A 67,390-nucleotide genomic window follows, 5' to 3' on the forward strand; every position below is an offset into this window, starting at 1 on the left:
CCAGCCTCAGCCCCAAGGTTCAGTATGCCTTTAGCTACTTAATGCTTATTATATTTATTATGAATTATTGCTTACAATTATATAAAATAATTGTTTTGTGTTTATTATTAGGGAATGGCAGATAATAATGTTATATTCTTCCTATGTCAGGTGAATATTGACTCAATCTCCCAAATCAACTTGAATGATCACATGTCCCAAGTTGTTTTCCATCTGAAGACTAATTACAGAATGAGATTTCAGATTCCACCATTTGAAACTTTAGTATAGAAGAGGGTTACTTACTAGTAAACCGCAAATTTTATTGTACAATTTCTCTTCTATATCCAGGGTTCCCTTTGGAGTGGGCTTCCTGTGGAAAGTAGCTGTGGGACACAGAAGTGTGTTAGTTTACTGGCTGCCGCTCTTATCCACACGGTGACTGCTGTGCCATGGCAGGTCTAGAGCACTGCAGGAGCAGCCGGCTGGCTCCGGGTATGCCTCACAGCCTCAGTGGTGTGCTGCTTGTTCCCACCGCTCCGTGCTCAGTTCCCTTCTCCTGACTTTCTTAGCTTCACACTTTGATTCAATCTTTTCATGGTGTCGATCTGATTTGGTAATCTGACCTCGCTGTGTTTATATTAATATGTACCCAAAAAACCCCGAGGATGCTGAGCCGTGTAACTGCCCTTCACTGTCATACTCTGCAATCATGAACACAGGATAGCCATGAGCTGGCAGTGGACCTGAGTACATCACTGGATGAACCTTTGACGAATGCCTCTTCCATTGCAGAAGGCCCAGTTTTCAAATTTAAGTTCTCTGTGAAAGCATTCAGCCTGGTAATAGCTAGTATCCCATGTGCTAGATTACTGTCAAATCAGTCTTGTTTGTAAGGAACAGACTACGCTAATACAGGAGCAATGATCGGGAGTTTTATTGCTTCAATTTCTTAGTACAACCTGAAAGAACCTGCTTTGTAACTCCAAGGAACAGGAGTATGAGGCCTACCATGGGCTGACTTGAGTATTGTCATTTCCTATTCAGTTGGGTTTAGCTCTTCAGACATTCTACCTTTTACCCTACATGCACCGGGTAGTTACTTGGTATTTGTTGCTAAATGAATGAGTTAGAAATTTCTCACACTTGTCCCTAGAGGATCTAGTGACCCTGTCTTCTCCCAAAACCCGTATCATTAATAGCAATATAAAGAAACTTGAAGTAAAATTATTTCCAATATCCCAGTCTTTTGTACTGACCATAGAGAGTAAAGACTTAAAGGATTTCCACAAAAAAAAAAAAAGAAAGAAAAAAAGTCTGTTATTGAACAAACATACAAGAAAAAGTATTCTCTCAGCAGTTTCAGAATGAAAAGATAATTGTAATAATACCAATTTCAGAATGAAAAGATAATTGTAAATACTTTATAAGAATCCCAGGGACTGAGACAGGAATTAAAACTTCAGACAGGAAAACTGAGGTTAGTAACTCTCTTCTCACAAATTAACGATTATTTTCACTGATCCATAACCTATCTCTGAAAATGGTAAGTTCTAGGGGACACCGTGATGACTCTGGAACTTTTTCGTGACACAAAGCTCAAATAGCACCAAATATGCTACTTGAAACCATTGTTCTCTTTTATTTTTTCACAAAAAGCTGGCTTTATTGTTTCTGACAACTGCACAGTAACTTTAGTTTGTTCATGTTCCTGGCATCACAAATCTGAAATACAATTTTGCTCCTTAATTAAAAACATATACTCTGAAAAGTGAGTAGGTGGTTCTTTTTAAATCAATAATCATATATAGAGATATCTTAAAAATCTTTGCCAAGCAAGATATTAGCTTTATATTTTCAAATCTCTGCATAAAAATGTAAAAGCAAATCAAGGCATACAAATTTCATTATGTTCTACATTTTTAAATACCATCTTGTTTAAGATTTTCATCCACTGCAAAATATTTTGAAGCTCAACTGCCCACTAAGACAGAATGAAGGAATTTTAGAGTATCTGAACTAAGCACTGTCTTGACTGAACTGAAACGAGAACTCTACCAGGGTCCTTGTGGGCCTCCCAGTCACTCCCTTCCACAGATATGAAATCTCATTGTTGTTGGTCACCACACCTGCTGTCTAAACGCACCCACTTCCGATGAGTCACAGATTCTTTCCGGACCGCTGCTGCTGGGCATGCCCCTGCAGATCTATATTTCCCAATGTTATTAACATCAGCAAGCTGGCAGACTACAATCTCTCTTGCCTAATGTTCAACACCACTGTTCTCTTTAAAAGTAGGAATCTGAATTTCTTGACTAAGATCAAATGAAAGATTCTTAGCCTCAGGTCTAGGCACCGTATGTGAGTCCATCTCAAAGACAGATGAAATTCATAAATAAGTATTTAGAACCTCTAAGAAGATTATTGTATATTGGAAAGTTGTATTTCTGATGACAAATGTGGAATTGATCCCTATAGCTCAGTGTATCTGGGCATAATTAAATGAGAATCAGAGAGGCCTCCCCCCCCAATTCTTTTTTCCTTTTCTTCCATTCTTTATTTTTTTTTCTTTTCATATACTTTGTTTTTCTACTTATTTTTATTTCACCCCCACCTGAGGATATGTTTTACTGCTTTTAGAGAGGGGAAGGGAAAGAGGGAGAGAAACATCCATGTATGGGGTATGCGCCCTGCCCAGGCATCAAACCAGCAACCTTTTGGTGCACGGCTAGATGCTCAACCAACCGAGCCACACTGGCCAAGGCTCTGCATCCTTTCTTTTTCATACCAACATAATTATCAGTAGTTGCTTGCTGAAATTCATCACCCACAGTACACGGTGGTAACTGGGAGAGAAATGCCATCCAGTAAGATGGTGTCTGGCCCAATTTCTGGCAAATACTCAATATGCGTGACTTTTGCTTTCCTTCCTTTCTCAGCCCCAGTCTACAATGCAGTCGTAACTACTCATCAAATATTTCCGTTTAATCTGCCTCTGAACTAAAGAACTACTGTGCTGCATGAAGAATTACATGTATAGTATGTAATTTTATGTTCATTTTTTAGCAACTGTTTAAAAAAATTATTATTATTTTTTTTTTAGAGAGAGGAAGGGGGAGAGAGAGAGACATCGATTTGTTGGGAATCATTTATGCATTCACTGGTTAATTCTTTTATGAGCCCTGCCCAGGGACCAACCCTGCAACCCTGGCATATCTAGACGATGTTCTAACCAACTGAGCTACCTGGCCACAGCTGTAATTTTATGTTCTGTTCGAAGAGGTGACGGAATATAGATATCATGCATATACATTTTTAAAATATACACCAATTTATTATGTTTTACATGATATAAAATATCTATAGTGGGGGTAAAAGTTTATTTTCTCAAACTGTCAATGAAACACCAGATACATTCCTAAAGAGAATGGGAGGTTTAGGAGTGATAAAACTGCTTTCTTCAAAGACACAATGTTAACTAGGTCCCTCTGTTGTTATTCTTTCATTAAAATCTATTTCAGTTTTCAACATTCCTTTTGTTCTTCTATAATCAGTCACATTCTGGCAACTTACTCTGGTAACTGAAGTTGGAATCATTCATTCTTTCTGTCACGAGGTTCTGCTTTTTCTAATCTAGAGCTTATGTGACCGCCACAGCCAAATCTAAGGAACGTACCCACCCCCAGCTTCCACACCCATCTCAACACAACCTCGTAGCTCATCCTCAAGGAATCCAATTAGTCACCAGCAAGATTCATGTGCTGCTGTCTGAAAATGTGTCCACTTGTTTTCTAATTCAGTAAAACCACTGGTTCAAACGTGAAGCCAGTGAAAGAAAGATGAAGCCAAAGCTGGTACCCCTGAGGAATTGTTTTGGAATAAAGCTGTAAGGCCTCCTGCTCGATTAAAATTAATAGGCCACTGTCTCTTCTCCTGCCTTCATTAAGAAGGAACAAAAACAAATAAAATATTATCTATTATGATCAACAGTATAGACCCCCATGAACATTTGTTTAGGTTTACTTCCTTGCCTTCCAAGAAAAATAGATATTTAAACACTAATTCATGACGATACAATTAAAATTTACTTTTACAAACATAAAAATGAAGAAATGTCATTTGTAGCAAAAATTCAAATTAAATTTTTTTATGTTTTTCATTATTTAGTTTCTGGGCAGCAACAGAGGTAAGAATTTTTTTAATGTGATTTATATCACAAGAGAATCTTGTTTTCTTGAAAAAGGACCTTTTTAAAATTCCAAAAAGGTCAAAGTACCATAAGGTCTGCCTCTCATAAGTAAAATCCTTCAACTAGTATTGAAACATAAGTATAATTACAGGAAAAAGATGTTATCAGCAGAGAAAAGATGACTTAAGGACTCTCATTGCTATTCAAAACTGATGGACATGAGTGAGCTCTGATATCACTGTGTTTATAAATGGCTTCATCTAGATCCAACTGTACACCATTCACGTTCACTTCCATACAGCCATTGAAAAAGGTATTCACTGGTGTCGCATTGAAAGCAGTAACTGAAAAAGAGAATATTAAAATATTAGTCCAAGAATTTTACCATCTTATTTGCTTACACTTAGAGGAATTATTCAGACTTCCCATTTCCAACCAAATTCTAACTCTAAAGGAAAAGTTAATACTGTAATTCTATTTAATAAATTTATATTAAGAGATTCCTATGTCTATGAGGTATAGTGCATGGCACTGAGCTCAGCATACATGAGTTCCTCTGACTTCCTAAACACAATCAGTTCCATCCAAACCCAAGATAAACACATTTAAAGAAGAGAGAGACAAGCACATTCTTACTTATAATGCTGAACTTCATTATTGTCTCTTTAAATCTGAGCAACAGCTTAAGCATTGTTAAACCACTTTCTCAACTCTAAGTTATAGCTACTTAGAAGTCTTTTTTAAATGTCATAATAAATATATCTCTTTTATTATTACTGGAATAAAAGCAAATTTCTGTATTTTCCAAAGAAATAGTTTCTTGCTGAGCACACACTGGCAGATCATGATAGCGAATTCACTTTTATGTAATGTTAGGTTCTAAAAAATAACAATTTTAATGATGTTTCAGTGAATAGTTTATGGCCTTTGGGGCTTTTCTACTTTATCAAACTTAATACTTAAGTAACACCCTTGGATTCCTAAGAACTATGGTTCATCTTAAAAACATCCATCTCTCTATTGCCTTCTCTTTTTTTTGGCATCTCCTCTCTGTAAATCTTAATTCCCAATAGATACTCTCAGTCCTTATTCTTCTACCTCAGTACCTTATGCAAAATAGAAATACTTTAAATTTTGAACCTCTAACCTGACAATACACTTTTCTGTGGGCTTGTAACATTTGTTAAGAAACCCTTTTAAGTCTGGCTGAGCACAATAGATTATGCCACTATTATATAAAACCTCAGAGTAGTCCATTTTCCCTGATTTTTAATTCATAACATGCAATTTAACATGCCTATTTTGCACATCAACTATAATTTACCAAGCCCACAGTTGACACTCTTAATCTCTCAGTTGTCAGCTCCCCTTCTTTTTTTCTAAACTCATCTTGCCTGACGTCTGTCTACAGCGTTACCACCAAAGTCTTGGAACCACTGAAATTTTCATGACTTTACTTCTTCCAAACTCTTTCATTGTTTGATTTCCTAGAATTGTATTCAAATAATTTGTAAATAAGGTAGTAGATGGGTTTCAAGGTAGAATTTATTCATTTGAACTCTAATTATAATTTCTAATACTTAACCATGTTAACTTAACATCCTAATAATCAACCAACTTACTTAACTATCTTTATCTATCTATCTATCATCTATCTATCTATCTATCTATCTATCTATCTATCTATCTATCTATCTATCTATCATCTATCTATCATCTATCTATCTATCTATCATCTATCTATCATCTATCTATCTATCTATCTATCTATCTATCTATCTATCTATCTATCTATCTATCTATCATCTATCTATCTATCTATCTATCATCTATCTATCATCTATCTATCTATCTATCATCTATCTATCTATCTATCTATCTATCTATCTATCTATCTATCTATCTATCTATCACCTATCATCATCTATCATCTAACTGCTAGAGCCTATTTTCTTATATTCCCCAAGAACCCATATAAAAATTTCATATATATGGGAAATGAAGACCCTGATCAGTTAAAGTAATATAATGAAGATTACTACAAGTCCAGACATCAGACTCAGAAATCTCCCCATGAGAATAACCTACAAAGGTATTTGAAAGTTCTAAAGAACTTTCTGCCTCAATTTTTTTGCCATTTAAAGTAAAATATTTATGCCAATTTCATATTTTCCAATACAAGAGGTATTAAGTTAAAGATCTCTGGAGGCATTCAAGTTAAAGAAACCTGCTTTTCCTCCAGTTTTCCCCATCTTGGTGTGAGATCTTCACCCATGCTACTGCTCATGCCAGATACCTAGGAGATTCTATACCCGCCTTTCAACCGTTAAATCCTATTAATTTTCTCTTACACATCTCCAATCTACTCACTGTATACCACCTCAACTGCCATCACCCTAGCTCAACAGCTTCCTCGTCTGTAAAAAGGGTTAATAATAGTACCTACCTCACAGAACTATTTTGAAAATTCAAGGAGTGGATACATTTGAAGCACTCTGAACACTTCCCAGGCTGTTTATGATGCACCAGCTGATGGTAGTATAGTTGTCGCTGCTGCTATTAACACCGCTTCTTCAGGAAGCCCCGACTCATCTCTTCCTTTTTTGCCTGCCATCTGTCCATCTCCACCCACTACACAGGGTGCTATATTGATGATATACAACTTCCTTGTCTAAAACTTTTTAATGATTTTTCATACCTCTTAAAATTAGACTCAGGACCCTGACCCAGGCCTACAAACCCTTAATCCACCCCCACCCCCACCCCCAGTTCAGAGCCTCGCCCTGCACGGCCACCCCCCGCTCAACATGCTTTCACCAGACTGACCTATATATTCCTCGAGCACGCCAACCCCTTCCCATTTTTCCAGCCCATGGACCATTTTACCTGCATATTAATGCCAATCCCCACCCCTACCACCTGGTTAAGCTTTTTTAATCTTTCAAATATCAGATTTATATTTTGGGTGGGAAGAAGGAGGAGAGGGTAAAGGGAGATAAATGGTGATGGCAGGAGACATGACTTGGGGTGGTGAGCACACAATACAATATACAGATGATGTGTTATAGAGTTGTACACCTGAACCCGATATAATTTTACTAACCAATGTCAACTTAATAAATTCAATAAAAAATAAATTTAAAAAATATATTTATATCTTAATCTCTTCCTCAGGGAGCTTGTTTCTGGCCCCCAAAACCAGAACAATTCCCTATTTTCAGGCTGTAAAAGCAACTCATACTTTTCCTTCATAAAAGTTATCACAATTTTAATTTTTAAAAAATTTTTCTTAATTACTTGTTTAATGTCCACCTCTGCCACTAGACTGTAAAAGCCTTAGTAGCAGGGATCATGTCTATGTGTTTATTACTATATTTTTAGTGCTAAGGACATAGATTCTTAAGAAATATTGGGTGAGGGATGGATGAATTGAAGAATAAATACTGAATTCATAAGAGTATTGTGAAGGCAAGATGAAATAATAAATTCTTTCTGGCCAGGATAGTTAAATGCACCAAAATTTGGTTAGTTTCAGGTTCACCTTTAAAAAAAAAAGTACAATAAAATGTAAATACCAACCCGCAGGAAAAGAATAATGGATACAGGAACTTTGTCTTCCCTTCTGGTGCCCTTTTACTAAAATTACTTATTTAAAATACTATCGATGTGATTAAAAATACACTTTCTGAAACTGAAGAAAAAGTGAGCAGATACCTAGAACGCCACCCAGGTAAGTGGCTACTGTTCCTTTTATTGCTCTGTCCAAGCTGCCAAATTCTCTTTGAAAATCTTCCGAGTAGATGATGTCATTTTTAAGTGGCGTCAACAGCTCCACATTTGTTCTGTTGATTCTTAATTCCAGATGGGATTGTTGATTGGAACACAGACTTAAGGCCTCTATCCGGGATATTACCTTGTTTTCAACAGATACCAGGATATCCTGAAGAACAGGCAGACCCAGAATAAGCAAGTACTGATGGTAATGCCACTTAAGAGTGGCTTGGAGTTTTTTAAATCATAAACTGAATTTCAGTGAGAAAAAAAAAAGTATGATAGAGCCTCTGAGATTAAATGAATAATTACTAATTATTATAGTAATCATAATTTTAGAATGTACATTAATTTTATAAATTTCAGGGTTAGCTAAAATGTAAATGTATAGTGGCTTCTGAAAATTCAATAAACCAATAGAGTTGTGATACCCACAACGGGAACCTAAAAAGCAGTGTCTTAAGCAATATTTTTCTGTTTATTAGCCTTCCTAACTTCAAAACTTACATATAAAAAAGAAAGGAGTTGAATCACTATTTGTTGGAAAAAAGACTTGGAAAATTTATAGAGCTTTAGTAAGCACATGCCAGCAAGACTGAAGGGATTTTTGTGCCACCCAAACAACCCTGTAGACGTGGGGCAAAGTGTATGAGGAAACTCAGAGAGAAAAACCAGGGATCGCCAGCAGTAAGTTACAGAGTATTTATCAGAAGATTCTCAAAACAGAAAATGTATTTATTTTGCTGAACTTTTCAAACTACTGATACACAAAATTACTTGACTTGTTGAGCATGATCTATGCATTTGCTTATATACATACAGAGGAAATGTAAAATGCGAGAGAAAATAAAATCAAAACTAGGGAGATGCAGTGCTGTCAAATGGCAGAAAGACAGTCTGAAGTGTTTACTCAGGAACCCAAGATGCCTATATTAAGTGAAGTCTATGCATCTCAGATATAAGTTATTCGAGAAAATCTGTTACTGTGTTATACATTCTGTGTTCTTGACCTCATTAAGACTTAAAGACAGTCAGCTGAGATGTTCCAGAATGATCACTAATGTGTGGAATAGTGTTAAAGAACAATGTATTCAGATTCTGAGAAAGCAATCTGACATGCCAAAACAGAGGGCCATGGAGACGAACACAAAGAGATAAAATAAATACCAAAGACATGGCCAGCAGGAGTTAACCACCACTGTAAGAATGTAGCGTTAAAGATAGGAATTCCATTTTGTTTTAAAAATCCAAACAAGCAAGTAAAAAGCTGAAACCCCAGCGTAGTAAGCTCCTGTGATGGTAGTCTGGAGATAAAAACTCAGCAGGATCTTTTTAGGTTGCTTATGGTTAAGCACGAGAAAGCCCTCCAAGTTATTTTTTAAGTTGCAAACAGCACCCATTCATTACTACAGACATTATTCAATTATATGTCTCTTTCTAGAAGCTCCAGAGAGCACCCAAGCCAACCCTGGCACAAATGCAAGCTTCTTGCTGTAACTTGTTGGAATCCACAGCGGATGACACGTGGACGAAGCTATTAGCCTCTAATAGAAAACTGCATAAACAGATCTTCTGATAACTCTCATGTTTCCTTTGAAGCAAGAGTTTTTCCTGTTCTTCCTCCTCATTTCAAACCAGAGTTGCCAGAAAGAAGCCACGTGAACTGGTTTTCGTTTTCTCTAGTCTTTCCTAATTTACTTGTGGGGAAAAAGATGAAGTGTGCCAGAAAGCACAAACATTATAATTAGGCAATGAGCATCTGAGAGCAGGCTGTAGTCAGGCTCACTTCTGTTGTGTGAGTACCAACTAATGCCCAGGACTCCTCAAGGATTCTGAATAAGGGTGGATCCCCACATACTCTGGGGAGGCTCCAAGCAGCCTGTTGAGTCTGCCTAATCTTAGCTACAGATGCAGTAAAGCTTGTCAGTCTCTTACCCTTACTTCTTGGTTCAGACCTTGGAAATAAGACAGCAAAAAAGTAACGATAATGGACATTTATTGAGTCCTTAATGATGTGCTAGAGATTGTATCAAATACTTTGACATCAGTTTGCTCATTTAATCTTCAAAACAGCCCTTTGAAGCAAATACTGCTATTATATCTATTTTACAGATTATTAAAAAGAAACCACCAAGGATCATAAAGGGTTAGAATAAAGTTACCTGAAGCTTCTCAGAAGAGGAGTCCACCAAGGACAAGGCAAAGGACACCGTGTCATCTGAAACCAAGGCAAAAATAATGCCAGTGCCCTTGGATGGGCGAATATTCAAAAACACAGTAACATGCCAAGCATCGGGGTTCACTATATTATCTGTTAAAACAAAACAAAAAACAAAATTAGGATCAATGTACAGCTAAACTATACCAGAAGGAATTATTACAATATTATTAATTCTTAAAGCCACTTTTTGTAATACTAGAGATTTTGGTCCTCCCTGCTCAATGATCTATATAACCTGGCAAAACAAAACACAAGAAGAAAATCAATGCAGGCAAGAAACATGTAAATAGAGCCCCATCTTTCTGTTCTTCCTAGAGTGGACTTCTGAACTGTGGCCTTTAGGATTATTATGCATTTCCTGTTTGCTCTTTAACAGCTCTTCTTTCTGCTTTGCATATTCATCAATGCTCAAATCTCAGTGGTCATATTTTAAAGTACACATTTAGAAGGAAGTCCAACAAATTGTAATATTTCTGAGGGAAAATTTAGGTATAGTTACCATCACAACTCCACCACTTCTCATCCATAAAGGGGTAAGGTTAGAGCAGTAAAAAGGAAAACTATGATTTCTATGCCTAGGGGAGTTGGGGAGTTTGATAGTAGAGAAATACTCTTAAATCAACAGCTAACTTTGACATTTGAATAGAAACTCTTCTCTCTGATTCTCTTTCCATAATACCTAATATTCTTTTTCTTAATTACTAGGTTAATTGTCTACCACACTAGAATGCAAGCTCTCTACATGCCTCTACCATCACTGTGTTTTCCAAAGGAGTCATTCAACATATATTTGTTGAATTAATATGTTTCCAAAATAGTTTGATTCCTAGCAATATTAGTTCACAATCTGAATGAAATCTTCCGCATTTAATATAAAGTAATATATAACAATAACTCAAATACCACTTAGAGGCTTTGAAAGGGTGAATGGAAAAAATGATTTTCCTTTGACAAGATGTTCTTCCATTTAGCCACATCCAATGCTATTACATGTTTTCATTATAATCCTCTAATTCCCACCCAAGAGAAAATATATATTATATATAATCATTTTGAAGTACATTTATTAAAAGGTATTAGCAAAGTCAAACTAAAATAAATGTACAAATGTACAGAAATTATAACATAACATTAAATATTAATTTAAAAGTAGATCTCTTTTAAGTTATCCATAACAAACTAATTATTTATTAAAGTATTTTTTCAGATACAATATAACTCTTATTTTCATTTTTTTCTGAGATTTATTTTTCTTTCAACAAATTGTTGTGGGTCAATTATTTTCCTATATTCAGTCGTCATGTCAATTCAAACATTTTTTTTTTTTAATTCTTCATTTACAGAAGTAAAAGTTAAAAACCCTGTATTAATTTATGTTAGAAAAATGGGGAAAGTACTGGTATAAAGCTCTTCCTTAAAACTGCAGATTTAACTTTTTGACTCTCTGTTAAAAAAGAAATCTCAAGCATAAATCTACTTATTCTGTTGGTAGGAGTTGAAATTGACAAAACACCTTTGGAAAAGAGTCTGATCAAACAGTAATAATTATACATTTGCATAACCTCTAAGAGAAATAATCTAAGAATCTGTCCTACAGAATTAATTACATATGGGTACAAGGATGTATATCCAAGGACATTCATGGAAGTATTATTTGTAAAGATAAAAACCTGGGATCAGTCTGGCAAGTCTACTTAGACTGTAGAAAGCTGGAAAGAGCACGGTTCCCACTCTTACAACATCAAGAGCCTATCTATCTACATAATCACAACTTTTCTTGGACTATCAAAGAGCTGAGATTGCAGAGCAACTAATTAGAAACCTAAAGAAAGACAGGTGCTTCCGAGGAGGGACAGGATGAGAGTCCTCACTTACTCAAGGCAAACACTAGATATTATACAATTTGGTAAGAAGAATTTAGGTAAAATTTTAACAGCTTGCTAAAGTCCTAGTGGGAGCTGGTATGATAAAGCAGCTCTGGGCACTGCAGACACACGAGAAATTCATATCCATTCACAGGCTTTCTACACAGACCTTACTGGGTGCTTAAGAGCAAAAATGGGGCAGAGAAAGAGATTAAAGAGAGCCTTCCTCCTAGTGCAGGCCTGGGAAAGAGCAGCAGCCACCAGCAGAAAAGGGACAAGGTCCCACCCAGATCCTTCTCTATTTCTTCTACACAACAAAAGCCTTAAAGCATGCTGGAAAGATTGAAAATCTGTCACCACTAGGACACACGTGAAGATCTATTATACCTACAGATTAGGGAAAGGAAACAAGTAAAACATGTGCGTGCGTGCGCGCACACACACACACACACACAGATGATCTACGATGAAGAACCAGAAAAACACCTTGAATCCTAGACATCAATTCTATTGGTGTGAGGGCGAGAGTCAATGAAAAGGCCAACCCTGAGTCCCAGGAATACAACACTCACCTAAGACTGAATCTGTACTGGTACAATAGAGAATGCTCTCCTTCCCAGCCCCGACTCCCAAACCCCTCTAATATGCTAGCAAATGAAAAGAAACAAGAAAGAAAACTCTGCTGGGTGAGGCAAGACCGTGGAGAGACACTTTCTTGATGCTGATCATAAAGAGAATACCTAAACCTTAGGATAGATCAGATATTAAGAAAAAACCTCTGGCAAACCAGCTGCTACCCTAAGCACAAGATACTATTAAAGGAATTTGAAGAGTAATCACAGAAACAGCAAAACCTAAGCTGCTCACTCTTGAGTAGACTGATTCAACATGCCTCAGTAACGGCCTAGCAAAAGCAGAGGTGTGCTGATTTCCAGATCTAAATATTATTTATCTCAGTCTCTACTGTTCTACATAAGATGCCCGCCTTTAAAAAAAAAAATTATGTGATATGGAAGAAAGAAAGGAAAAAACAAACACATGGTCAAGAGACAAAACAATCAACATGATCAGGCTTAAATATGACACAGATATTGGAACTATCAGACAGGGAATTTTTAAAAATTATGATTAATATGTTGAAGGCTCATGTGGAAAAGGTGGACAGCATGTATGAACAGATAGGAAATTTCAAGAAAGAGGTGGAAATTTTAAGGATCAAATGGAAATGCTAAAAATGAAGATGAATCCTTTTGATACATTAATCAGTAGACTCAATACAACTAAGAAATTGTTGAATCTTCAGCTGAATTTACCCCAAATTAAACAGGCTATGTGCCAATATCTTTAAATAATAACATAGGCATATTCAACTACTTTGTATCCCCAATATGCTGGGAAATTTTTATAAAAAGTATGTAACAGTATGAATAAGCCTAACACTATGCCTGGCACAAAGCAGGTACTCATAAGGTTTACTAAAGGAAATACTGTTTATCAATGAATAAATTTAGTCATTAATGAGAAAAGAGAGATAAAACGGGAAATCACTTACTATAATCTATGCTAAATTGAGCAACTCCAGAACCAGGATAGTAGGAGCCCTTCTCCACAGTGATAAAACAATGCTTATTTTGTCTTTCTTGAATAATTTCATCTACTTTTGAAGCTCCTTGATTCATCAAATTCCAGCCCCGTACACATCCATCTAGACGAGGGTTAATCTAACAAAATAGAATACACATCAAGGAGTGCACTTTTAACTTGTAAGTCAGAGTGATAATAGCTTAACCAGTTATAGACACAGGTTTTCGTTTAGAGGGAAAACTTTTTCTTTGATAGAATTTCTTAAATATTTTAAATATTTTGAATTTTACCTAAAATTTTCTTTTCCAAGTGTCCTTTCGGTGGACAGTCTTCTCCAGTGAAAGTGAGTTTATGCCATCACAAGCCTCCACTAAGATCCTAATAATTTTTAATACCTCAAGCCCTACCTGCCTCTTGTATGTCATTCAGGAGTAACTTTTCTATTTTCCTTTAATTGCATTTACCACACAGGCTTTTCTTGCCATCAGACTCAAGGCCTCTTCAGGAACTAAAGTGTTTCCATTCGTTAGCCTCACCATGGCATCAAGTCAGACAGTAGACATGCAGTGGCCATGTCATAAATAGTTGATTCTTTTTGAGTAATTTATTTTACTGTTAAAGTGTCTCGATTTATCAATTTCAAAGAACAGATATAGTCACTCTGACGTGGGTTAACTAATTCAGGCTTTCTATTATATCGCAGAAATCTTTTAAGTTAAGGTAACTGTGAATTGCCATGAATGAAAGTTAAGATATAAAACAGAAAATATTTAAGTTAAATCAGCAGGTACAATTGGTAGATCCATGATTTCAGATGAAATATTTAAAACTCTTCAAGGACAGGGATTAGTCTCCTTCATGAAACCCATTCCGCAGTTATTAGACAAAGATCATGTTCAGAAAATCATCTACTGTGTGTAACTTCAATGTATGACAGGCTGCAGTCATATTCCCGGGAAAGATTTCTTAAATAAAAATTTCCATCTTATGTGACACTCTTATCTCCCAAATTTAAGTGCTAAAGTAGTCCTACAAAAGTTCTTCGACTGACTTTACAAACTAATGTATTTTTGGATTCAAATATATGTATTTATATGTTTAATGGCTAAGTATGAACTGTTAAGATGTTGGCAGTGAATTGAAGTTTAAGAATTTTAAATTTTCTATTTCTCTGAAAGCAAGTGTAGGAAAAAGTGGTTCTCTTCCCAAAGTGGAAGACAAGCTTATCAATTACGTGAGGCATGGCTTCCAATGACTGACCAGGAGGCTGTTCAAGATCTCTGGGAGTAGAGGAAGTCTCTTTAAGAAAATAGTTCAGGCCCGGCCGGGCGTGGCTCAGCAGTTGAGCGTCGACCTAGCATCCAGGAGATCAGGGTTCGATTCCCGGTCAGGGCACATGCCCGGGTTGGGGGCTCGATCAGTGACTCTCTCATCATTGATGTTTCTATCTCTCTCTCTCCCCCTCCTTTCCTCTCCTCTCCCTGAAATCAATAAAGATATATAAATAAATAAAAAATAGTTCAGTTTGTTAAAAATGTTCATCTTATTTCATTTCTGTGATAGTTGATATCTGGCTGTCTTTTTTATAATGCATAGCGAGAAAACTTTCCCTACCATGTCTAATAAATGTTGGCTAACCTTCCAGTAGCACCTCCAAAAATAAACAAATGAGTAAATAATAAACTTTTCTGCCCTAGCTGGTTTTGCTCAGTGGTCAGAGCGTCAGTCCGCAGACTGAGAGGTCCCAGGATTTGATTCCAGCCAAGGGCACGTATCTCAGTTGTAGGCTTGGCCCAGTTGAGAAACATGCAACCAATCGATGTGTCTCTCTCACATCGATATTTTTCTCTCTCTCTCTCCCTTCCGCTCTCTCCGAAAAGCAATGGAAAAATATCCTCAGGTGAGGATTTAAAAAAAAAAAGGTTTTTCTATTTCTCCATGAGTAATGCTAGAGGGTTAAATGGGCTCAAAACATTACACTCATTTCCTTATTTCCTTAATATAATTTCAAGGGCCACTAATGTTATTTTTCCATGTTCAACTCAAGTTGTCACAGTTGGCATGTTCAATAAAATAACTTCTTTTGGCTTTTGTAGTATCTTCAAATCTATTACAGACAAAAGGAATTCTTCTGTAATGAATGATACACGCTTGGATCATTACCTGTTTAATGAGTGTATTCTCCATTTTCTGAGGTAATCCTGCAAAGTATACTTTGGTTTCCATAAATCCACCTGTAGACTTAAAAAGGCTTTCAGGTTTATTTATATTCATAATGGCTTCTTTAGCTATTTTCACACTAATACTCTGTTCTAATTCCTCCACAGAGACCTACAATTAAAAAGACAGGGATTATCAAACAACCAAACATCATCGCATGTCATTTTAAGTACTAAGTTTGAACAATCCTGTTATTATTCCAGTAAATAACTTTGCAAAGTAATCATATGTTAGGCACCCTTTTAAAATAAATAACCATTTAAAATAAATACGAACCCAGCCAGGCGTGGCTCAGCGGTTGAGCATCAACCTAGGATCCAGGAGATTGGGGTTCAATTCCCGGTCAGGGCACATGGCCAGGTTGCAGGCTCGACCCCCAGTGGGGGGCGTGCAGGAGGCAGCTGATCATGACGATTCTCGTCACTGATGTTTCTATCTCTCTCTTTCCCTCTCCCTTCCTCTCTCTCAAATCAATAAAGATATATATTTTTTTAATTTTTTAAATAAAATAAATGTGATCTGCAACTCATGATGTTAATCTCACAGGTAAACATTTACCTTCTTCACTATACATCACATATCCTCCTTAGGCATTTATCAAAATTCTCCTTCAAACAGCTACTTTCTATTTGTATAAACTCACTGGGGAAAAAAGGTTTCTCCTCTTTTGCTGAAAAAGTGATTTTAGTGATTTTAGACATGTTATTTTGGGACATTAGGCAGTAAAATATATCCTTTAGCTATATGCATCAACTACTCTAGATACAGACATAGTAGCAAAGCATCTAATGAGAGCATCAAAAGTCAAAGAATTTTAGTGATTTCTCTGACAGCTGCATCTGAACCTGTGCAGATACTATTCTTTTAGAGTTAAGAGCCCCAAATCTATGGCTGCCAAAGGACAGAGAGCCCCCTCTTTGGTGAACCACCTCTGTGCTCAACTGTGCTTTATCACTCCCTCTACTGTAACATATTTCACATTACATTGCATTAGTCCACAAACCCCCAGAGATACAGACAAGAAGTCATAACGCAGCATCAGCTACTAAACTGTGAGGAACTAAGCTCAAGAGTAAGGAAGACCTGTTCTATAGTTCCAGTGCCTTGTACTCAGGAACTTAGCACTTTGAAGGTGCTCACTGAAAGCTTACTGAATATATGCATGCATGAGTGAGTAAGTAAAGGAATAAATTTTGTGATGACTTCACATGGCTTCACCACATGGACTTCTCATCAGCTCCCACAGGCACAGAAAGTTCTTCTTTTGGGTACCACGTTCTAAGGTGAAGCTGATCTAAGCTATGCTCTGCTGGAAGTAGCAACAGCTCTATTGCAGAAAAGAATTCTCCCCACTGTGACTAGCAGTAATTCCTTCTCAAAGGAAATCTCCATTATAATCCAGTTGATTAAAGTGTTGTTATTGATTATTAAAATAAAGGCTCGTGATCAGGGATTATCTAAAATTGCTTGTTCCTAGGCACTCTGATTGCTACTGGCTAATGTAAACTGTTTGTACAAGTTGATTATCTATATGCTGATATTTAAAATCAAATTAACTTTGATTTTGTTCCTATGTGTAATTCTCTTTCATTTAAAAAAATTGGTAGCTATATAGTGGTGTCTTTGCATAAACTATTATGCCAGCTAATAACCCCTGGCCTATAGGAAAGACACCACTGTTCACCCAGGGACAGACACTAAAAAGGGTAAGAATTAAAGACAGAATAGGTCAAGCAAATAACTGGAAACAGCTTCAGTTATGACTCCTAAATATGCCAGGTTATCCTTCCTCAGGCCATTTCATAGATTTGCAGTACATACAATATACTCCATACAACATCAGATTAAACCCAACTCCATTTAGGTTTGGTATCACTATAAAAATAAATTATTAATCATTTTATATAAACTGTGTCAAAGTGGAAAGATTCTTTATGAAATCTGCACAACATACCATATTCCACAAACCATTATTAATAGCTTGACCTCCGGTTGTGATTTGGGTTGTATGTTCGTTCTTAAACTGAATTTCAAGCTTCCCATCACGAAGTGCAATCAGGAGCCAAGCTGAGTGATCAAGAGCTTCTGCAAACAGGATAACACCTTCTGAATCATATGTCCGGAAATCAAATGCTGCTGAAAATCTAAACAGTGGACAAAGAGAGAGCCTTAATAGTGAAAATATGGAAGGCTCAATTTAGCATTCTTTTTTTTCTTGCACTGGCAAAAAGCAGTATGTTGAAAGAGTCAACTATTTCTGTCCCTGGAATTAATAAAGAGAAGGGCAGAATTAGACTGTTGGTGTATTATGTCTGGCTCCATGTGTGTTTAAAATCAAGTTATTAAAATTTCTTGCCTATTCTTGGAGTCTTTTTTCCCAGTGAACAGATACTTTGGTAATTTTTCATCTTTTTTTGGCATTTGCTTTGGAGGCACTCTTTCAAATGTTGGAATAAATGCACATGTACAAATATTAGGCATATTGGATCTCTCCTGGAACCTTTTATACACTATATAATCTGATTAAGATTCTTTTATTGCTGTATCTGTAAGTGGTTAGTAAAAGATATTGCAATTTCATGATTGGTTTATCCATCAAAAAGCATACTTTCCCTATGATTTCATGTATGTCAGGAAGGAATCACTCAACATCTGGATGATTGCAAACATAGTTAAGCCTTCCTGTGTGGTAAAAAAGGTAAAGTCAAAAACTTTAAAATGAATCTGTTAGCTTGATTTCAAAAGGTCTCCCAAACTCTAATTGCATAAATCACTATACTAGAATACATGGAAAAAGAGCTTAAAAGATAAAGTCTAATATTAGCAAACCAAATACAACACTACATCAAAAGGATCATATACCATGATCAAGTGGAATTTATTCCAGGGATGCAAGGATGATCCAACAGCACAAATCAATCAACGTGATACACCACATTAACAGAATAAAGAATAAAAATCATATATCATTCCAATAGATTCAGAAAAAATATTTCACGAAATTGAACATCCATTTACGGTAAAAACTCTCAACAAAGTGGGTATCGAGGGAACGTAGCTCAACATAATAAAGGCCATATGACACACCAACTGCTAACAACATACTCAATGGGGAAAAAGTGAAAGCTAAGAGCAGAAACAAGACAAGGATGCACACTCTTGCCAGTTTTATTAGGCTAGAGAAATAAAAGGTATCTAAGTCAGAAAGGAAGAAGCAAAACTCATTTGCAAATGACATATTACATATAGAAAACCCTAAAGACTCCACCAAAACACCTGTTAGAACTAATAAATGCTCAACAAAATTGCAGGACACAAAATCAATGTAAAGAAATCTGCGGTGTTTCTACACTAACAACAAAGTATCAGAAAGAGAAATTAAGACAACCCCATTTACAATGACATCCGAAAGGATCAAATACCAAGGAGGTGAAAAACATATACGCTGAAAAGTATAAGACGCTGATAAAAGAAACTAAAGAAGACACAAATAAATGGAAAAACATTTTGTGCTCATGGATTGGAAGAATCAATATTGTTAAAATATCCACAAAGCAATCTAGTTTCAGTGCGATCCCTAGCAAAATTCCAATGGCCTTGCCCTTCAGCCACAGGGCCCTCTCCTCCCTGACAGAAGGGTCTGGCCACCCCCACCCACGGCAGCCCTCCCTCCTTCCTTCCTTCCTCCCCGCCCCTGGTGGTTTTCTTTCCTTTTGTTCTCCACTCTCCTCTGTCTCTCAATGTCTCCCTTTGTCTGTCTCTCTCTAACCCCTCTCCCTTGTGTGCTGTCTCTCTCTTTTTCTCAGTCTCTGCTTCTTCCCCTTTCTCCCCTCTCATTCTCTCTCTCCCTCTGTTTTCCTGTCTTTGTCCCTCTGTCCCTCCGCTTCCCCCTCCTGGAGTATTTGTCTCTCCCCATCCCTCAGACCTTCCTCTTCCCCATCTCTGTCTGCCCCTCTTCTCTCCCTCTCTCCCTTCCTGGTCCACAGCCCTCCCTCTCGCCATCCCAGAGTCTTTCCTCTTTTATCCCCTTTTGTAGGATACTGTCCGGAATTTAGGCCCCCAGGCCTGGGTATCCCCAGGGCCAGCTGGGCAGGGGGCACCACACCCTCAGTCCCCATGAGCTGTCCCCTCAAACCTCAACCCCATTAAAAAAAAGTTCCAATGGCATTTTTTGCTGAATTAGAACAAATAATTCTAAAATTTGTATGGAACCACAGAAGATCCCAAATAGCTAAAGCAAGCTTGAGAAAGAAGAACAGAGCTGGAGTTATCACACTTCCTGATTTCAAACCATACTACAAAGCTACAGTAATCAGAATGGTATCATATTGGCATAAAAATAGATCAATGGAACAGAACTGAGAGCCCAGAAATAAAACCACACATACATGGACAATTAATTCCTGACAAGGGGATCAAGAACATACAATGGAGAAAGGACAGACTCTTCAATAAGTGGTGTTGGGAAAGCTGGTCAGCCCCATGCAAAACAATGAAACTCAAAGACCTCAACATATACAAAAATTAAATCAAAATGAAGACCTGAAACCACAAAATACACAGAAGAAACACAGGTGGTATAATTTGCAAATATCTTCTCCAATTCAATAGGTTGCCTTTACATTTTGATGATGGTTTCCTTTGCTTTGTAGAAGCTCTTTAGTTTGATCTAGTCCCATTTGTTTGTTTGTGCTTTTGTTTCCCTTTCTTTTAGAGTCAGATCCACGAAAACAACTCGAATTAACTTTAGGGTTCCCCAAGTCATCTGATTGATAATATACCTAAATTATCTGATTTATAATGCAATTTCATACATTTCAAACATTTTCAGTCACTTCCTTCTTCTGTCCTAAACTGCTTACCACTGGAAATTATCACTCACAGTGGTACCTCACCTGATGAAATCCGGTAAGCGAAATTTTAGATATAAAACAACCCCGATGAAATGCTCTGCCAAGTAAAGGAGTTCATAATTTTTCTCAAGGTTCAAGGGAAGGCACACTGGAACAGCCTGGAGAAAAGAAAACAAACAAAACACATAGTTTACTGCTTGATGTTTTTGTCAGATTATACATCCTTCCTCTGGTTCCTAGTGTTCTTGTTAAATGTACCCTCTGAGATACACTAAAATAAATTAAAAACATCTTGATAATAATAAAGCAATATCTTTTACCTCTTTTTATAGTCCAGCAACGTAACCTCCAAGAATACGTGTGTTTTAAAATAGTGTTCAATGTGTGTGGCTTCATATTTTTGTCTTTAATATTTCCTTTCTAAGTTGAAATCCAAAATGCAAACTTTTTCCTCTAGTAACAACATGTAGCCCTTTATTTAACTGATACAAGTATCATACTTTCCATGAATTATATCTGAAAATTATTTTTATTTGGAGTAAGAAGTAGGTGGGAAAATTAATGTACCAATAAATGGGACCTCATTTATTCACTCATTCATTATTAAGCAAAAATTTTCTGAGTAACAATTGTGCTCTCTAGGTAGCAAATTAAATACTGGAAAACCTGGATGGAATAAATAGAAATGAGATATCATCATAGTCTCCAAGGAAACTACAAAACAGTGATTTAGAATCATTAAATTGGAAATCTAGTATTTTTCCCCCCTAAAAATAAAAATAAACATTAAAATGGGAAGTCTTATAACTGGCTATTTTGGAAGAAATTATGTACATAGCACTGTATTAAATCTAGGTCCAGAAATAACATTTCATTTCCTCTTAGAACTTTAATAAATCTATTCTGAGGCAGTGTTGTTTAACTACAACAAATACTGAAATAATAAGAAACTAAATTACAAAATAGATATTCACACAGCAATGGCATTTCAATTAAGTATTACCAAAGTTAGTACATATACCAACTATCTTACCTTACCTTCTTTTACCAAGTAGGTAGCATAATATTGAATGTTACATTTTGGGGGGACATAATACAGCTTTGTCTTGAGAGGTATGTGTATACACATGATTAAATCATTATTAAGGGTTTTGTATTTTTACTGTTTGCCTCACAATCATATAAATTTCACCTTCGCTTGTAAAAAGTAAAAGATACAAGAATTAGCTCAGCCGGGCGTGGCTCAGCAGTTGAGCACTGACCTATGATCCAGGAGATGGAAGTTGGATTCCTGGTCAGGGCGCATGCCCAAGGTGTGGGCTTGATCCCTGGAGGGGGCCCTGCAGGAGGCAGCTGATCCATGACTCTCTCGTCACTGATGTTTCTATCTCTCTCTCTCACTCTCCCTTCCTCTCTCTGAAATCAATAAAGATATATTTAAAAAAAAAAAAAAAAAAAAAAAGAGAGATACAAGAATTGGACTAAAGATCACTACTAACACATGATCCTTATTTAGAAAAAAAAATAGCTTCAGAGGTTGACCTATTCATTTCAATAAAGGAAAAACTAGAACTTACCCCCAACATTCAATTTCTGGGTCAATTATGTGTTAAATCTAAGTAACTAAAAGGAAGTTTAAGAGATAAAGATTAATAAACTCAACCTCTATGAATTTTGATACAGTTAAGCCCCACTAAATCTACTAGTCTGACAAGGTTGTTTCCACCTGAGATTTTATGAGCACTCTTGCAGGTACTAACATGCCTAAGGCGTGATCAAACTTGTCAGAAGGGTGAATAAAGAAAAGTAGACACTGGGAAATGTTTTCGCTACAGTTTCTATGGAAGATTTTTTTCTCACAAAAAGAAGCATAAACCTCAGTTTTCCTTAAGTTTCTTGAATAAGCATATATTTTGTATTTTGCAAATGTACATGCAATACAGCATGCAATACAGATGAGCACTCTCTGAACTGTGACCCTGCAGCTTTTATTTTTACCCAGCCACTAATTATTCCCAATTATTTAAGACTTTGCATAACTATCATTAGTAAACAGACTGTGACTCATAGCCTAGATGGAACAATGGCAATTATTGTTGAACATCTGTATTTTCCCCACTTACCTCAGCTCTATGGAAATAAGTACCTGGATCTCTTACTTTAGAGAAGAGATGGGAAGTTTAGCATTGCAAAATGTTACCTCACAACTCCTCTGATCTTGGGCAAGTCTGAATCCTTTCTTCCCATCACAGTAACAAGAATAACCTCCAGGGTAATTGACACAAAGTTGAGAACACATGTTCTCAGAGCATTCATCCACATCTGGAGTAAAAGAAAATAAATCTTAATATCTCCTAAATGCTCAAGCCAGTAGAAGAAGGAGTATTCTGATTTTAGTTTGAGATATCAGTGATAATAGTGAAAGAAATCTCTATGACATCAAACTACATTTAAACACTGGGCATGAAAATTTAAATGAGGCACTAGTGTAATTTCTATATATTTATACACCTGAAACAAGTTTAATATACAAATGTCATTAATTAGTAATTGACAGAAGTATAACAAGTTTACTAATTTTTTTATTTTGAATTTGAAGGAAAAAAGACCAAGAGCCTCAAGTTAGTTGGCATTTCTGATTCCTTTGAGACTACTTCCCAATTCCTGGCTTTGAAGAAAAGGGAACGGAAAGAGGTGGGGAGGAGAGGAAGACAGAAAGATGAGGGGAAAGATCCCTTGTAAGTGAAGGTCACTGCAATTGAGGATAAAATGACAACACCAAAAACATCTGACTTTGCATCAGGCAGTGATTAATGGTGGCAATAAATTTACGGATATACCTGTATTTCTTATCTTTAAAAAACAAACAAGCAAAACCCACGTTGCTATATTACCTCCCATACTGTGAAATATTCTATATGATCCCTGTCCCCACTCCATATTGTGAGAAAATCATTCTTGAAAAATTGTAACAATACGCTTCAGCTAAAGTCCACTTCAGGGCTACTAAGAGGCTTGATCTTTTCGATGGATGCACTCAATGACATCTTTGAAAATTCCCAAATTCATAAGTGCTGTTAAAGCACAAAATGCTTTAAAATAGTACCCCAATATTAGTGATCCTTCAGTAGCACTGAAACTGAATTACCTTATATGATTAAGGTAAAAATATTATATGTCATATAAATCTTTTTTTAATGTCATTCATTGAGTAAAATTACAATATAGATGAAGTTAGCTAATGATAAATCTACAAATGCTTAGGGGTTACACAGTAATTTCTATCTGGAGTTGTGGGAGAGTAGAAATGGTGTTTGTAGTGGGGGGTGGGGGGTACTTTTGGAGTGTTCATAAAGAGGTAAGGCCTCAAAATCTCAAGAGGCGTATATATAATTGAAAAAACCCTATTCTAAGATTATTGATTTAGGCAAATTCATAGACAGAAAGTAGATTAGGGGTTACCAGGATTTGGGAGGAGAAAGAGCAATTTATTGTTAATGGTTACAGAGTTCTGTTTGGGGTGATAAAATAGTTTTGGGACAGATTATGGTAATGGCCGCATAACTATGTAAAATGTATTTAATGCCACTGAATTGTACCCTTAAATATGGTTAAACAGCCACATTATATCTCATATGTAGTTTGCCACTATAGAAAAATTACTATTTATTTCATTAGTTTTAGTCATGATATTAAATTCATCTTGAACTTTTAAAAAATGTAAAGAAGGATGTGAGATATGTATATATCCATTATAAAAAAAACAAAAACCCTAATACATCCAAGCTACCTGGGGCACACAGGGCGGCACCGCTGCAGCCAAATGAAGTGGTAGCAGGTCCAAGGTCTCCTCCTAAGCCACAGGCGCTGCATTACTAATCAGCACTCTCTCATTTCAGGAGCTCAGTTATCATTTGGTCATGATTAGGTTTTTCTTTTACATGCATTTAATTATAATCAAACTTCGTCATTTCTTATTTTACAATAAATGACATACTGATAAACACAAAAAATCACTGATAAGCTTGGCATAAAATTAAAGGTTTCTAACCACCCTTGTTGTAAGTAACACCTACATGATTTTGAAACTTTTTTTCCTTTTTGAAATTTCCAGCTTGAAATTCTTTGTATCGTTGAATATTATTTAAATGATATTGGAATGTATTTATTTTGCTTTTATCATACATGGGAGGTCTCCAATCCATATTCAGCTTAGAGGGCCGACTGGAGCACATAACACTAAACCTAAAGACCATGTGTCTTATGTACATTTTTACTCTGAAAGGAAGCCAGTGATTACTCAACTGACCAAACTATGAGATGGATTTTACCATCTTAGAAAATCTTATTGTTGATGTCAAACAGAACCAATGCTTCTAATATCTAATCAGGGCTCAAACCCACCCTCTCCACGATCAACAATGACACCACCACAACTCTACCTTCACAAGACTTTGATGTGGGATTGTATCTGTAACCTTCAGCGCATTCACATTCAAAGGCCCCTGGCATGTTCTTGCACACAGCTGTGCCACAAATGCCTGGCTTCGAAGAGCATTCATCCACATCTATAAACAAAACCAATATATTAAAAGGCATTTTTCCCATACCAGAAGATGCTAGCAAAGAACCTTGATCTGCATTTCCTGGATCGGCTTTAACATATGAAATAAGACAACCGAGTGGCCTGAGAATAACAAAGTATTAAATCTATCATCATACTTTAGTTCACTAAATATGATATCTTTAAGCAAACACAGAGAATTTGATTGATGTTTGCAATGTTCCTGTGTAGTTATATAAAAGAAAGACAGGGCTTTAGTTATCATCTTACCTACCAGGTTCCAGTATGAAAATAAATGGGATAAGGGATTCACCATACTCTTTTTTTTTTTTTTAAGATTTTTTTAAAAAATTGGATTTGAGAAAGAGAGGAGATGGAGAGGGAGAGAAACATCGATTGGCTGCCTCCTGCACACCCCCTACCGGGGGTCTAGCCTGCAACACGGGCATGTGCCCTGACTGGGAAGCAAACCTACAACCTCTTGGCGCATGGGATGATGCCCGAGCCACACAGGCAGGGCCACCATATTCTTCATAGGTATTCCTAAATACATGCTTCTAAAATATGGTCTTAAAAGTATATACAATCTGTATTATCACAAATATAAAAAACAAATGAGATGGCTCATCAGTCTTATGCTTTTTCCCCTGGGAATGAATGATAGCTAAGTCTGCATGCCATTACTGTTGCCTAAAATATTCAAGTTATTCAAACTTAAAATGAGACTGAGCAAAGTCTCAAAGTATTTATAAAGCTGCAGTTAACCCAATACAAGTTTTAGTGCTAAATTAACATTCCTGAAATTCCAGATGCATTTATTACATCACATAGAAGAGTAGGAGACGAAGTATTGACTGCAATTAGTTACTAGATAAGCCCCTGTAAAAAAACAAACACAAGCAACAGAAATAGTTCAATGGAGATCTAAATACAAGTGAATTTTTCTCATTTGTACACTCTGAAGAAGGGCAAGTTCAGAATAAAAAATATATATTTTCTACTCTAAAAAGTTGGGAGTTTAACTTTTCTACAGACTAATAGACAAAATTTCACACATTACTCTATTTAAAATGACATTCACAAAAATAACAGAATCAATCCCTGTGGGAAGGAACTTTTCCCTGTATCTTGACTGTATCAGTGTCAGTATTCTGGGTGTGATAAGGTAGTAGGGTTTTGTAAAATGTTACTACTGAGGAAAACTGGGGGCAAGGATGCATGGGATCCTTTTCTATTCTTTTATTTCTTACAACAGCATGTGAATCTACAATTCCTTCAAAATAAATCTATTTAATATTTTTTAAAGAAAGTAAAACCATATGCCTAAATTATTTGGTCTGAGAAATATTGCAAGGAATTATTTAAATCATATGAGTTTAGGTTATAGCGCACTGATTTTATGACTCTACACTGACATCTAATGACTGATGAAAAGTTTTACTCTTGAATTTTTAGACATTTATTGGCAACTTGATCCAAGCATATCCACATGTTGACAAAGGCCTTATCATAATAGTTGTATACACATTCTTCTAAGAGTTCTGTACTCTATTACTTGGATACCATGGATAAAAAGCTATGCAAATGAAGTACACAAGACCATATGTTCTGGCCAACAGGGACATTCTTAGTTATGAGTACTTTTCTGTAATAATTTACATACGAGTGTATAAATTCAGTGTATAAGAATTAAATACCTTATAATTAAAAATATAAGTCACAAATTCTTTAGAAGAACAGACCATTTAAGTTTTTAAATGTAGAGGTATGAGTGGGTATTACTTGTCTATGGCATGCATGTGGTGCCCCACATTATGATGTTGTTTTCTATACCGGTGTTCTAATGATATTGGTTCTCTAAATTTCTAACCTCAAACGGATGTCCACATAGGCAAATGAGAAAGATATATGTTTAGAAGAAATTGTTAGTTAATACAGTTCACTTTAGTCATTTAACTGCACTTCAAATAATAATATAGTAAACTACACTGCACCAGACACTACAGTGCAGAGAGGGACACACCTTTTTCCTTGACTATGAATTCAGTTTGGTAGATGTACCAGAGCAGTTATGAATGGAGTTGACCAAGAAAACTCTACACTTTAATTTACTTTTTTTTTTTTTTTTTTTTTTTACCTTGTAGCAAGGGGAAGAAGAGGGAAGGAGGGAGGAAGGCAGGGAGGAAAGGAGGACGGAAGGAAGGAAAACTCGCTTCCAGTTTCTAAAGGCAAAATTTAACCTCAGGCTGGAACACTGTGTTTTTAGTCATCCAGACACCTAGCAATTATACTTGAAGATTAAGTTATGACAGTTAAAGCAGTCTAATGGAAAAGACATACGCAGAGAGAAAAAACTCAAAACTAGGGGAAAAAAGAAGCATAAAGAAAAAAAAGAAATAGACTAGTACAATGACTGTTATAGAGCTGAATTGACAGGAATCATTTAAGTCTCAAATTTTAGCTCTTCTTATTTCCCAAAATCACAACAGGAAATGAGGGGCAAGATGAAGGGTTTTCACTGGAAACTAGAGAGGTATTTCCGACAAGAAAATATAAAATAAAGTTAAAAAAGTTACTTAGGATTATGCTGGATTTCTTTGTACAGTTGTTTATCTCATTGAAATAAAGGAAATATTATAGTGTCTGAAAAAGAAAGTATAAACAACAATTTTGTAAACACTGTAGTATGCAAGGACTTACACTGAAACTTTATCACCATATAATGAAGTTGTTTTTTTTAAAAATCCTCACCTGAGGACACATATGTTGATTTTTAGAGACAGAGGGAGGGGGAGAGAGAAACATCGATGTGAGAGAGAAACATAGATGGGTTGCCTCCCGCATGCAGCCTGACCAGGGATAGAACCATCACCTAGGTATCCAACCCACACCTTTTGGTGTAGGGACAATGGCCCAACCAGCTGAGCCATGGCCAAGGCATAATGAAATTCTTAATTAAAATGTTATCATGTGTATGTACACTCATACACATGCAGTAAGAAAACAAGAAAATGCTCTATAAATAAGAACATACAATAAGAAAACAATAAAATATAAATAACAAAATACCTTATAAAAAATAAACTAAAAGGCAGTCTCATTAAATCACAAAACTTCAATTATGTATATTGATTATATCAGCTTATAAACAGAATTTGCCATGAATTTCCTGGGGAGATTTCTCTAACTGAATTTTTTTTTTTTTTAAACATATCTTTATTGATTTCAGAGAGAGGAAAGGAGGGGGAGAGAGAGAGAAACATCAGTGATGAGAGAGTCATTGATCGAGCCCGCAACCTGGGCATGTGCCCTGACCGGGAATCGAACCCCGATCGCCCGGATCCTAGGTAAATGCTCAACCGCTGAGCCACGCCCGGCCGGGCTCTCTAACTGAATTTTGCCCTCACATGGCAAATACCTTCTACTTCTACCCTCTTGCTCTTACCTTTGCAGTCCTTTTCATTTGAAAGTAGAACAAAACCACTTTTACAGGAACATTCATAACTTCCAGGCATATTATCACAAATCTGACTGCAACCTCCATTTATATTTAAGGGATTTTTGCATTCATTTATATCTAAAAAGGGGAAAATAAATTATTTTTAATGTGATACAGCCTTCAGAAAACTTTTCAGGTCAATCCAGATAAGCCAGGTGGGTTCAGTATACATACCATGTTCACACTTCTCTCCTTCCCAACCCGATTTACAAATGCAAGTGAATGTAGCCTGGCCATCTTTGCAGCTCAGATATCCATCTTCATTGCATGGCAGAGGGTTACACTGGTCTGGAATAGCTAAAGGAAATAGACATCTAGTTAATTTTTACCACATGCCATGGTAAAATAAAATGATATGCCCTTTAATAGAAATCCTGTGCGTGAAGCCTGTAATAAAAAACAATTGTAACTGCTTCCTTCAAATAATACTTTTTCATAAAACAGTGAGTCCATCAGACAAACCTTTAAATTATTTTGCAAAAGAAAACTACTTTTATTTTTGCAAATATATATAGTATTTTACAACTATAATTTAGATTTTTTTCATATATATTACCTTATTTGACCCTTAAAACAATTTCATGAGATATTCAGAACAAATAAAACTACTCACAATATCAATAGAAAAAAAAATCAGGGGCTTCCAATTTGGGCTAAAATGGAGTAACAGGGACCAGGCTTATCCTCTTGCCTTAAATAAATAGAACTCTGTTCAAAATACGTGAAACAATGGTTTTCAGACACTAAACAACAGGTAGCAGAGTACTGTGACTCTTAGGGGAGGGAATTTTCTTCATAAAATGTCAGAGCACTTTATCACCATCTTAAATGACATGCCCATTTTTCTTTACTCGTTAGTGGTTTCTCTCTCCTCACCAGACGCTGCAGGGGTCCCTTGGTGCCTACACATTTCCACACCTGCTTCTCAAGCCTTCCTAGTGAACTCTGAGAGTTCCTTCTGTCTTTCCAATACATTCCCTGCTGCTCAGGTTAGCTAAAGAAAATTTCTGTTACTTGCAAAGAAAAATTTTTTAAACCTAGCTGAAACTTAATTACCAAATTTTTCAAAAAATGCCCTCATAAGTTCATCAAGTTTCTTTTTAAGTAGTAATAAATGAGGTATTAGTTAAAATAGAAAGACTAATCAGGAAATTGTTATCAAATTATTTCCCTGCCCTTTGGTAAATTAGGAAAAGATAAAGTGTGAATTAAATAAATGTGTTCAAGCGGTTTTACTTATATAATTACAACCAACTTTATATTGATAAAATGCAGATAAATATCTAGATATTGCCAATGCTGCATGTAAAATATTCACTGGACAAACATCCCAGTCGTGTATTTTCACCATCCTGCAAGTTCACCTTTCTCTCTCTTACTCTCAGTTACGAAACTGGTAAATCAGAGACAGATAATGTACCAGAATTATCACTAGACTCTATGTGAATTTCAGAGGGAGAAGGCTAATTTGGAATCATAACATTTTCCACATTTATGTTATTGATGCCAATATTTAGAAGAAAAAAAGTTGGCTCAATTTTGATCTATTAATCAACTGTAACACTTGGTCAATACTACATGATTATGCAACGACAGCCAAAATAAAGCTGTCAGGAATAAAATCCTGAAGTCAGTGACCAAAGTTGAGTAAACTAGGCACACTGTTCAATTTAAACGTTAAGTGGAAAATTCATTTTGAATAAAACAGCAGCATTTACATACGAAAAGCATTCTTTCAAATGCATTTTGAGCATACCTTGTTTGGGGCATAACCTTCAAGGGTTCATTTGTTAACTTTTAAACATTATATTTACATGGGTGTACTTTACTTGCAGGTTTTTGTTTGGTTTTGTTTTTAGATTGATTGTAGAGTTGTTTACCATTGACACAGGTCCTTAGGTCAGGGTAAGCGTTAGTTGACTGACGTACAGCAGTGAACAATCCAGCTCGGAAAGAGCCAAGACAACCTGGAAATACAAGCAAATGTCATTTTTTTAGAGTAGGCATGTTTACTTGGTCTGAAATCATGGCAGAAATTATGCCAAAAGGTACAGTATTCATGCTCCTGTGGATTTACGGGATTCAGCATTCAAAGCAAAACTGCAAAAATGCAGAATCATGAAAAATAGGTCTATGGAAACTTTTCTTTGGAGCAGAGCCTTAAAAGCCAGAAGTGAAAAAGATCTTGGATTTGCAAAGAAATGTATTATCACGTAAACCTATGTGCTTAATTCTGTAGCAGAGACCTACAGTTATCCTCCAAGCTGGAGACCAGAGCCTGAATTAGAAAGTATCTGTAATTAAGGTAATAGAATGAGTTAGTGTTTGTGGTTGCTGTAGACAACGTCCAATTCTTCCAGTGTTGCACAGAGACTAACATAATGATATTTGCATAATGCCTCAATATTACAAAGCCAAGAAGGTTTATTGCATTCATTTTATTCCTCACTACAACACTGTGAAATTAGATATGGCAATCTGGCAGAAATAATAGCTGGAAAAATAGAGATAAAATACTTATAGTCTTTAAAGTAAGTAGGGGTCACTTAGTGCCAACAACATAACATTTCTTAATAGCCACTGGAAAGAACAGTATGTGTATCACTTCACTGTGCAGATAGTCACCAACTTACTAAAAAGGTGGATGTGATTATCTTTTGCTGAGAAACAAACCACCAAATTAGTAGCTTAAAATAATTATTCTATTTTGCTCATGATTTGTAGGTCAAATATTTGGAAAGTGTTAGGTTGGGCTGTTTGCTTCTTCCACCTCCAGGATAGCTTTTCATTCACGCGTCTGACAGCTCAGGCTCCCTGGCATCTCTCTCCATATGGCATGTCAGCTGCAGGGATGCTCCACGTGGCTGAGTTTCTCTGAGCATGCTCGTACTAACGTGGCACTTCATGGCAGTTAGCTTTCAAGAGGAAGAAAGCAGAAATTGCCAGGCCAATTAGGAGGCATTTTTGTCACTTCCACCATTCTACTGATCAAAGCAGTCCCAAATTCCACAGATTCAAGGGGCCGAGGTGGCAAGCATGGACTCCTTTAGTGAATGAGAAGCAGCAGATGACGCTGCTGAAGGGTATGGGAGATGGGAGAGATTTCTGCAGCCATCTCTGGAAGATACAATTTATTACAGGTGGATTCAAAGGCTCATCTGAAGTCAATGTGTACATTAGTTTCCTATTGCTGCTGTGACAAATTACTGTAATCTTAGTGGCTTAAAACCACGTAAATTTATTCTCTTACAGCTATAGGAACCAGAAGTCTAAAATTAAGGTCTCAGCAGGGCTGCATCCCTTCTGGAGACTTCAAAGGGGAAGCTATGTCCTTGCCTTTTTCAGATTCTAGAGGCCACCTGCATTCTTTGGCTCTTCCTTACATCACCCCCAACTTTTGCTTCATTGTCATATAACCTAGTATCTACTCTGATCTGCCTCCCTTGTACAAGGACCCTGATGATTACATCGGGCCCACCTAGATAATCCAGAATAATGTCCCCACCTCCAGATCCTTCATTTAATTTTCAAAGTCCCTTTTGCCATATAAGGTAACACTCACAGGTCCTAAGGGTTAGGACAGGAACGCATTTGGGGGTGTCATCGTTCAGCCTACCGTGATGAGTTAGAATATTTTCCCACAGAAACACCACCTTACAACATACTGGTCCTTCCAGAGGCCAAATGAGACCTAAGCACAGTTTTAGGGTTTGAATATTCTTTCTCTAGATTCATTTGTCCCTCCTCCTGAATCACCCAATCCCAGAATTAATTAATGCAGATATTGCATTAGGATTCCTCCTTTGTGAGAAAGCCGAATTTTGCACCATTGGACAGTGAATGATAGCTAACATTTGAAAGACCTTAGGTTGGAGGTCCAAGTGAAATGTTTCATATGGTGATTAGGACCCTAGGCTGGACTGCAAAGTAGATTTAAGCCACCACGCACCTCAGGTGCAAGTCTATACCCGCATATGTGATCGTGTCTTTATGGGAACCTGCAATTAGAATTCAGTGTGGAGAGGGATCGGCATGGCTACCGCAAAGCCTGGCGCTATAGGGCCCTCCCCCTCCCCTCCCTCTCCCCCTTCTCCTCACTGCACAGCAGGAATAGGGGAAGTCAAAGAGGAGACTCTCCCAGATTTTGTAGCCTAAAGCAGAAGCTCTTGTAAGAAATGGGATTAGAAACAGAAATTTGTGCCATCAGGGAGGAAAGCCTAAGAAAAAAAATCACGTTGATTCAGAAATCTTGGTCTAGACTAAGCCAATTCCTACACACACCCTCTATTTACTTCTTCCCACATTGGTCTTATTAGGGACCAAACTATTTGATTGCCTTTTACCACCTGATGCACGCACCACTGCACTGTCTGAACCTGTCAATTCTAAAAAACAGTTCAAACTGCTACTGCAACCTAAACAAAGGTTTTATCAGGATGATGGAGCCAGAGTCTGGCAAATTTTTATTTTCTCTGAGAAACTAGTTTACAGCCCTCTGTCCTTATGTCACAGAATATGCCATCACATAAAAGTCTAAATGTTTGCTCCTAAGTGGAAAACTGAGTTATTTATACTTTCCTCTTGATGATACATTATTGTTTGTCTTTGAAAAGCCCATTGCTTGCTGCTTTTTAAATATATATATATATTCCTTTTTATTTCCATTTCCACTCCCATTCACCCTTTATGCAATGATTCTAAGCTAATGTATATTTTTTCATTTGTATGTGTCCTTATAAAATACATATTTATAATTTTATGTCCATCAATTTTCATTTCCGTAAATGATTGTGTATTATGTATCGTGTTTTTCTGACACTTCTTACTTAGCATTGTATTTTTATGATTTATCCTCATTGCTACATATAATTTATTGCTTCTAACTCCTAAACATTACTCATAGCATGCTATCACCATTTTAAAAATCCTCCCTACCTGCGATACCCAGAGTGCTTCCAATTTCCCACCTCTACAAGTAGCACTGCAATAGATATCTTCCTCTTTGTGTATGTCTCATTGGTATATGCATAAGAAATTTCTTTGGAATAGATTCCAAGGTGCTTCTGGAATTGTAGGGTAATTAGCAGACATAAATTTAGGGGCTCTCCAGAGGTGCATTCCCACCAGCAGACCATAAGAATTTCCACATCCTGGCTTTCTAATTGTTCCCAGAATTGGTAATTAAGTGATATCTCATTGTTTTTCTGATTGCCAGTGAGATGGAGCATATCTCATTTTTTAAAAATTTGAATAGTTTTTTATTTTGTAACCACTTTTCTTTTGGCACTTATTTATTGTTTATGTGGGTTTGCAGAAATTTAAACATTTATAAATATCATTCCATTCTCTTATCTGTCTCTTAACCTTATCTTTATGTCTGTCTTTTAAGAAAAGTTCTTAATTTTGTTGTAATCAAATTTACTAATTATTTTGCCTTATGGTTTGTACATTTGAGGTTTTCTGTTCCATGCCATTGATCATAAAGATATTCTCATATAGCTTTTGTTTAATTTCATAATTTAACATTAGTATCTTTATTTCACCTACAATCCATCTTTATATTTGGTGATAATTAGGAACCCAGATTTATTTTTCTGATTATAGTTAGCCAGTCTTCCGACTACAATCTTTTAAACAATTCAAAGTGACTATGGCATCACCTTTATCAAATATTAGGTTGCCATACATAGATGGGTCTGTCTCTGAACTCTTTGTTAAGTTCATTAGTCTACATGTTCCTCTGACAATAGCAAGTGGTTTTCTTTCTATAGCTTTGTATTATTAATATTTGATCAGGTGTTTCCTCCTCTGCATTTAAAAAAAATATTTTTATTAATTTTTAGAGAGAGAGGAAGGAAGGAAGGAGAGAGAAAAAGAAACATCAGTAGGAGAGGGGAACATTAATTGGCTGCCTCCTGCACACCCACCATTGGAGCATGTGCCCTGACAAGAAATCAAACCAGCAACCTTTCCGTGCACAGGATAACACCCAACCTACTGAGCCACACCAGCCAGGCCTCCTCCTTTGCATTTTTAAAGTTAATTCAGACAGGTATGGACTTTTATTCCCTGATTTAAATACTACAGAATTTCTTTTAAAAATTCAGCTGGAATTTTAAACAGGATCACTTCAAATATGTAGATTAATTGATCTCTTTATAGCATAACTCAATTCAAGAGCATGAAATATTTTTCTATGATTTCAGGTCATCTTCTCTATCCTTAATTTGTATTTTTAAATTTTCCCTATGGAGGTTGTATATATTCTTAAGGTATTTCTAGATATTCTATGGGATTTGCTGCTATTGCGGATGGAATCAACTTTTTATTTTCTACTAGAACTATTGTTTGTATTAAGAACTACTACTGATTTTTATGAGGTAAACTTAGAACTATCTAATATCTTTTATGTGTTTTAATATTTTTTTTCTAGGTATATCAATTCCAACAGCCATATATCTATACAGTTCTTACTTTTTGTTCCTTATTGAATTATCTGTAACCTGAAGGGCTTCTATTCTTGCTCTCAATCATAAAGAGACTGTACCTAAAGTTTATGAAGTATAATGTATACTGAAGGTTTTATCCTTCCTTCCTCCCTCCCTCCCTCCTTCCTTTCTTTCCCTCATGTTGTGTGTATATCATCAGCATGACCATACATGCCAATTTATCCAGACAGTTCTATTTATTCTTTTTTACTTGGCATTTATCTAGTGTAGTATTAGTCCTGAACAAAATAGCAAAATTTGTAAGATAAATTATATGGTTATTCTATATATAAGCTTTAACAAGCTCAGGAAGTTCTATAATCATGTTTGCCAAAGTTTGTTTTAATCATAATTAAGTGTTGAACTTCATCAACTACTTTTTCTGTATGAACTGAGGTAGTAATAAACTTTATGTGTATTAATTACATTAATGGATTTTCTGATGCTAAACTTCCTTGAATTTCTGGAATAGAACCTACTTTACCATGATATATTATTTTTAATATACTTTTAATTAGATTGGATATCACTTTATTTAGAATGAATTCATAAATGAAAAGAAATTCTATTTTTATTTTCTTGTGTTGCCCTTATCTGGTTTTGGAATCATGATTACAGCAGTCTTTTAGAATAAGCATAGATCTTTTTCTATTGTCTAGGACAATTTTATAAGAGAGAATTTAACAGTTTCTTTAAATGTGGAAGAACTCACCTGTAAAACATCTGGGTCTGGTTTTGGGGGAATGCAAAGGAGAAGGCTCTGCGGAGTTTAGCTTATTTAGTACTCATTTGTATAACCAAATTCTCTATTTCCCCCTGTAAAATTATAGATGCATTATATTTTTCTAGGAATATATCCATTTTACCCAGTTTCTAAATATATTTTGGTATAGCTATTTGTAATATTTTATGGTTATCTTTATTTTATGACTATAAATCTCATCTATGTTGGGGGTTTCCAGTATTTCCTGTGTTTATCCCACACTTTGGGCATTTCCTTTCCTTTTTTTATTTTTCCTTGATTACTCTTGCCAGAGGTCCATCTAATTTAGGATACTTTTCAAAGAATGAGATTTTGTTACTCTCTCTTTTGTTTTCCATTTAACTTGTTTATATCCCTATTTTTATTATCTCATTTCTTGTTACGCAGGGTTTACTTCCAGAAGGTTTTTTGATTGGAATGCTTAGGTTGCTTTTAGAATATTCCAATCTGGCCTCTGCAGCCTCGGCAGTCAGCACCCCAATTCCCACGCACACGTGCTAGTCGAGCCAGCCTTCAGTGTACCCAAGGATTTCTCGGATTTCTTGTTGTGTGTTTTTTTATTATTATTATTTTGTTATTATTAGTGCCTGGAATGCTATTGTTTTTTTGAGATGATTTTAAGAGAAGTCAGCAGTCTGAGTTAATTCACCAACTTGGTAAGAGCTAGAAGTTAAAAATTATCTCTAATGTTTATATTTGGGCTCAGAATTTAGCATTCTTCCGACGAAGTTTCTCTCCCATTAATAGAATCCTCCACTCTGTCAGGTAATATTTTAAAGTTCAATATAGATAGTAGAGTTATTTATTCTATTTTCTAAGGAAATGAACACAACTTAAAAACGCAGAATATTACTGTCCAAATTCTATATTTTCAGTGCATAATGGGATATGTGGATAGACAGAAGTGCTTTCCAAATCCCTGAACTCTAAATCTAAACACTGTCCCCAAAGTATGGGTTATTAATGGTCTAAGGGTATTCTTCCCTCACTATAAGGAGCTCCATGCATGGGCTGTGGTAATTAGTAATATTACTATTAGGTTTACCAGGGACAGGATTATAAAGGCTTTTTATTAAGTAGGAAAATCTGGCCTACAGAATATGTACATCCAATGACAGAAAAGTTTAACTTAGAACATTTCTTTTCTCTTTTCAACAGTTGAATTCATGACGTATGCCTATTTATAATTAAGGTCCAAAATATAAAGTTTGAATTTAAAAAAGCCATAATAAAAAATATTTTTGTTTCATATATGGGTTGGTTAAATGATAATACTTTACATATGAAGAAAGTTTGATGTAATAAAAAGGCTACTTCCATAAATATACTTATTTGGTATTCCCAATAGCTCTGAAGTTAGAAAATATAGGGTACATTTAAACAGAACCTGAAAAGTTAAATAACTTGCATAATCTGACAGTGTAGAAATTTTTAGGTCTAGGACTAGAGCCTACATCTTATTTATTTGATATTTAGCTTTTCTACCATGCTGCAAATAAGACAGGCAAAGAGAAGACAAAGTTGGGTCGAGCCAGCAAAGAGGAAGCTGAGATGGATAAAAGGGGAAAATAGAAAAATTATTTTATCAAAGGAACTCCTCCAGAACACGTTTTACTAACATGTTATTTACCTTTATCCAAATATACTCTGTGATAAAAGGTATGTTTTTTCTAGAGTGCTGACACCTACAGAAATAGTCTCAAAACATAGACCTAAGAAATAGGGATTAAGCCCGGCCAGCGAGGCTCAGCGGATGAGCATCGACCTAGGATCCATGAGATTTTGGGTTGATTCTGGGTCAGTGTATAGGACCAGGTTGCGGGCTCGATCCCCAGAAGGGAGCCTGTGGGAGGCAGCCGGCCAATGACTCCTCATTGATGTTTCTGTCTCTCTCTCCCTCTTCCTTCCTCTGTCTGAAATCAATTAAAAATATATAATAAATAAATAAATAATAAAAAGGAATAGAGATTAATACTATGTTTTTTAATGCAAGCTTACAATTTTTTAATAGTTGAATATGGTCTGTTTTACTTATATTTAAATTTCTACCTAAAATTGAGAAGCTGAAATAGTCCTATTATTCTGTCTTTTCTCCACTTTAACAGGGCACACCTGTCGTTTTTGCTTTAGAAAGTGAGTCATATATAACTTTACAAAAGGTGTTTTTCATGGATGTGTATCTATATCCCATTTTTCTTTTAAGATGCAGCAGCTAAAGGTTGTAGGAAATCCTGCTGCATTTTCATACCCAGAGACAAAAATAACACCCCTACATAATTTTCATAGTGCCCCTTTCCAAATTTGAATGAAGCGGTTTAAGCACGTTACTACTAGTGGCTGGAAAAGGGAAGTGAGGGGAAGAATAAGGGGGAAACAGAGAAGTCATAGAAGAAAAAAGCAGATTATCATAATTTTAAGATCTTGCAGGAAAGCTGTTGGATTGGAAATTATAAAAAGAACTGTAGTATGTCAACTGGAAGACCCTAGCAGCCCACTGAACAGAAACAGGCCACACCATGGAGTTCTAAAGCGTCCTGCAGCGGACGAGAGGGTGGAATGAAATGCAGGAGCCACCGCGGGGCCTACTGGGCTCAGGCTGTGCCACACAGACAAGATTCAGGCATCAGGGACTCTCAGAGATGAAAGAATGACCACTTCAGGACTATGAAAAACAGCACTTGGCTCTAAACGCATCTTCTACACAGTGGTCTCAGGCTCCTGCTGTTCATTTTCCTGCAGGGTAGATATAAGTACACACCATCACTTCAACGTAAGGCTCGCTAGGAAGGGGGAAAGGGAGAGATACACCCAATCTATAGATGGTCTCTGCAATCTCGGCACGCGTGTTCAGAAACAAAACAAAAACAAACAAAAAGTAAGATCCTGAACTATAATGAAACCCTCAAATTTCAAGAGAAATAAGAGTTTAAGAGAAAGTTATTTGCAAAATTATATATTAATACATTTGAAATTGCATACTCATTCATGTCTTGCTACTTTTTTCAAGGAAGGTTCACTTTTCATTTCCGCAGGGCTTATAGCTCAAGTTGTCTGGGAAGAGAGTGGGAAGATGCACAGATGGGGAGCATTCTGAGCCCAAAGGACGGAGAGCACACCTTTGTGGGCTGGGCCTATAGAGGATCCCACCAGAAAGAGGAACGAGCAAACAACTGAGAATCAGAGGGATCAGACACAGTTGAGCAAATTATACTCAACTGTTCTTGCTGAGAAATGCTGACAACTATCCCAAGTAATATTAATCCAAAATGTTTTTATATTTCCTTAAAGCAAACTGAAACCTAGTTATCTCTAACTGATATTTAGTTGAAATCATCTCATCTGTCTGGGTATGGAAATGAAACTTCACTTCTTGGGAGTCCAGAATTGTGTACAAAGCAAAACATGAGGAGGGATACTGAAGGGAATGATGAAATGATGCTGCCAAGAGAGAAGTTGTTAATCATTCTGATAATTATTTATGCCACAACCTCTGGAGAGTACAGAGATATTTCCTTTCATTAAAAGATAAACTATGAGCCCAGTCAGTGTGGCTCAGTTGACTGAGCGTTGTCCCATGCACCAACAGGTCACCAGTTCAATTCCCAGTCAGCGCAGATGTCTGGGTTGCAAGCTCAATCCCCAGTAGGAGGTGTGCAAGAGACAGCCAATAGATGTTTCTCATTAATGTTTCTATCTCTCTCTCCTTTCCTCTTTCTCTCTAAAATCAATTTAAAAAAACATATAGAAAAAGATAACCCATGACCTAAATATAACAGCATTAGCTCAATGATTCTATGAGAAAGACAGGAAATTGAAAAAAGCTAAAGGTCAAAATGCCACATGGTAATTCAAGAACCATTCTTCATTTTTCTACATAACTAATAAAAGGACAGCAATACGACATATAGAATGGCATCCTACTCCCAAGGCTAATGAAATTGTACTAGACGAAATAAACAGGTGGAGAATTGGACTTTATCATATTTAAGTTCCCCTCCATTTCTAGAATTACATGAATAAAATCCTTTGAACTTACCTAAATATTTTGGATAAAAATATTCCTAGAAAGAAAGAAAAATAAATAAATTACCTTAGCAAACCTAAATTTCACTATAGAGTTAAAACAATTTTAAAATGTGTTTTTATTTTAAAGATGCAAATAAATTACATATAACTGTCATTTCCACATTATAAGATTTTTTTTCTACAGCAAAATATACCAGGAGTAAATAACTAATAAAATGTCTAGGCTTAAGTCAATATTAATCAATTAAACTATGCTTCAAAAACATCTAATCTGAAAACAGGTTCTATTGAAGCTATCAAATATAATCATACATGCCCCCTTTTTGTAAATCCTTTATTTTTCCATAATGATTAGATACCCATCTGACACATTCATGCCATGCCGATTACACACACCAGATCCAATGCTGGATAACACTGACATCATCTGAAGTGGACATTTCTCTTTTAGCATATAGGTACAAGTAATACCTTACTTATTAATGGGGTATGTACCAAAAGTCTGTCTGTAAATCAGTAATTTGGACTAAGGAAAGCACTTTACTACAGAGAGAAAAATGTTAAAAATGATTTCTAATGGTGAGGTTCTCAGGCTGGTTCACAAAAGCCTTCTTAAGCCATAATACCTCTAATGTGTAACATTAATAGCACAAGAACACTTCCTGAGAAACCAGTGTTTCTACACAAAAACATACTCAAGTACAAAACATAACTTCATCCAGTAGAGTCAAAAGTCCTAACTGTTTCCTGCCCTTTCCCCATACTATCAAATTGTGGTTGGGAAATAGTATTTACAAACAGCAAGGTCAATATTTGCTGATAATGAGGTATAACTGAACTATAGTTTGGTTAGAGCACATTACTTTGGGAATAGTGTCTTCCTAACTGTCCACCTTCCTTCCAAGGTACTTCCTTCTGCAATGCTTCAGGGGTTACATGTGAAACGTGATATACACACAATCGTTAACCTAGAAAAGGTACACAGCGGAACACAGCCTCAAGCTGGAACTGCTCTGTCTGTAACTGTGTGTCTAGGTGTGCTAACTGATTTTCATGAGTTCTTACCGTTTCATGAGTTCTTACCGTTTCAGGGTAGTTTTCAAAGATCTCCCTGGCTTCTTCTTTATTGCACAGCTCTTCAATGCACTCTCTTTCAAGATTACCCTTTTTGGTTTCTTCAAAAAGAGAATTTGCACGGCGTTTCCTAACCAGAACTTGTGAAGCATGTTGCTTTGACAAAACTGGAGAAGAAAAAAAGTTTATGTAAATAAATCTTTCATTTCCCCAAATAAAATATATTATTTTATTAAACAATGAGAATTAAAATAATTTTCTGCCTGTAAATTGCATGACATTTAAAATCAGTATGGTAGAACTGGAAAAAAAAAAAAAAGCAGATACATAGCACCTTGGTAACAACTCAAAGAGCAGGTTTGGTGTCCAGCTACAGCACCTGTATAATGATCTACACAACTTTTCACGTTCCTGCTGGAGGTCCTACATACCAGACAATATTTACTCTTTGCCTTATGACTACATTGGAAATAGCATCATGTCAAAAGTCATAGCATCACGTCCTGAAAGCTACTTTCTCAGTTTTAATGGAAAACTTACACAATCACTGAAGCAGGAGTATAAATCAGCCATTTAAAATATATTTGATAAGCTAACACACTTAATTAGTCATACAAATAGGAAGATAAAAATTCATGGTAAAAGCAAGTCCATGCAGAAAGCTGTAGAATTCACTGGGACTAACCCTAGTATGCCCTCTATGACCTTCATCATCCTCCAATGAAGGGCATTGCAATCCCATCAGAAATGCCCTCATTCCTTTGCTCCCCTTGACACAGATGTCTATATTTATAGTCCCCCCATCCTCTCTTCCCAGTCTTTCACACACTCACACTAATCAGGCTTTTGTCCATGACTCCACCATGCTGCTTTTATCAAGGTCAGGATACTAATTCTAATGGTGAATTATCAGTCGTCATCTCACATGACCTACCAGCAATAATTGAAACAGCCTTGATTATTGTTTCCTGGATACAATATTTAAACCTGACTTACAGGTCACCGGGCATTCTCCATTACTCTTATATCTCACTGGCCAGTGCCTACTCACCCCTCATTTTACTGACCTCTCAATATTGGTTATTTGAGGGTTCATGGCTAAATCCTAATGATACATTGTATCTCCAGCTCAAGCCTTTCTCCTCACTTCAGATCATATGTCCAATTGGCTATTGGACATCCCCACCTGGGTGAACAATAAAAATCTCAAACATGTCATCATAAGAGTGAACTTTTAATTTTCGACTCTATCTGATTGGCTCCACTCGAAGACTCTCAGTTGATGATAACTACTAGCTCAGGCAAAAAATCTTGAAATAATCCTTCATTCCTCTTTCCAACACCACCCTCCTCCACATCCCAATTCTACATCATCACAAAGTCCTGGCAGCTTTCTCTTCAAGATTTATAAAAATTATAACCACTTCTCACCACTTTAACTGTTATTATTGGTATATCTGATTTCATTTTTAAAACTTCCATAATTAAATTAATAAAACATGCAGGGACCAGGACCTTTATCAGCAGGAAGCAATTACTGAAGACATTTTGTCCTCCCTCATCAACCCCAAAAGATTTTAGGGATGGAAATCTCTAAGGAGGGAATGAGGTAGGATAGAAAGAAGCTAGGGAAATTCCTTAACAAGTGGTATAAGGGAAACTGAAACAAAATAATTAAACAAGGCCAAATGATTTGAGCAACTTAGAGCCAGCTAATGAATCACAAAGTTTTATCTTCCCTAACCAAGGACACTTAGGAGCAAATAGTTTACACATTCCAGACCATTCCGGGACAGAATGGCCTTGGTCCAGTGCCTCTTCAATGACATTCTATGAAAATAAAACTAACCAGAAAATAACCCCTGACCCCTATATACCCACATTTTGATGAATCAACATATTGAAGAACACACCTAGAAAGCTAATGAATATTCTGAGACCACCCCTAGGATTCCTGCCAGCCAAGAAAGATAAAAAGCCTGAAGATAAAAGACCCACAGCATGCTCTAGCCCACACCTTGTATCCCTGCTCTTTCTCCTAAACTCTAAGAGACCGCAGGAGACTTGCAACCAGGGGAGCAGTGGGCAGCAGCAGTTCGCCCCCGGCATACCCCCTTTTTCCTCTGACTTCCCAGTGAGCTCACCTCTGTCCCTTTTATTCTCAGTAAGCCACAACAGCTATGCATAGTCTCTCTCCTGTTGCTTCTTCTATCCTAGGCCCTTCCTTCGTTTCACTGTCCCCAGCTGTAATAAACACACTCTCAGAATCACTTGGACTCGTACTGTGAAACCCTTCCCGCACGAAGTAAAGAACCCACACACTACTGGCCTGCCAGACGCAGACCTGCCCCAGGCCCAGGCCCGGTCCAGTAAGGCTTTGACCTAAAGGACAAAGAAGCAAACAACAAAAAACTAACTTTGTCTAAATAAATTTTGTCTAAATTTGAGCGTTTGTTTTATTTCGCCCAACAATAGTTCAAATTGGCACGATGCTTAATAATTTTCAAATGTCTGTTAATTCATTTGATCCTCACATAAGTAATGAAATAAACTACAGGTTAGAATTATCATTCCCATTTTCCTGTTGAAGAAATTGGGACAGAGAAAGATTACATGATTTGACCAAGGTCACAGAGCTAGGAAGTGGTGCCAATGGGACAGGAATTTAAATATACCCCCATCCTCCTAGTCCAGTGCTCTTTCTTCTGTGTATGCTGTCACTCCAATGCCCACAATGTATTTAATTAAAAAAGAAATTATGTGGTTGTGGAATGGACAAGTTTCGTAGCTTAAATAAGACAGTGTCCTTTATAAAATAAACCCACCCAACAGAGTGTGTTTGCAAAGGAGTCTACTATTCCTTGTCTCAAGGTATAAACATGACATCACAGATCCAAACTAAGAACTACGGAATTCTAGGATAAGAACATTATGTGGTTAGAGGGGTGGCTCAGAGTCTATGTACCCCAAAACATCCACCCTGCTTTCCTGCAGGAATGTCTAGAAAGTTCCATTATATATCATAATAATAGCCATCACACATAAGCAGATAAATGCTGTTTCTGCATGATCTCCTTTAATCCTAATCACAACTGCTCTAAGTGGATAATAATTTTCCCATTTTATACATGAACTAAAACTCAGGGTAAATTGAGTTTAATTTTACAAAGTTCACAGAGCCGAGAACAAAGCCAAGCCTGCCTCCAAAACCTGTTCTTTTTGCATTACCACCTCGTCTCTAATTTTTTGGTGCACTTCTTTAGATGAAGGAGTTTTTCAAGAACGTCCCTGTTAAAATCCAACTCTGTTGCTTGAAAAGTGTTACATTCAGAATCAAAATTTTAGGTTATAATGTTTAGTTATGAGTCTTTCAAGATTAGAAGAATGGCTGAATCAGCTTCTTTTTTTAACTTAATCTGAGTCATCCCTTCTCCACAACAGTGACGACAGCCTGTTGAACAACTGTGTCCATATCATAACCATTGTTCAAACACTAACTGGAATCCTTTTTTGAAAATGTCTTCACAGCCTTCACATGCTCCCTTGAGTATTTCCTGTAGGGGCAAATCTTTGGGTTGTTTTTTGTTGTTTTTTTTCCAGCGTAAGTTTGATTGTTTTATCTCCAAAAAAGTAGTTTATTATTATTATTATTATTGCTTCACTTAAGCATCTGTAACAAGGATAGTGGAGTTAGGTATTGCCTCTACTCAGGAAAATCCCTCCACTGTTCAATTCGGTTGGACCTCTGTCAAGGGGAGGTCTTTTCTTCAGGCCCCTTTCCTACTTGGTTGTCCAAGCTTGCTACCCTCTGTTCAGAAGGGTCAGGACCATAGATCTGTAGGTTGCCCAAAACTGGTCAGTCAGATGAGGAGGAGATCGCAGATGGAAGGGGTCCATGCATGAGGACAGATCATCCTCTAAATCACTTCCATTCTGCTCTCTTGTCCTTGCAAAGATTATCTAAACATTCCTCCCTCCTAAAGCTCATCTCTTTTTTAGTTCTGCTTTCTGTTCTTCCTTTCCTCAGGCCCTTATTATCTGGCATCCCAAGAATGAAAAACTGCCCTTAAAAAAAATGTGTCTGAGGTCCGGCCAGGCGTGGCTCAGCGGTTGACCATAGACCTAGGATCCAGGCGATCGGGGTTCGATTCCCGGTCTGGGCACATGCCCGGGTTGCGGGCTGCAGTTGATCAATGACTCTCTCATCATTGACGTTTCTATCCCTCTCTCTCCCTCTCCTTTCCTCTCTCTGAAATCAATAAAGATATATAAAAAAAGAAAAAGTTAAAAAAAAAAAAAAAATGTGTCTGAGAAGAGAATCTTTGCCTAGCATTTGGGTTGGCAGAATCTTTGAATCTTTGTTTCTGGTTCAATGTGGGACGGGGTCAGGGAAAATGGCTTTCAAAGTACAAATAGAACTAGATAATAATTTGAGATATAATTGTGCCTCTTATGTCTCAACTATTAAAATGGCATGTTTTCCTTAGTCAAAGCCTGAAAATAATAGAATTGCATGTTAATACATAAAAATCTTTAGTTAACAATGACAGGAAAATGTATGGCCACATATTACAAATTTTATTTTAAATGATCACATATTAAGTAACGATAAAATCTTTCATTTTTTTAAATAAAGAATTCTACGACAGAAGATTTTCAATTGAGGAAGGATATTTTAAAACTTGAATGTTGCAAAGATTAAGAAAAACCCAAAGACAGATTTTTACTTTGGCATTCATCAGCCTGTGTAATTACTATGCATTTTCAGAGAAGCTTGCTAGCTTCCAGAATGAAATCCTACGTCTGTATGTACAACATACCTCAATTTTCTTTTTAAAAAAGCTGTGTGTGCATGTGTTTTAAAAAGAGCATTACTGCCCTTGCTTTTCTCTGAATTTAACATTTTTTTTTTTCATATTGAATACTGTGCTGCTGAACAACTGATTCTTCTCACATTATTATGTTAATGAAGGGTTAGAAAAAAGTTAGAAAAATTATTCTCTAAAGGTAAACTATGCCTCTGTCCTTCAAGAGGAATGAGCAATAAACAGACTGACTTTAAAGGAGTCAAAGATTATAGGAGATAGGTCTAGATAAGGGTATAAATCGGGGAAAGAAGATGATGAAATAATCTGTGAATTACAGTACATGCTGCACTCATAAAGGTGAATTCTAAAACATTTGGATTGGAAGAGGTGAAGGCTGTCATTTATTTAGAAATAGGAAAGCCATTGGGGAGATTAAAAAACAAAACAAAACAAGAAAAAAGCCTTGTGGTCATTGACCCCTGTTCTGGGACAGGTCGATGAAAGAACTGGGAAACAATGCCTAAACTGTTTGGCCACAACAGAAGTGAAATGGACCTCTCCTTACTCCAAGATTTAATTATAACTTTAATTTACAGCCTCAGTCTAGGAAAAAAAATAGAATAAATTAAACACTCTGCCATTGTTTCCTCAAGATTAAAACCTTTGATTTAGCCACAGAGGGCAGGAGCACTAGGTTTTAGATATTCCTTCCAAAACAAACACTTCTACCCAAAAGATGGAATAGGCAGCTTATTTATTACCCAGGAAATAACTGCATTGACCATCTCTTTTATTTGACTTGTTTGCTCTCGATGAGTGATAAATTACTGTACTTCATCTGAGTTCAGATTTCGGCAAGGCATGAAGAAGAATTTTCTATAGCTTCACCTTTTCTTCTCGAGACTACTATAATGCCAACTGGCTAGGCTTCCTGAGGCTGCAGCAGGAGGTCTCTCTGGAGCCGGGCATGCAGCAAGATATTCATGCAGTGAGCTTTCGGGTCTTTTCTATTTCCTACACACTAGGCCACCAAAATATCATGTGATTTTGACGTCATGTACCAAGAGGTTACAGCACAGGAAATGTTCTGTTTTTTGTTCTATTTGACCTATTTTTTTAGGATGCCATCAATTATATTATTAGTTCACTGGCCTGTGTGTGTATTTATGTTTGGAAAGCAACAGGCAAACTGTTTCGGAACATTTTTAATGGCAGCAATGAAAGTGTTGGCCTAATTCTGCAATATCCCACTTCCTGCAACACCTCCCAGATCTCTCCAATAAGCAAATCTGAAGTATACTTAGAGGCTTAGAAAGACTTTAGATCTCAATGGCTTCCTTTTTCACTCTTAGGATATTATTTATTTTTTTAAAAGTGCTGATGTGGAAGTGAGATTATTTGAGTAGGTGTTAATAATTCAATACAATTGCTGCCAGCCTCTCAGAATTCCCTGTTGACATGCCAAAAGGCAATGAGACACAGTTTAAATAACAATGGAATAAAATGATAGCTTATTAAGAAAAGGAGAGAAAATGACTCGGATAAGAAGTCAGGGAAAAGAAGAAATATAAAACAAGGTATAAGGAAAGATGCATTTAACATAGAGAAACTCAGGGCTACTTAAAAGAACACAGACGAAATACAAAACCTACCTGTTTTCTTCCATGGTAATAAAATAGTAAAATAAGCATTTGTGTTCTACTCAACAGGTCATTATGGAGTGAATGTTTGTGTCGCCTCCAAATTCATATGTGGAAGCCATAATCCCCAGTGTGGCTGTATCTGGAGATGGGACACTAAGGAAACAATTAAGGTTAAGTGAGGTCATAAGGGTGGGACCCTGATCCTACTGGATTAGAGTCCTTATAAGAGACACTAGAGAGTTCTCAAGTGAAATTACATTAAGCAAAGATTACTGGAATGAAAAACTTTTTAAAATATATAAAGCAAACAGTCTTGCAAAAAAATAAAAAATAAACTGCCCTAACAAATAAATAAATAAATAATTATAAAAATGTTAGGGAATCAGTAGAATGTGGCTAGTATTTTAAGCTGCTGACCAATGAGAACAGAACCTCATTGGTCTGTTCCAATAGACCTCCAAATAGAGCCTCAGGAAACCCTAACATTTAAGGGAAAGCAGAGATCATCAAAACAACAGAAGCAGAATTAGTAACACATACATAGACAGAGAGAAAATTTGAAAAATGTAATGTTTATAGACATAAACGGAGGTAAATTTCAACAGTGTCAAGTGTTGCAAAGAATGTACTAATAATTATTACTAATAATTACTATTACTTACAAAGAAAGTTAAAATGTACATTTGTTTAAAAATAGCACCACCATAAATATTCTGTCACCAATACCAGTGGGAGGGTAAGAAGAGAGGAAATAGAGAACTCCAGGATAAACTATTTCTTCAAGAAGCTCATGTGAGAGTAGGAAGAGAAAGGAAGTAATAACTTAGAGATGGAGCTATGGTAACATTTTCCTGAAGTTGTGAAGGTAAATCTCAGAATAGCTGTGAAACTCAATGAGAACATGCCAAATGTACCATTTTAAAAGATGGAAAATATCATATAAGTGCAGGAAGTTACAATTTTACTATTTTAATAAAGATCTAAAAGCCAAGGCTGTTCTTAAAAAATGTTTTTTAAATCCATTCCAAAAAGAAATGAACAAGAGGACTAAGTCGTATATTGATGGCCTAAAACCAGTGAGAACCAGTTCCTTACTTTACTCATCTGTAGAAATACTCGGAATTTATTTAGATAAACTGTACTTATTTCACTTCCTCATAAACCTGAAGGTTTAAGTTTCTATATTTAGAACAACATAATATAAATACACCTCTTAAGTAAGGAGACTGGCCGCAAACTAGAGTTAATAACAATTTATTATATATTTTTAGAAGTATACAAGGAATAGCCCTGGCTGGTGTGGCTCAGTTGGTTGGGTGGCGTCTCATGCACCCAGTGGTTCCTGGTTCATTCAATTCCTGGTCAGGGCATATGCCCAGGTTTCAGGTTCGATCCCCAGTATGAAGGGTGCAGGACACAGCCAATCAATGTTTCACTCTCACATCAATGTTTTTCTCTCCTTCTTCCTTTCTCTCTCTAAAAAAACAATAAAAAATCTTTTTTTAAAAAGTGCCCGGCCGGGGGTAGCTCAGCGGTTGAGCGTAGACCTAAGATCCAGGCGATCGGGGCTCGATTCCCGGTCAGGGCACATGCCCGGGTTGTGGGCTTGATCCCCAGTTGGGAGCGTGCAGGAGGCAGCCGATCAATGACTCTCTCATCATTGATGTTTCTATCTCTCTCTCCCTCTCCTTTCCTCTCTTTGAAATCAATAAAGATATATATAAAAAAAAAGTAAACAAGTAATTCCCCCTAAAAATGTATACACACTTTAACAGCTGATAGTCCAATTTTTAAAATTAATTGTATTTTAATAAACACTGACTTTATAATTATTCAAAGTGTGTGTATACATTTTTGGGGACACCCTATATACATTTAAATAATCATGACAATAAGTCTAGTTAACATCCATCACCCATATAGGTAAATATTTTGTGTATGACAAATATATTTCAATTTAAAATATTTAATAAAAAATTGAGTTCTTGCCCATCTCCCCAAATAACTATATGCATTTCCCAGAGAACCGTAAAACAGGAATATCTAGATAAAAAGGATTTGTATCACCCAATAGAACTGTTTTTGCAGCACCAAATTGATTTTGTTCTTTTAGCATAACATTACTCTCAATCAAAACTTAGCAATTTAAAGATAATTTAACTTTGCTAATGTCAGATATCATCCTGCCCGTTTTTATTCACTGAATGGTGACATGAAACACCAATCCCACACCTGATTCAGTTTCTCTCAAGACATCTGCAGTCTTTTGGAGTGGCTGGCTTTGTGCGCTAGCTTTCTCTAAACTCTTCATGTCACTATTCTCTCCATTCTTAACCTAGATGTGGGGGTCAACCTCTTCCAAAGAAGCACTGGGGGCAGGGGGGGAGGGGGGGAGGGCTGCAGCTTACATTTAAAACAACTTTTGCAACTTAAAGTTTTTGAGACCTAGAAATGCCAGTTCCTAAAAATCCTTTGTCCACCTGGCATCTAATACTCTCTGTCTGAGACCTTCCACACCAGCTGCACTCTCTGCCATGTGGCTCAGCTCCTTTTCTCCCTTCTCTGACACCCTCCCCCTTCTCTCACCCAGGCTGCCACCAGTGCAATTCTTCACTTCTTATGCAGAACCATTTATCCATCTTCCCTGCTAGCTCCTTAGAGACTGCACCATTCAAACTTTAAGCGTGCATAGGAATTACCTGAGGGTCTTATTCAAATGCATATTCTGAATGAGCAGGTCTGGAGTGGGGCCAGAGATACTTCATTTCCAATAAGCTCCTAGGTAATGCCGCTGCTGCTGCTGCTGCTGCTGGTCCATGGATTCCATTTGAGTAGCAAAGTTATAGACCATGTTTTCAGAACTTCACTTTCTAAATGTAAAGCCATTGCTGAAGGTAATTTCTAAAATAACAGCAGTTCTTGCCAGAGAAATAATTTCAGCATCAGCTACTACCTTATTATTTTTTTCATCCTGCTACATTAATAACGAACTCAATGCCTTATACTAAGTCCCTGGGTGGTATGTTAGTAGGCATAGTTAACCATGCCCTCTGTCTATCACAAATCTTATTCACAGAGTTACAATTACTGAAGTTTAAAAAGGCAGTAAGTATCTGTATTTCCCTTTGAGGAAGAAACCATAACCTTAACATCTTAACTTTAAAAGAAAAATATTTGTAACAGAAACAGTGCTGACCAAATATTCCTTGCATTGCCTTGGGATGCGGCTATTCGAACTATAAGCAGGAGTGAGTCTTGTCACTTCCACGCTAAGGCTGTAAAGGACAAGTACACCTCCTCCACTGCTCTCTTTTCTTGCAGGGACATTTGAGGCCATGTGCACCAGAGAGTATAACTAAAGATGGAAGAGATTGCACAAACTACATTGGATTTTACATGATTCAGGAATAAACTCTTATTTTGCTAAACTACTAATATTTGATTTGGAGATTAAGTTGAAGATTTCAGGATTAAAGTGTTATTACTTCATAGTATATCTTATCCAAATATAAGATTATGAAAAAATTAAACTAATGCCTGTAACAGAGGTTATTCAATAAGTGCTTATTTGCTCCTTTGTTAATTCTAAAAATCAGAGGCTTCTCATGAAAGCAAAAATACATAAATAGATAGAGATGATAGATGATAGATAGATAGATGATGATAGATAGATAGATAGATAGATAGATAGATAGATAGATAGATAGATAGATGATAGATACAGATAGATAGATATAGGTAGATAAGACAGTACTTCAGTTTATGCTTGAATAAAATTATCAATAAAGCAAGAGCTAAAAGAAATCCCCAAATATATTTTAAATATTAGAAAATAGCAATCAAGAAAAATGACAATATTCTAAATTATCCTTTAATATAAATGGGGAGATAAATATCCTAGAAAGCTTTATCACATGCCAATTCATGATTCTTTAAAAAAGAACAAAATGTCATAAAGTATCCTAAAGTTTGGGAACCTTTAGACAGGTCACCTGGGATGGCTGGGGGAGGGCTATAAAATGAAAGTCTTCCAAACAGGAGAATTTTGCGTGGGAAAAGACCACGGGGAAGAGAGGGCAGAGAATGACCCTCTTTGAGAAGACGCCTCCAGATCATGAGCCTTGTATGCCAGGTTCAGACATCAAAAATAGAAGTGAGAGACCAGAAGCAGCAGCAGATGCCTCCTGTGTACTTCTCAGAAGCAAACTGCTGTGTTGCGGAGACAGTCACACGGTGGGAGGCCTCAGGATCTGAGAGCCTCTGTCCTACAGCTGCCAGAAAGGAAGTTCTGCCAACAGTGAGCTTGGAAGAGCTTCAGATGAGACCTCAGCCCCGGCAGACCCCTTGATTTTAGCCTTGTGAGACCCTGAGCAGGTCCTTGGACTTGTGCCTGGACTTCTGACATTTGAAACTATGAGATAATAAATTGTTTTTCTTTAAGATGCTAAGTCTGTGGTAACTGTTACACAGCGATACAGAGAGGCATATATAATTCTGAAGCAGGCGCAATGTGTTAATATTGCTGATTTCATTTCATGGGCTACCTAGGACCACCAGCTTCAGCTCTAACAGTTAGTTCTCTTGGTTGGCTAATGCCATCCTAAGATGACACCTCAACACATACCAAACTAACACTGAAAAGCCAGACATTCCTTGGCACAATATATAAAAAAAAAAAAAATCACAAAGACTAGAAGACAGGCATTCTGGCTTGAATATTTCATGCAGTTCCTACCTATTCACCTCCTCACTCATTCATCCCACCCCAATACAGAAAAAAAAAAAAAAGAATACATTCCCATAATTATTATAGAAATGGATTATTGAGAAAAAGCATTGGAGTTTTTTAAAAGCACGTTCCTGACTATCCCCCCTAGATCAAAAACACTGGTGGAAGGGGCTGACGATGAAATGGGCTCCCAGATCTCAGGTGAAATGGGAGGAGCCTGGGGTGGTTGAGCCTGGACTCACCTGAATCAGTTAGGGTGAGTGTACTGATCAAATCTTGGAGAAAAACCTCCCCAGAATGAGATAGAAAGACAACTCACAAATTCTTCATTGAATACATCCCAGTATTCAGTCACAATATAAAGAAATCACAATCTCTCCTTAGTTACCAATCTTGAATCAGTTCATGAATCAGAACCTGTTGAATGAAGGAGAGGAGAGATGCCCATAAAGAACCATTCTCCCTCCCAGCCCTCAGAAGTATACAGTACTGTGAACTTTTCTTCTAGTTTTCTCTAAAACAAAATAACTGTATTGGGTAACTGCACCAAGGAGAGAGGTTCAAAAGCCTTTCGTGATTACTAGATATTGTGATGTACAAACATGAGCCAGAGTCAACCTGCGACTGTCAAAAACAAACGCACACATACACTGCAGCCTCCCTCACGGTGGCCCTGAGGAACACTGGAGAAACAAAACCCTCTCATGGGCATACATATCAGCAGTATTTCTCATTGTCCACTCTGCCTGCCATGATAATTGATCTGAAATGAGACCCTCTTCTACTTTCTGAATTGTTGCAATGGTCTGACCAGTTGTTCAGGGGCCTGTAAAGAGCTAGATTTCAGGCCTAGGGACAAGGCAGCTTGGGCAAGAACTGGCACAGGGCTGAGAATATTTGTGTTCCAGGTGGCTGCTCACAGGATAGCCCCATACTAGAAAAGTTCTTAAAAAAAAGAGGGGACAGGTGACCCACTTAGTGATCATCAGTTGTGTTTCTTCTCAGGGCAATCTAGTACAAGGGTCACAAACAAAAACATCTACAAGTGTCACATAGGTATAAACAGGGGAAAAGAATTGTGTGAAAGACCATGGCAGATGCTTGGAATTGCTACAAACTGAGAAGGTATTTCTATCTAAAGAAGGCAGCTCTTAGAGACTTAGATGTATTACAAAATTCAACCAGACACCTAGTGTATAGTTGACTAGTTAGGGCTTTACTATCAGGGAGGAACAGCAATTTGTTTAATTTTTCTGTCAGCACCACTATAGACAGACTAGTCCAATGCTTTATGCTAAGCCACACAACACCCTTTAACTAAGGAATTAATTCATTAAGGAAATAAGTGAATGGGATGATTATTATGGTTTTCATTGGTCTCATTGTGTGTCTAATACCTTGAAGGAGCTAGACTCAGGGAATGATAGACTGACCAATTATTGACGGCTCACTCACGGCCTTTTGGGACACAACGCTATCTTCCAATGTGGTTAAAAAAAAAGGAAGTACCTTCTTAGTACCAGCAATCATTCATATCTGGTGCTCTTTTTCCTAAAGCAAGAACAGACAGGTCAGGAATAAAGGTAGAAAGAAAGAAGTACTTGTCATGATTTGAGGCTTAGTGACTGTTACGGGATGAACTGTGTCCCTATAAAGGTAGTGAAGTCCTAACCCCCAGTACTTGTGAACATGACCTTATCTGGAAATAGGAGCTATGCAGGTGATGAAGGAAAGACAAGGTCATAAGGGTGGCTGCTAATCCACTATGACTGGTGCTCTTATCAAAAGAGGAAATACAGAGCAAAGATGATGATGTGTGTGTCTTTGGAAACCAAAAGCTAGGAGAGAATCATGGAACAGATTCTCTCTGAGTCCTTGGAAGGAACTAGCCCTGCTGACAACTTTGAGACAGGCTAGTTAGTAAACCAGGACTAGTGAAATAGGGAAACTTAGACAGACAGTTAAATGGCCAAGCAGTTCACAGCCATCTAGTAAACAGCCATCTAGTAAACAGCAAATTCATATATCTTCTGTAACCAAGGACACTTATGCGTAAATAGTTTACACTTCTCCCCAACCAGAGGGTATATAGTTTAAGTCACCCTACTCAGGGAGGCAGCAGAAATCCAATTATGTACTACCATTTACCAACCACACCCAAGGAGAAATTAAGTTAAGAGAATAAATCTTATTTTGGCATATCAGCATAAACTTATGAATATTCTATGGAGATCCTCCCCTAAGACCTACCCTAAACTCTCAACCTTTTTTTAAAAAAACAACAACAACAAAAAGCTCAAAAGAAAAGTTCTACCATGCCCTCTCCCTCCCTTGCAACCAGGGAGCAATGGGCAGCAACAGCTCAACCAGGGCTGACCCCTTGAACCTAACCCCAAGGCCCCCTTTCCTCTGACTTCTTAGTGAGCAAAGCAGTCCAGTCTGGGCTCATTTCCCCACCTAGTCTCTCTCTTGCTTCCTCCATCCTATGCCCTTCCTTGTTCCACTGTCCCCAGCTTTAATAAATGTCTCTAAAAATCACCTAGACTTGGCTGTGAAATCTTTCCTGCATGAAGTCAAGAACCCACACACTACCAGTTATCCCTAGGCAGACCTGCTCAGGGCCAGGGCCCCTTTCTGTTAACACCTTGATCTCAAATTTCTAGCCTCCAAAACTGAGAACAAACTCTGTTGTCTAAGCCACCCAGTCTGTGATACTTTGTTCCAAAAGACCTACGAAACTAATCCAAAAACCTATTCTTAAATTGTTTGCTTTCTTCCCTCACAGCTGGGTTCTGCGCATCTAGAAATTGGGAAGCTCAGGAAGGAATACATTCACGCGGGGACCTAATATATTTTCTACTGAATTAGAAGCTGAAACTGCTTTATGGCCATTGAAAATTCTTTACCCTCAAGGTAAAAAAAAAAGAATTATTCTGGAGTGACAATAATCAATACAAATAGTGCTGTTGCCACATATAAAACAGGGTTAGGAGTGTTATTCCTCCAGGATAACTATTGTCCACAGTAGAAACTGTAAAAGAGAGATGGATACAACCATGCATAGGTGGGAACAACAGCGCTCAGATTCTTCCCGACAAAGGTGTGGTTCATTCAGCTCACGGAGCAGACAAAAACCCCAACGTGGAGGACTCCCTGGGAGTAAGAGACTATGAATTGAGTAGCGAAGGGTGAAGTCCTTCATAAATACCACCTCAAGCTTATAAGCAAGGGAGACAGGCAAGCCCTAATGGGAGTACCTTTATTCCCCTTTTTATTATTATTTTGTGGCATATAGGACGTGATGGCACACTACAATGTATCATTTTGTCCATAAAGCATAGCACACTGGCATGTGATTGCGAGAGTACTAGAGGGGTATGGGTATTACCCAAGGATACTAACGTAGGAAATGGCAGCCTGGAGCCTTCCTCTCCAGCTACGGTGACTAAAACCTATTGAGGAGGAGGTACTTTCTGTTGAACATTACCTATTTATATTGTATTATAAATAAGTGCATATATTTGAAATGCTTTCAAATGTTGTTTACAGGAAGAAGGTCCTGTGTGCACTGTTGTACAGGGAATAATCAGAACGTGTGGACGTCTCTTGCTTCTGGGCAGCATTGTGCGAGCTGCCCAGGCGCTCTACCTGATTCTAGGGAGCTGTCAATCACAGGACTCCAGAAATAAGCTACGCCAAAATGATGAAGCTCTCTTTTCTAGGAATTTCAATCATGAGTAGAGACACACAGGCCTAGAAGGCATTTAGAAATGAGTCATATGGTGGCAGCTCCCAACATAGTGAGCACATGAGTTCCCACTATATGGATCACCTAAATGCCCAAGTCCCTGGCTTCCCTAGGCCTGCCTGCTCAGCATGCCATTCAGTAGCCTTCCAAGAAATCCATTCAGCTTCTCTTTTCCTTCCCTCTTCCTTTTTCCTTTCTCTCTTCTCCTTTCTTTCCCCCTCTCCTCCTCTCTCTTCCCCTCTCCTTCCCTCCTCTCTGCTTTCCTTCCTTCCTTCTTTAGTTATCATTACTGTTACTTGTAGCTAAAGAATACAGACATAGGAATTACCAGGCTTCTCATATTTTTCTCATAATATTTTGAAAGTTTACATATGTATATAGAACATTTATCTATAAAGAGGCTATTAAACCTGGTGGATAGAAAAGGTCTATTATGAAAAGCATTACTATGTTTCCTAGCATAGAATTAATGGTGAGAGAATATGGCACAGGGTGTTGTTGTTGTAGCATACCAGAGATTGTTTCTACCTCTTCTAGCACCAACCTCAACTCTAATCCTACCTTGATAAAATCTCTGCATCAGTGCAATATGTTGGACTCTGAATAAAGGGATTTAAGTAAAGACAAAGTTAGATAAACAGTGAAAGGAATAGTTAGAAAAGACAAGAGTAAAAAAGAAAAGGAAAATATGAGTCAGTAATTACTAGGGTAGATGGTATCTAGCCAGAAGTGGAAGTCTCGTCTCGATAGGGCCAAATTAGCACAGCCAAAACCGGACATCCCCTTTCTCCTGGTTCTCTTCACCACAGCCCTTAGTGGGAAATAACAAAATATGTAGACAATATACCTTTTAAATCTCTCTCTCTCTCTTTCTGTGTGTGTATATATATACACGGTATGGAAATGTCTGGAAAGTCAGTTAACATCTCTGAACATTTTATTGTTAAAACGAAGAAGTTGAACTAGATGCTTTCTCACTCTCTCAAAACTAAACCTGTGATTTGATTTTCTTTAAATAGCAACTCTATTTCTATGGGCTAAAAATGAACTATAAATCAAATATTTAGAGTTCTAATTCTATCTCAAATTTAAAATCTTAGGGAGAAAATAATTCCATCTGTATCACAGTTTCCTCATCAGTAAACTAAGATGATTTTCAATCCAATTAAACTATCATACTTTTTCAAAATTTTTATTTATTTATTTTTAGAGAGAGAAAGGGAGGAAGAAGCATCGATTTGTTGTTCCACTTATTTATGCATTCATTGGTTGGTTCTTGTATGTGCCCTGATCAGGAATTGAACCCACAACCTTGGCATATCTGGACGGTGCTCTAACCAACTGAGCTACTTGGCCAGGGCAAACTATCATACTCTTTATTTTTTAAATATATCTTTATTGATTTCAGAGAGAGGAAGGGAGATGGGGAGGGGGAGAGAGAGAGAGAAACATCAATGATGAGAGTCATTGATTGGCTGCCTCCTGCACGCCCCCTACTGGGGATCAAGCCAGCAACCCGGGCATGTGCCCTGACTGGGATTTGAACCTCGATCTCCTGGATCCTAGGTGGATGCTCAACAGCTGAGCCACGCTACACAGGCTATTATACTTTTTTAAATGAAGAGATTATAGGGCCTTTATGTGTTATCACATAGAATTAATTTATCTATTCTAACAGTACCTATACATAACAAGTGTATTTCTTCATATATATTGTTTGAACATGTGCACATAAGACACACACTTTAACTCTTTCTAGATTCAGTGAAAATATAACCATCTCTATAAAAAGAAAGGGCCTAGCAAATTCCTGTGATGACAAGCAGCAGTAAGTGTGGCAAGTCACTTTTGCCTCTTTCTGTTCTCCAAAGCGCTGGTTGACAGACAAATATTTGATTGTCCTAATGAACTACATAGATAATAAGGCAGTGCCTAAAGTTTACATGCAGGCTTAATGATAAGGGTTTCAGTGTTGAAGGTCTGCTGTTGTATCACTTTAATATAAAATCAACAAGTAATTTTTAGCCTCTAAATTAGAATTTTAAAATAACCCATTCATCATGAGCAGTAATAAAAAAAGCTAGTGGAATGTTAGTAAATTCCTATTTAATTCTCCTGAAATGACTTCTTTGAAATTTTTATATTAGAACTTGACACAACCCAAGTTATTTTTAACTCAGAGTTTATCTTTCCATGTCATTTCCTGAGAATAAAACAGCAGAAGTAAGCATTCTTAATCAATGAACGAGCTTAAACTTTAGAAAACCAAAGAATTAGCTGACAACTAAAGTGTTCTAAATACCTTAATACTCTTCATATATTTTTCAGAGAAAACTCAATATCCTGCCCTGAGTCCAGGCATGGGGACCTAAAAGACTGGACGTACAAAGATAAAGACAGAAAATTTCATGCCGCCACTTCAGTGGCCCTCAGAGTCAAATATTCTCAGTACAAAATGATCTGAGAATTACAATATTTAACAGTCCTTTTGATTTCAAGGTCGGAAAATGACATGTGCCAACTGCTATGCAAAACTGCCCTCATCCTAAAACAATTCGTTTGTCAATGTTGAAATAAGCAAACCAAGTTCAAAGTCCAGAAATTGCAAACGGGGGGGGAGGAGGGGAGGTAGGCTGCAGCAGGGGGTGCTAGCTGGGGACAGGCGCAGGTACAAAGGGAAGACAGCGGGGTGCCTCTCCCCTACTTTTCCACGGCAAAGCGCTCATCCCGGCCCTCGGACGGGGAACTTCAGCAGCGTCCTCCCTCCTTTAATCCTCAGTGTGACTCAGGTCCTTCCATCTGTCCTGGGGGCAGAAGAGGGTTCCCAGAGCAGGGCGAACGTCGACCCTGCCCCACCGCGACACTGCCTGCCGGACCGCGGCGGCTCCACCAGCCGGGTCGTTGCCCGGACTCGCCGGGAAGTTTCCAGGCGGCTGCAGCCCTCGGAAAGCGAATGCAACGCGGCCGGCGGCTGAGCGCGCAGCGCTGGGAGAGGAGACGGGGCGCCGCGGGCTACTCACAGTTTGCCTCCGGGGCGGGAAACACCAGGGCGAGGCACGTCAGCAGCGCCCCGCAGCTCGCACCGAGGACCCTCATGGCCGGGCCGTGGCGCGTGGCCGCGGGATCTGCGTGCAGGGCGCGCGGCTGAGCTGGGCGGGGGCGCGGCGGCGGGCGGACTGCGGGCTGGCGGCGGCGAGCGCGCCCGCGGAGCCCGCGCCGGGGGCGGGGAGGCCCGCCCGCTCCCAGCCCCCAGCGGAGAGGGGAGGCGGTCGGGGGCCGTTTCCAGGAAGCTTTTCGGAGCTGGGGGCAGGGCTCAGGGACCGCGTCGGAGGCCTGGTAAACACCCTGGGGACGGCGCTCCCCGCCTGTTCCCGAACCCGGCGTTTCGTTCACAGCCTCCCGAGGGCGAAGTTTCCGCGGGGAAGGGCAAGCGAAAGCCTTGAAAGCGCCAGCGAGCCAGGATGTGAGGCTGAGCGGCCGAGACAACTTTGAGGACACAGAGGACAGGGCATCCCCGCGGGGAAGGAAAAGCGGGAGGTAGAAGTTGGGGATGAAGGCATTAACCGAAACCAAGAAGTGGCTGAAGCAACTCTAAGGCAGCAGGGAACAGGGATAATGGAAGCAAATGGAATCGTGTCCATCATTTTTATTTTGTACCTGCGTGTAAGGTGTAAAAAAACCGTAGCCAAAAAATGTTTTGAGAAAAAAAGACAACGTATCGAATTCCATCACGTTACAGCAGCTCGTTTTGTTTTTTATGTATTACCCTCTACTTTTTATGCTTTAGACGTTCACATTTGAAATGTCTGTTACTTAATCTTTAAGGCTGTGGGGCTAAACTGCCTGGATTTAAATTGCAGTACTCTGCCATTTACTACTTATGTAACTTTAAGGAAGTTGATTAACCTCTCTAAGCCTCAGTTGTATCATCCATAAAATGGGCATAATAATGTTAACATAAGTGTTAATGTTAGGATTTAAACAGAGAACACATATAAAGCCATTAGTGTGTGTCAAATAGTAGGATTTAAGGCGTATTTACTACTATCACTTCTAGTATTTCTGACCAAGTGAACATATCAATTGATTTCCTATGAGTGTGAGCAAAATTTGATAGGCAGATCATCTTTCAGAAGTCTCTTCCAGCTAATTTAGCTTTCTGTGGTTCTGTGGTAGGCAGAGCAAGGAGGATGGGCCAGGTTCAGAAGGTCAACAGGGTAGATAGCACTGGGTGCTTAGCAAAGGACAATTGTAGGGTGAAACCTTGCCTCCAGGGTGACATTTCCTCCCCTAATATATCACTGGTCATGTGCTTTGGACCCCCTGACCTTTTCTCCCTGGAGATAACATCTAGGCCAAAGTTGTATTTCAGCTCCAGGCCCAGAAAAGCAGCAAAACCAGAGACGTTACCCCATGGTTGACCTCAGGACCAGCTGCATTGGATAATGCCCCCCTGCCCTGGTGCTGACCAACCAGTGGAGACCTAGATCCTGAAAGGACACACCTGGAGAAATGCTGAGTATTTTATTGAAATCTTCCCCTGGGACCTCCCCTAAAATCTCCACCCTTGAAACCCTTAGGACCGAGGACCCAGTGTGCTCTCCCTCCTGGCTGCATAGCCTTGCCTTTTCCTCTCCCTCTCCAGACTCATCACCTTTACCTTCCTCACTTCTAAGCTACAGGGGCCCTTCCTTTGCCTCTATCACTTTTTTCCTAAACCCATTTCTGCTACAAATTACTTCTTCTACCTTTGTGACTTTCCAAATAAATATTCTCTCACAGTTTGAGTCTTGTGTCTGAATTCTTTCCTAGCCAGAACTCAAGTACCAAGGTTGCTGAACCCAGGTCTGGTCAGACCCCACAGGTCTAATACCTCATGCTGTTCCCATTGCTCACAACATTATGGTGCCTGGACTCAGATTGTGTGGCAGGATTCCAGAGAAGGCCACCCAGGACCACCTTGCAGACCTGGCTGGACAAGTGCTAGGTGCCAACAGGGACCCATTGTATCCCACCTGCTCCTGGCTTTGCATCAGGTGGATTTGGATAAATTTTTCTTGGTATTATGGACCTCCTTGTTTTAAGGTGTTGATAAATCCTTGAGGTGGAGCTAAAGGTTAAAGTTGAGAGACACTAGGCTCAAGATAAGAATTAAGATAACTAAGTACAGTGGGGGCTTGGGGGGGGAAATAGTGGCTTTTTAACTTTGGCTTTTCAGTTGGAATTGCTTTCTGAGGGTCTTAACAAAACCTTTTGCTGGGTAAATGAGAGCCTACTTCACTCAGCTGGAAGATAAGGGACACCTGGTAGTTTCTAATCTTCTAGAGAACACCAGTAGTCCCTTTAACTTTTCCTGCAAGGCAGGTTTGGTGATAAATTCCTTTAGCCTTTTTTTTTGTCTGGGAAGCTCTTTATTTCACCACCTATTTTGAATGATAGTCTTGCTGGATAGAGTAGTCTTGGTTTCAGATCTTTGTTTTGCATTACCTTGAATAATTCATGCCATTTCCTTCTGGCCTGTAGAGTTTCTGGTGAGAACTCAGCTGACATCCTTATGGAAGCTGCATTGAAGGTAACAGATTGCTTTTCTCTTACTGCCTTTAATATTTTCTCTTTGTCTTGAATTTTTGGCATTTTAATTATGATGTGTCTGGGCTTGGGCCTCTTTGTATTCTTCTTGTTTGGGACTCTCTGTGCCTCCTGAACTCATGTGCCTTTTTCCTTCACCAGATTAGGGAAATGTTCTGCCATTATTTCTTCAGATTCTCTAACCCTTACTTTCGACCTCCTCTGTCATTCCTGTAATGCTAATATTGTTACATTTCACGTTGTCCCACAGCTCCCTTAGACTGTCCTCCTGTTTTTTAATTGTTTTTCCTTTTTGGATATCTTATTAAGTGATTTTGTCTACCCTGTCTTCTAATTTGCTGATCCAATCCTCAGCTTCCTCTAATCTGCTGTTTATTCCAATGTATTTATTTCTGCTGTGCCATTCTTCATTTCTGCCTGGTCATTTTTCATAGTTTCCATATCTTTTTTCATGCTGTTGAACATCCTACAATCAGTATTCTGAGCTCTGTATCTGATAGATTGCTTATCTCCATTTCATTGAGCTCTTTTTCTGGAGACTTCTCTTGTTCGTTCATTTGGGGCTTATTTTTTTGTCTCTTCATTTTGGCTGCCTTTTTGTTTCTATGTATTAGGTAGGCCTGCTAGGACTCTCAGTCTTTTTGGAAGGTCTCTGGTGCAGGCCAATGTCAGACGTTGTGACTGGCCTTGAGTACCCTGTTTGGAGCTATCACCAACCCACAGCTTGAGATCCCCTCTGTTGGGTCTGGGTGTGTTTGGACAGGAACAAGATGCCCACCAAAGTCTGCTTTTCCAAGGCTGGGTCCAGAAGCAAGTTAGGCAAAGACTCAAAGCACTCTTAGGTTTGCCTCTGCCTGCAGGCTGATTAATCTGATTCCCTTAATGAGCCTCAGACTGTAGAAACTCCACAGGGTGGGGTAGCCAATTGTTATCAGTCTCTTAATGAGCTTCAGGCTGTAGAAACTCCTCTGGGTAGGGCGAGAGGTTTTCCAGCAGGGTAGGGCCATTGCTTCCCCCTCAGGCAAAAGCTGCTTGGAAGGTAAAATGTCTGCCTATGAAAGATGCCCTCTGCAGTATGGGGGAATGATTTGGCACAGGAATCCAGAGGGGTGCCCTCTGAGCTCTATCTCCAGAGCCCACAACCCTACATTCTTTTCACACAGCTCCAGTTCACTCTGCCCTCCCTCTGCTGGAGCCCAGTGTGAGTGGCTACACATGAAACTTTGTGCCTTGGCTCTTTAAGAGGGTGCCTCTTATTTCCAGCCCTCTCCCTGGCAGACCAGAAACCTGGCTGCTTTTCACAGCCAGATGTCATGTGGGCACGTATCTCAGTTCTGGTGCTCTTGGCTGGGCAGCCCAGCCTGGGGGTTAGGCCCCAGAGTCCTCAGTGGGAACCCCCGCAGCTGAGATCTCCCTCCGGACCTTCAGCTGCTGCCTGTCATGCCTCTGCACTTCCTACCGGTATCTGTGTGGTCTCCACTTTTCCTCCTTGGTTATGAGGGTGCTCTCCAGCTCGTCTTCAGTTGCAGTTGATTATTCAGGGTGGTTTTTCTATATTTTAGTTGTAATTCCTATTTGGTCCCAGGAGAGTGTCAGTGTAGCTTCCACTCAGTCTGCCACCATCTTTAATCTCTAACAGCAACATTTTTAAAAAACTTTTTAATACTACAAATGTGTATCACAGTACCAGCAATTATAGCTAGTGCTGAAAAATTATGTATCCTACCTATGTTGTAATGTCAAACTTTGAAAAATTATATACAGAAAATTTTAACACTAAAACTCAATACTACATCTTTGGATAAAATTTTTGGATTTTTAATTTATCTCAGAACTTCATTCTGTGATGGTGATATCTGTCTTTAGCTCAATATCAATGAGTACTTGGTCAATTTTATTTGGCCAAAATTTGATTTTGGTACAGTTCTAAATATGCAACTAAATCCCATCCAAAATTTAACTCTTAATCTACTCCCATTCCCAGCCCTAATCCCTGCCCCATTCCCTTACCCACTTTTATTTCTTCATGTGATCTTCTACTAATGTATGGTCTAGTTTACTTATTATGTTTATTATCTGCCTCCTCCTCCTTCCCACTACTAGAATGTAGGTCTTTGAAGGTAGAAATGAGAATATATTTTTTTAATGTTTTGGTCACAACTATATTCCTAGTGCCCAGAACAGTGACTGGCACATAAACATTCAACTAAATTCAATTTAACAGTGTAACCCTGGGAATATTTATGCCCAAATATTCACAGTGATCATTTCTAATGGTGGGATTATGGATTTTTTTTTTAACCGATTTAGTCAGGGTGGGGCAAAAGTAGGTTTATAGTTGTGAGTATGCAAAACACAGAGTTTATTCTTGTATTATTATTAATTATTGTATTATTTTCCATATGAACAACTGTAAACTTACTTTTGCCCTACCCTGTACATTTTATTTTTCTACAATAATCTTTTAATATTTGCTTGGTGAAAACAAACAATCAACCTAAAGTGTTTAAACCATAGGCAGTAAGGACTAGTCTTGTTTTGTTTGTTTTTTGTATGTTTGTTTGTTTGAGAAAGGATAATGATTTTTGTGGTTGTATTTAAGTATATTACCTTGTGAAATGTTTACAAAATGGATCAGAGCTGGGAAAGATTAGAAACCAAGTAACATTAGGCAACAAATAAATGTTGGCAAGGATATGGAGAAAAGGGAACCCTTGTACACAGTAGGTGGGAATGTAAATTGGTGCAGCCATATGGAAGACAGTATAGAGATTCCTTGAGAAATTAAAAATTGAATATATACATATATATACACACACACACATGCACATATGTATATACTGTGCATTTATAGTAGCATAAAATACCATATATTTTAGTACTAAAAACAGAACTATATATAAAGAACTACTATATGTATAATACATATATATGATCCAACAATCCCACTTCTCGGTATAGAAACAAGGGAAATGAAATCACTACCTGGAAGAGATATCTGTGCTCGCATGTTCACTGCAGCATTATTTAAATAGCCAAGATATGAAAACAACCTAAGTGTCCATCTATGGATAGATGGATAAGCCAATGTTATATATAAATATATTATGTAGTTATATGTTACATGTATCAGATATATACATACTATATATTTATATATCACATATATATGATATATAATAGAATATTATTAAGGCTTACTCCCCCCCGAAAAAAATCCCCAAAACCAAGAAATTCTACTATTTGGAACAATGTGGATGAAACTGGAGGGTAATATGCTAGTGAAATAAGCCAGACAGAGAAAGACAAATACTGCATTGTATCATTTATATGTGGAACTTAAAAAAAAAAATAAGTCAAACTCATAGAAACAGAATAGAATGGTGGTTGCCAGAGGGTGAGGGATATGAGAAAGGGGAGAGGTTGGTAAAACATACAAATTTTCAGTTATAAGATGAGTAAGTTCTCTTTCTGTAACTGGCCTGAGATGACCTCTGAAAATTATTCGCTATTTACTTGACCCAAAATTCCCCACAAAATCCTGCAAAGCAAGAAGTTCCAATCTTCATGTTCACTTTAAGAACACTCATGAACCCTCCCAGAGTGTCCAGGGTATGCATATCTGTAAAGCCACCAAGGACCTGAAGGACGTCGCTTTAGAGAACCAGTGTATGCCCTTCTGTAGTTACAGTGGTGGAGTTGGTAGGTGTCCCCAGGCCAAACAGTGGGGCTGGACACAGGGTCGGTGGCCCCAAAAGACTGCTGAATTTTTGCTGGACATGCTTAAAAATGCAGAGTGATGCTGAACAAAGCTCCCAAGATGATGTGCAGAACCCATACACGAGCTCTCCCTTCCACACTGAGATGATCCTACTGAAAAAGATCAGATGGTGTTTAAATCAGAAAAGGAGGTTACACAGAAAAAAAGATATCCCAGAAGAAATTGAAGAAACAAAAACTCATGGCCCGGGAATAAATTGAGCGTAAAATAAATGATGAATAAGTTCTGAGGATCTAAGGTACAGCATGAGTATACTTAATTGTACTGTGTTGTGCACTTGAAATCTGCTAAGAGAGTAGATCTCAAATGTTCTCACTAAAAAAAAAGTAACATGAGGTGATGAATGTGATAATTAACTCAATTATGGGAATCATTTTTCAATGTATATGTACATTATATTATTGCATTGTACACTTTAAATATATTATGATTTTATTTGGCAATTGTACCTCAATAAAGCTGGAAAAAAAAGAAGAAACCAAGTAATATTTAGGGTGCTATTTCAACAATCCCTGGGAGATGAAATGAGGTTCTTGACAAGAATGATGGCAGCAAGACTGTTTTCATACTTCAGAATAAACTAGATTATAATGTGATAAAACAGCCACGAAATTACAGTAACTTAAGCTAACAAGTGTTTATTTCTTGCTCATGGGAAGTCCACTGTAGGACTTTCCAATCCGCTGTCTTCTATGTATTGGCTCAGCGTTCCATGCTGTTTTGATTTTATTTTACTTCAAAGTTAACATAGGCTTCCACAATTAACATTGCAAGGGAAGAGAGAACAGTGAATTGTGCAGCAGCTTTTAAATGCTTTCACCAAGAAGTGACACAACTATTACCATGCACATTTCACAGGACGAAACAAATCCATGACTTCAAGAAGGAGGGAATAACTATTTCATGTGCTTGTAGGGAAAAGGGAACTAGAAATAGTGAGCAACACTAATGTTTACCAATCACTTACTAGACTGAAAACTAATAGTCAACTTAGTTAACTAACTGACTGTATGTTGGCACCAGAAATGGTTGATGCTGGATCACTATCAGAACTAGGAAAGCCATGAAGTTGAGCTTGGTTGAGTATATTTTTTGAAAAAAGGGTGTTGAGCATGGTTCCAGAAATGCTCAAGAAACATCCACATAGTAAGACCCTCAAGCACAGAAGTAATAATTGGATTCTCTAAGAGAACATGTTTTTAAAAAGAAAAATAAAGGGATAAGGTTGGTCCTGGGGAATACATGTAGGAAGCTAGAGGAAGAATGACCAGTGAGGTCAGTAGAGAACCAGAATAGTGCATAATTGTGAAAAACCAAGGGAGGAAAGAGCTTTAGAAGAGTTAACTGCATTAAAAGTATTAACCAATGTGAAAGAAAATGAGAACTGATTTGGTAAGGAAGACATAAGTTCTATCAAAAAAAATGTGTTTTGAGTAGTTTGATGGGACAGAAGCCCAATCACAGCAAATTGATAAAAAGAGTGAACAGCAAAAAATAGTGCTTTAGGGTTTGTGAACCAATAGTTTAAGAAGTTGGGTTGTGAAATTAAAGAGTCAGCAGGACAGAACTAGCCTGTTCATAGTTAAGGAGGAATTGTGGCCCTATCTTGTCCTGCTCTCTAACTCCCACCCCATTCTGGCAGTTGTAGCCTAAGATCTAGGGAAAAAATGGGGATGGGGAGGGATATATTTAAGATGTTGGATCGAGAAGAGATAATTGAAGGAACAGAATTTCAGAAAATTGGTAAAATGATGTTTGTCAAAGTCCCAGAGAAGTGGTTAATCTTGGAAAAGAGGAGGTAGATGTCTTGAGATATTAGAAATTAAGAAGAAACAGATAATAGGGAGGGAAGAAAATTCGTGAAAGTGTCACTTAACTTTCTTCATTAGTGCTGAATAATAGAGGCATTTTAGTGTATGGACAGGACAGTCTGGGCAGAGGCAACATCTAGTACTGATGAGGAAGGGCAGGTTCAATTAGGAAAATCAATAGAGGT

General features: G+C 37.7%; 1 protein-coding gene across 1 annotated transcript; it reads right to left on the reverse strand.

Annotated features, from left to right (window-relative positions):
• Positions 1-2,780: 2,780 nt before the first annotated feature.
• Positions 2,781-59,147, reverse strand: PROS1 (protein S). Its single transcript, XM_016196546.2, has 15 exons — positions 59,045-59,147; positions 41,106-41,263; positions 40,033-40,057; positions 30,626-30,712; positions 28,920-29,042; positions 28,692-28,823; positions 25,125-25,250; positions 22,883-23,004; positions 20,725-20,840; positions 17,784-17,973; positions 15,773-15,940; positions 13,578-13,746; positions 10,102-10,250; positions 7,883-8,108; positions 2,781-4,512 (listed from the first exon to the last, which is right to left on the reverse strand). Exons 1-15 carry the CDS (start codon positions 59,118-59,120, stop codon positions 4,352-4,354), a joined length of 2,028 nt encoding a protein of 675 aa, XP_016052032.1. The 5' UTR covers positions 59,121-59,147; the 3' UTR covers positions 2,781-4,351.
• Between the last annotated feature and the right edge of the window lie 8,243 nt (positions 59,148-67,390).

Source organism: Miniopterus natalensis, chromosome 6, assembly GCF_054644295.1.
Source record: "Miniopterus natalensis isolate mMinNat1 chromosome 6, mMinNat1.hap1, whole genome shotgun sequence".
Classification (NCBI taxonomy): Eukaryota; Metazoa; Chordata; class Mammalia; order Chiroptera; family Miniopteridae; genus Miniopterus; species Miniopterus natalensis.

Bases quoted from the DNA above. Each gene is read 5' to 3' on its own strand.
- PROS1 (XM_016196546.2), bottom strand. From the start codon at position 59,120: ATGAGGGTCCTCGGTGCGAGCTGCGGGGCGCTGCTGACGTGCCTCGCC. The intron at 30,713-40,032 runs GTAAGTTCAAAG...TTGTATTTCCAG, and splicing joins TTTTTATCCAAAATATTTAG to GTTGTCTTGGCTCTTTCCGA. The intron at 29,043-30,625 runs GTAAACAACTCT...TATTTCCTTTAG, and splicing joins CCTAAGGACCTGTGTCAATG to CTATTCCAGACCAGTGTAAC.